Consider the following 72,089-nt stretch of genomic DNA (forward strand, 5'->3'; position numbering starts at 1 on the left):
CAACAGTTAAAATTGCAATATTTTAATGTAATTTACATAAATATACATTTAATCAAAGGTTAATCAAAGAATAATAGCACGATACCAGCTGGCCAAACGAGGGCCCTGAATACTAATCTAGTTTTAAAGTGGGCTAAACAAACACTGATGAGATCGTGTCTAGGGTAGAAAAAGATGGATATCTTCCAAATTAAATTATAAATAATGTCCAAATGAGCCACTCTAATACATGTATATGAAGTTTACAAATATAGAATCAGATTGATGTCGAAGAGCTATTCTAAGCAGTGCAATATAATTTTACTGCTCAATAATAAGTATTCTGAATACATGTATACTGCTAAATGAAAACCTTGAATAGTGAGAATTAACAACTAAACCATCCTTTTCAAGTGAGCAGACAGATCAGGTTAACACAAAGCAGGAGGTTTTTAATTATTTATAAATTCAAGACGAGCAACAGCTTGACAACAGAATAATAATTACGAATATTTTATAAAGCAATTAAATTATTGCAATGCAAATAAACACAAATGATTTGGTTACAGAAAACTGTTTTAAATTACAATTTTAAACAATAAGACATGCATCACTGTTTTGTTAATATATGTACTTTATATCCTGTTTGATCACTTGCATTTCCTACAAGTCATATTTATTTTTAAACAGTATAATGTTTCGACATGCTTTGGAAATGGGTGCAGTGCAAATGACTTTATTCATGTACATGGTATTTTTTTTATAAATTCATGCAACTGTAAATTTAACTAGCCTATTTAGACAGAGTTTTGGTATTTGATGGTGTTTACATAAATATTACTTATAATTATTTAATGACAGACAACTTATAAATGACCTATTTTCAAAACCCTAAATTTAAGCATAAATAATACGTTGTTCGAAAAGACCCTGTATCAAGGTGGGTTCCCACTGCCGATTCGATCAACTCGATCATCTCGATCACCGAAATTTCCCGACCAAGTTCTACTAAAAAGGGTATCCACGACTACTTCTCAAACTCTTGTCGATAACACACAACCCCCACACGACTCATTCACGACGTCCACTCAACCATCTTTCCGATTTCCGTCTGATCATTTCGACCTATATGCGAGCCCTTTACAATCTCAGCTCGACCAAGTGGACCTCAGCTTGATCGCCACCAGATCTTCACACGACCATATCGTGATGGTCGTACTACAGTTGTACAAAGTCGCAAACGGTCGTGTATTGAAACTTTGAGAATAAAAACTTCAAACATTGTTGTTCACTAATCACTTTAATCATCATGGAGATTGAACAATTACAGTTGTGGGCCAGATGGTTAGAGCTCCAGAGAGACATGGCCATGACTGAATTAGAGTTAAAGGAGGAGGAAGCCGCCCAGGTGCGTAGGCGGCCACGACGCGGGGAAGTACGTGTTAAGCAGTGGCTTACGCGGTGGCCACTATTTGGACATTATGAGCAACTACTACAGGAGCTCAACAAAGACCCAAATTGGGGATGTAGGTTGATCATTCCTCTCTTCCTGTGGGGATACAGTTACTTAAGTCTCAACGACTGTACATTTTCCACTAGTTTTAGCCGTATCAGTCGCCTTTTTGCCCTTTCTTGGCATCTTTGGATGTTAACTCGACCGATTCTAAGAAAGTTATGGGAGACAAGAAAGACGTTTTGCAGGCTAGTTTTGTTTTAGTAACATGAGCTCGAGTATGGTCGAATAGCAATCGGGAAGTGATCGCGTACGGTCGGGTAGATGTCGAGTAGCAGTCTAGTAAATCTGTACATCAAATCGAATAGAGGTCGAGTGGTTCGTGTTGGGATCTTAAATAACTCTGGTAGAGGTCGAGCAGATCGGGTACAGATCGTGTAAAAGATGTCAATCCGATCGCCACATGATTGCTTCACAATCAACTCGATCTTCTACTCGACTTTTACACGACCACTTCCCGGGCGCTTCTCGATCCATTTCCTACTTGACCACTACTCAATATTTTTTGACATGTCAAAAAATATAAGGTAGAAAGCCCGACCAATGCCGACCTACCCGACCGCCCCAGACCACTCATGCCGACCGAACCAGACCAGTACCCGACGGCTTGGTCGGGCTTGATCGAGTTGGTCTGATCGGCAGTGGGAACCCAGCTTCACTCAGTACAACAAAAGGCTGTCTGTACCTACAGTGGTCATCAAAGAGTCCAAATCACTGATCCAGATCTGTAAAAGCCCACAAACCTTGCTCTGGTAAACTATTAACAAGTCTTGCCCACAGTTTCAGTTTCATGTACATGTATGTGAGCCTGAAACATTTTCTTGTTTTTTTCTCAGTAATAATGTAAAACTTTAGACTTGCTTGGTCCATTTCAATGAGTAAAACTAGAATGATATACATGTAGAGTAAGATTTGATCTCATATAAAATTTAGAATATTTGAAAATATGTGTCTTGTTCTGAGAAAACTAGGCATAATGCATGTGCGTAAAGTGTCATCCCAGATTAGCCTGTGCAGTCTGCATAGGCTAATCAGGGATGACACTTTCCGCTTAAACTAGATTTTCGGTGAAAAGGGACTTCCTTTAAACGAAAAATACCATTAAAGCGGAAAGTGGCGTCCCTGATTAGCCTGTGCAGACTGCACAGGCTAATCTGGTACGACACTTTACGCACATGCATTATGACTAGTTTTCTCAGAACAAGACACATATGTGTATTCCAACTGAAACATACCAGGTTCATCAGCCTCTGCATAGCATTCTCATGGTTCCAGACGCATTCACAAGGATCAAACCCGTCGGCCATGATTGATGTAGAGGTCACACCTCTATTAATCTGAAAACCAAGCATAAACATTAATGATATTACCCGGAATATTTTGTTTTTTATTCTGTTTTCTACTTATATGTAAAATTTGGTTTTACATTAATCACAAAGTGTTAAGGTCCCCATGACATGGTTAGAAGGGTTTCTTGGTCTCTGGGATACTATAGTAATGTTCATTTTAAATATGACATAATAATGATGGTATATGCTCTAAGTGCTTGTCTTTATTTAACCTTGTTATCACCTATTTACTGATCACATAATTACACAATTAAAGGGTAAGGAAGTTTTAGATTCTAGGTTCTTTGTGTCAGAGTTGGTAGAATGGCAGCCCTTATATCAAATTGTTACAAATTGTTAAATATAACTTAACATCTTTGATGATTTTTATGAAACAAAACATTAAATTTATATTTATTTATTTGTTATCTCACAGAAGCGCTTATGGTCAGGGCGTATTTTAATCAAATTTCAGCCATATTTCAACCAGCCAAAGGATTATCCCCCCCCAAACACTTTGACCTGGCACTTGTGATATCCATAAGCATAAATTCTACATTAAGATTGCTTCCTTTATTTGGACACGGTTTTGTTTGTGCAAATTTTGCAAGAGTTAAAAGAGAACAAAGCAATATATTCTTTGTGCAGAATGCTACAATCGATTAAAATCGCTTGTTCTACAGAAACTAATTTCTTCTTTGTAGCATTACTTTAATAAAGACAGTTCCCAGTTAATATTGACAGGCTATAATTCAATAAATAAATTATTTCATTGCCATAAAACATTGTCTGTGTTATTTGGCCCCAATACCTTGCTTAAACAATATATTCCCCTCCTACATGTATGACCATAAAGGTCACCTCTCAATTTTAATACTTGTTTATAAAAAGGACTAAATTGTGAGATTTTTTTTTAATTGTGCTTGCAACAATCTCATTTACATAATATAATGTGAATAATGTTTCAGAATGAAAATTTTGCAGTTGTGACTTAATGTTAACTGTGTCTATAAACATCTATGCAACAAAAACATTTCATCTCAATAAGCTTGTTTTAGAAGAACATAATACCGGTATTGCTTGCAGCCAAATGCATAAGTTGTATGTGATAACTTAAGACCTATTACATTTATTAAGTATTACAGTATTAAAAGCAACAGCAAGTACTCCTAGCATGACATTGGTCAATAATTACATGTAACAATAGAAGACCACTAGTAAAGCACTAGTAAAGCATTTGGCAACGTACAATATACCATATTCATGATATTGTGGTTGTCATTCTTGCTACTACACATGTTTCACTAATACGTCAGAAAAAAGTACGTCCAATCACTCCAATGTGATGCAAATATAATTTATATTATATATATTTCATATTATAAAACTAAGACAGGTTGTGAATGGTGATGTGTATTTTAGGCAGAATATCAATTCTTATAAATCCCTGAATAATGTCAAGTTTGATATTGATGCAATTAAAACATGTACATATGTGAGTCATGTTCTGAGAAAACTGGGTATAATGCACATGCGTAAAGTGTCGTCCCAGATTAGCCTGTACAGTCCGCTTAATGTTAATGAACACCCCAAAGTTTGAATGTACAATGTGCATAATTTTCTTGTAAAAAATGTTCTGTAAATTATTTTCAGACATTTAATATTAACTTTTCCCATACATCATTTCATTTCTACCATTCACTGATGTGTAATATACAAGTTCATATATTGAAATGCCTCCAGGCAGGTGAAACTACCAAGCAGGTATTGGCTTAAAAAACCTCCTAATAACTAAACATTCAACATACTGATTTTAAGTGGGATTTAATACATGTACTTCCTATCTTTAAAAGGAAAACTGTCCATACAAGCTATTTTTTTATGAATTGATATTATTACTACAATATTAATTTTCTTCATGATGATGTTATTATTGTTAACCGACTAAATAAAAGTTTGTATCTTGTATATAAATTGAAAGGCAATACTTATACATAATGGTAGTTCTTATTTAATGGGCACATGGATACATGCTGAATTCATAAATTTCACTTTGGAAATTTAAAGGGATCTTTTCACGGTTTGGTAAATTGACAAAACTGAAAAAAGTTGTTTCAGATTCGCAAATTTTCGTTTTAGTTATGATATTTGTGAGGAAACAGTATAACTGAACATTAACCATAGTCCAATATAGCCATTATATGTATCTTTTGACGATTTAAAAAACCTAAAAATTATAAAGCGTTGCGACGCGAAACGATTGAATAATTTGGAGAGTTCTGTTGTTGTCGTTTAAATTTACGAAACAACAAAGATTGCTTATAAAATAAAATACTTCAACTGTGTATACCCGGCGGAATAGGCGAGAGGGCTAACACGTTATTACTTCAGATTTACTCCAGGACTCTGGGGGTCACTGGTTCGAGCCCTGGTACCGGCTACTTTTTTTCCTTTTTTTAATTTCATTCTTGATTTTTTACTGGAGCTTTATAGATCCTATGTTTACATTTATCAAGATAAAGCATTGAATGACAAACTTCAAAATATGCCAATATCTGTGAAAAGGCCCCTTTAAGGTTGAGACTTAAGTGTCTCATTCTCACACATGTAGCAAACGTCTTATAATTTTTGCTATTTTATGAAGTCTTATGAAGAAAGTAATGTAGCCAAATTAAAATTATTGATTTATTGAGCCAAATTTCCCAATATGTAGACATTGGCTACATTTATTGAATGGCAGAATAAGTCCTGCATTTCTTTCACCCTTATAACAACTGCACAGAGAATCCGTGCGCTTCACTAAACAGACATCGTCCGAGACAAATAAAGAAAAATAATGAATAAACTTCATAAACATGTTAAATTTACCTGAATGGCAACCTACGGATGTTATCCTTTGCATGCACCCTATAAAAACACGACGATGTTTCAACACACTTTCCTCGCTGACATGATTTATGTTTAAATTTGAAACAGTGTATTCTGTATCGAATAACACATTGTTATTGACTTTGTAGGCTCCAACACATAACCCCACGTGCAAAATATTGGTGTACTGCGACGTAACAATTTTTCAATAATGCAGATACAGGGTACGAAAGCAAAACTAAAATGTTGATAAGATCTTGTAGTTTCAGTGTTCCTTAACCATTGCATCGTTAATTCAATTTTGCACCCATGGGCAAAAGCCGGGGCTAGATGGAACTTTACCGGTACGCAGTTGTTTACCACTATCGACAAAGCGGGGGTTTGGGGGCGGTAGCCCCCAATACTAAGGAAATATATAAAGTTAAGTCTGATAATCTTGCGCGTCCGGTAATCTTGCCCACTTCGCATTTGCGAATCTCGCAGACGACAAATGGTTTTCTTTAGTGATGAAAGATGGAATTTCACATTTTTAATAATTAACGGATTTAAAAGGTACGTATTCCATGCAAAATAAAATTCGATCATTACATTTAAACACCGGTTGCGTCCTCCCTATCTATACATCGTAAACACTGGTCCACTTACGAAAAATTCGAAATGAATCACAAATTCCCTGCAGTCTTTTGCGTTTTCATACTTTAAATTAAGAATTCATAAATCCAACGTGTAATTTAGCATTCCATTGCACAATATCCAATCAGTTATGGTATGTTTGGCCATGAAAATATATCGCATCAGACCGACATAGTCAATTATTTCCTGTAGTCATTATTTCCCGCCATTCTGTCGAACCAATTTGGTATGATCTCCCCATGCGCAATGGCCTAGTTTTGATATTTTTTGTAAACTATGGAAGCGTGATCGTGGTAAAATCAAACCCGTTATGCATAAACATTTTTTCACGCATACCGGTACTTTTTTATTAAGTGTACACTATTACTAGTGACTATATTATTTGTTGATTTGTAGTGAACAAAAACTGCACTAGAAATCCACATTTAATTTAAATGGTTTTACAAACTGATTTTAAAAATATTTTTCTGAAATGTTTTTTGTCAATAATTGGACACCATATGTCTACAATTTTGCCTAAACGAGGTCATTACAGAAAGTGTGCAAGATTACCGGACACTGTGATAGTTTGAAAATGAGGTGAGTCATGTTTGTTTTGAAATCAAATCAGACAGTTCTTCACTGAATTAATCAGATATTTTTGTGTTAATAAGCACATGAATTTATTATTTCCATAATAAATTGAGATATTATGTTGTCAATTTATAAAAGAACATGTTTTTAAACCAATTGACCCTTAACTGCGCAAGATTACCGGACAGCATCGTAGAATAAAAAAGATTATAAGGTGTTGCGTTAGTTGTTATGTGTAAGGTGTTAAGGGTTAGGGTTAGCTGAAATAATTCGCGTTCAGAATAAATCTGAACGCAGAAACTCCGGTCTGCAAAAACCATAACGAAAAATAAATACAATACTATTATATCAATATGCTTAAAATTGCAAAATAACATTACCAACTCATAAAGTTTTAGTTAATTAGTCCATTTTTACCTCAAATAGCGTCGATTTGAAGTTAAAAGGCATAATTTGTTTCAGTTAAACTTCTGCTTAAATCGCAATACAATCACTGACCTCTCGCCATGTTATGAAATATTTAAATATCAACCAATCAGAAGAAGGCATTACGGTGTTATAGGCTGCGTTATCGATTAAAATCTACCTGCCGTATACAGCGGGCACAGCGATTGGAATTGAAAATGTGAGTAGTGTGTTGATTTAAATTGGTCAGGCGTGCAAAATTGAAAGAGTCATTACATAATTCTTACGGAACATTATTGAGAAATGAATTATCTACACAGGTAAGTAAATATTATTGCAATCCGTTGATATTAACTGTTTGATATCGGGGCTTGAATGTTGCGCACCAAATTCCTTGCGCATCAATATAGACAAAGAAGGAAAACTCTCGCTATTAAAAAGATAGAGTGGACTATTGACGCCAAGAGTCTGCCAAAGCAAAAATCATCAAAAGACTCTTAGGCGGCAATTTATATTGACTAGGGTTAGGGTAGGCTGTTTTATGTTAAGTCTTGCGTACCGGTAAAGTTCAATTGTCCCAAAGCCGGCGCATTGCAACTATCAGCTAACCATTGGGTTATAAAGCTGAGAGTGAGAGTTGAATTATTGCAACAAACCTGACACTGCGATAGTTTGAAAATGAGGTGAGTCATGTTTGTTTTGAAATCAAATCGGACAGTTCTTCACTGAATTTATCAGATATTTTTGTGTTAATAAGCACATGAATTTATTACTTCCGTAATCAATTTAGATATTATGTTGTCAATTTATAAAAGAACATGTTTTTAAACCAATTGACCCTAAACTGCGCAAGATTACCGGACAGCATCGTACACAAATTGTTATCATTTGAAAACGGTACTACTTAAACTATTCGCAATCATAACTGTGATAGTATTACTTAAATACGCAACACAAAAAGTATCAACAACCAACATACCAATTTTACTTCAGGAAAAGTCCTCTTTGACGACTGTTAACTGTTGAATTGTTGGACACGTAATGATAATATTTTGGAAAGTGGCCAAAATTAACACCAGAAAGAAAATTAACTATTATCGTTAGAGGGTTACACGCTACTATAACATTTCCAGATAACGGTCTCTAAGCGTGGGCGAATATTTTTAAAATAAACATTACTTAATCATTTAAGGTCGTTTGTGTCGAAAACCTCACGCTAATTGAGACACTTTTAAATCGGTTTACAGGATACAGCTGGTGTGATTTACCTTAGGAAGGGACCTGTCCTAAGATTTTGGCATGTACTTTAAAAGTTTGCCATCAATTATATTGTTAAATGTAAGCTTTGTTTCTAAAAAGCTCCTTTAAGAAAAAATCAAGCAAAAAAAATAAAGAAAGAAAAAAGACTCAGCTGGGCTCAAACCACTGATTCCTGGAGTAAAAATAAATCGCATAGACCACTCGGCCATCCGTCTTGATACAGTTAGTGATGTATTTATACTTTATATAGCAATCCTCGTAGTATCACAAAATATAACGACAACAACAGAACTCTGCAAATTATACAATCGATTTGCCTTGCAACGCTTTATAATTTTTAGGTTTTTAAATCGTAAAAGGAAGCATATAATGGATATTTTAGAGCATGGTAAATGTTCAGTATAACTGTTTTCTCACAAATATCATAAAGTTCTACAACGAAAATTTGCGAATCTGAAACACATTTTTATTGTTGTCAATTTACCGAAACGTTAAAAGTCCCCTTTAAATTAATTATCGAGATTGCGAAACTGTCACTATATATAATTATTGTAGATGTAATTCCTGAATGGGCAGTCTTGTGGGCTGTTATTTGTCTGACGCGTATACAGTTGTAAGTTGAGCACGCATTCGGACTGCTCAACATGGGTCAAATACCTATATAATACATGTATATGTATTTTATAGGTCTTTGCATTGGTGTCGCATTGGTGTCAATATGCGATCATGCGTCTTTGGGAGCGTACGTGTGGCCGCACATCTGATAGTTGACGTTGTTTAATATAGGGACCTATATGTTTGTATAGGTCCATGTTCATCATTTTCATTTATTAGTTATTCTTTGTCCAAAACTCAAATGTCAATGCCAAACTTTATAAGATATGGCCCGGAATAATTGTTCAAGCAATTGTAAATTAACTTACCACAAATTATATGACCGCAATGACTGTACCCATGATTCAGCGTTGATTTTCAAAAATATTAATATGATAAAGTTTGTCAGCACTTCAAGTTAAACGGCTACTAAAGATCATTGCTGCTTACTTCCGAGTCCAGAGGCAAGGGTTATACGGGCAGTAAATTTGTTAACTCAATCCCTTGTCGAGAGAGCAACTTTATCATGTATCAGACAATTTTAAATTGTTAGTAAGCACATTGCACCATACATGGAGAACATGTGCATCTATTTTTGAAGTGATTCTTATAGGTTCAATTATGGCATGGCACGGCTTGTCCGGAGTGTCGTCATTCTTTTCCAAAAGTAAACACCAAGTATATAAGACGCAAAATGCCTGTGGTAATGGTCATGAACATCAAACGTCAAATATGGCCATGTGCAAATAAAGTTTACTCCATGCAGACTATGCGGACATGTTTGTACCTGACTGATGACCTAACATACAAAAAGAATTGTACGACAAAGATGTACGGTATATTTATCCAGACGGACAAAACCAGCATCTTGCACTTTTTCATAAGCATTACATTGATAAGTTTTTATATATTTAAATTACTCTGAAGAAATAACAGTCCTCCTGTCACAGACTGTTTCACACAGAAACTCTGTCACTATGTTAACAGTCAGTTTCCCAATTATATGTCAAAACTTAGCATGGCCAATGGTACGACATTATTTTGTATTGACCTTTCTTGTGACAGCGATGACATGTGAATGATCATCTGGTCATGTCAAAACTAGTAAATGAAATTAATTACACGTGATTTGATGTTAAATATGACGAATCGATCATCAGGCTTGATGGAATTACTGAACAACTGGATGCAACTCTATACAAACAACAAGTAGTAACAAACAGTAAATACTGGAGACCTAAAAATGTACAGGTTCATTCAGATAATAACCAGTATTTTTATTAAACAAGAGGGTCCTGGTGACCCTGGGTCGCTCGCATGAGTAGCATTAATGTTTAGCAAGTGCAAGTTAAGTTTTCAATTGAAACAACAATAAAACCTGTTGAAATCATAAATCCTTCATAGTAACACACAAACTATACTGACTCACTGAAAACGGTAGGCCTTACAGGTTTCAAGTTGTAATATATCTTATGAATGGTGTCCAACTGACATCAAGACAATGGTCTTTGATGGGAGAGCACAAACTACTGACTGACTCAAAAACTGTAGGCCTAAAAGGTTTCTAGTTGTAATATATATTATTAATGGTGTCCAACTGACATCAAGACACAGGTCTTTGATGGGAGAGCCTAATTAATTGGGGCCAATTTCCAGGGAGTGTTACACATTAAGAAGGCATCAATTAACACTATTGTACTGCAACAATTCACATGTATCAATGAGTTGTATAGAGAGTAGGATAAGTGAATGGTTAAAGGTCAAATAAGAATCATATGTAACAATTCTTGTTGTCTTATTGGTTTTAACACTATGTTGAATTTCTGCAAAATAAATCATCATCATCATCACCACAACCACAACCATCACCACCATCATCATCATCATCATCATCATCATCATCATCATCATCATCATCATCATCATCATCATCATCATTCATTCATTCATCATCATAATCATCATCATTCATCATCATCATCATCATCATCATCATCATCATCATCATCATCATCATCATCATCATCATCATCATCATTGTGCACCAACATCCTCACTACAACTAGAGTGTTAACATGCTTTTAATATAGTCATATTAGGAAAACTGCCGCTCACCTGGTGGCCATGTTTTTCAACGAACTGTAACCATTTTTGAACTCAGCCAAGCTATCATTAGAACAAATCTTCGTACTAATTTCTATGAAGATTGGACTATAAATGTGACTTCTACAGTGTTAACAAGGTTTTACAATAGCCATATAAGGAAAACTGCCCCGCCCCCCTGGCGGCCATGTTTTTCAACCGACTGGAACTTTTTTCAAACTCAGCCTAGCTATCATAAGAACAAATGTTCTGACTAAGTTTCATGAAGATTTGACTATAAATGTGACTCCTAGAGTGTTAACAAGGTTTTACTATAGCCATATTAGGAAAACTGCCCCACCCACTGGCGGCCTTATCTTTCAACAGTCCAGAACCATTTTCAAACTCAACTGAGCTATCATTGAGAAAAATGTTATGACCAAGTTTTATAAAGATTGGACTATAAATGTGACGTCTAGAGTGTTAACAAGGTTTTACTAAAGCCATATAAGGAAAACTGCCTCGAACCCTGGCCGCAATGTTTTTCAATGGACCGGAACCATTTTCAAACTCAGCCTACCTATCATTAGAACAAATGTTCTGACAAAGTTTCATGAGGATTGGACTATACATGTGACTCCTAGAGTGTTAACAAGGTTTTACTATGGCCATAAAGGCTGAACTGACCCACCCCCTGGCGACCATGTTTTTCAACGAACCTGATCCATTTTTAGTTGGTCATGTATATAGCGACCAGCTAATGTTGTTACTCAAAATTGCAAGTCGGTTCGGCTTATCTACTGAGAGCCTTCTACCTGCTCCATCCGCGCGAGAAAGATTTGTATAATTTATGCAACAGGTTTGAGTTCTCCAACTATATTCATTCACAAATAAAAACATTTTATGAATATCGTGTTTAATGTAATAGTTTCGAACGGAGCTTACGGTATATAGATAAATCAATAAACAATGATTGTATTATACATGTCGCGGAAGAGATTGTTTAAGAATGATTAAGATTGTTTATGAATGATTAAATAGTCCACTTTCTGCTGCGTAGTATTTTTGCACAGCCCATTCATAATCTGAGGCTGTTAATAGATGCGGCAGCTGATAAACAAGGGACAGTCCAATTGCACGGGTGATAACAACGCAACAGTATCAGGTTACGCTTGTTAATCTGAGGCTATTAATAGATTCGGGAAAACAACGCAATTGTATAAGGTTAAGCTTGTTTATATTTTCATTTTATAAAACGTTGAACATATATGAGTTCAACAATAACATCAGGGATACGATAGACAACAACAAAAATGCTTCATAATCGCTAAAACCGAATATAACAAACAATTAAATATAACACGAATGATCTGTTTCGTAACCACGTTCATGCTTCTACAGCGGGGATTTCTGGGAAACGTTCTTTTGTTCTCAACAGATAGCGGCGTTCTTTTGTATTTACGGGTGCTAACAACGCATAAGTAGAAGGTTTAGATTGTTTAGCATCAGTTTCTTTGTAATATATATCAGTATTAATTTTAGTACTGTTTTTTTTATTATCAATATATCAAGAAATGGTAACTCAAGTGTCCTTGTATGCATTGTAAACTTGATATCCGAATGTAAGATGTTTAGAATAGTATGAAAGCTTAGAAGTTCATGAGGGAATTTTATCCAGAAAATAACGCAATCGTCTAGAAATCTTTTCCAATATTTTTTTATAAAAGAAATAAATTCATCATTATAAATTGATCCAATGTGTGCATATAATTTTTGTTCTAAAAATCCCATCACCAATGTATCGTATGTTGGCGCGAATTTAGTACCCATGGCAGTTCCTTTAGATTGGTTGTAGTACTTGGCATCAAAATTGAAGTTTTTATTTTCAAGTATTATTTTTAAGGTTTCTTTTATGAAGCTTTGTGAAAACCTTTCATTAACCGACTCGGGATATTTTTTAAGCCAATACTCAATAGCAACTAAACCAAGAGTATGCGGTTTATTAGAATATAAATTAATTACATCAAATGATACTAATGTACTTGACTCTGGAACTTGTGAAGGTATATGTTTTAGGAAATCTATGTTATTTGTTAAATTGCTATTGACATATTTTACAAACGGTTTTAACAAGATATCCAATAAAGAACTTAAACGACTTGTTTCACAGTTTGTTCCAGCGACTATCGGGCGAAAGCTTAAATCGTCTGGATCCATTTACTCGATATATTCTGAATGACTATTTTTAATTGCATCCTAAATTATTTTACTTTTATGAATTTTCGGAAGACCGTAAAATAGACTTGTTTTCCATTCGAATTTTAATAAGAAATCATATTCCTCTTTAGTTAGTTTATTATTTTCCTTTAGTAAGTTGCGTATTTTTGAAAGTGTTATTTGACTACCATTATCAAGGATTTGTTTATAATATTCAACGTCATTTAGCATTGTTAACAATTTTCTTTTATAAAAGTCTGTATTCATTATAACAATTCCGCCAACCTTATCTGCTTCCTAAATAGGTATGGATTTGTCTTGAGCTAATGAATCTATAGCTTTTCTTTCTTCTAATGATATGTTATGTTTAGTGTTATTTTCCATTTGACAATGTTGAAGCAGGGACCGATACAAACAAATATGTATAGGTCCCTGGTTGAAGGCAAAGTGTTCGAGTAACATTTAGATCTATATATTGGTCCAGTGTATTATTTCTATGTTTAGGTGGATAAAAGGACGTTTGATTTTTTACAATAGAATTGATTGTATTATTATGATCACTATTATTAAAAAAACTCTTTAAGTCTAAGTGATCTATGAAATTATCTACATCTTTAATTTGATCATAAGAATCATTTTTATATTTAGGTGTTAGTGCAAATTAAAAACCCCTCAATAAGACATCAATTTCAGTCTGAGTTAATGTTCTTTTTGAAAAATTGTAAATTTTTGTAAATCATTTTGAATTTTCATCTAGGTTACCTAAAGTTTCTATGTCGGACTGCTTCACTCCGTGTCTTCTTCTAAAAAATCAATGTTAATTTCGCTTGGTTCGTCGTCATTGTTCTGGAATATGTTGTCGCTCGTATTGTTGTTGTTTCTATAGTTTCTTCTGTACGAAGACCTTGTGTTACCTCGAAAATTGCGTCTGTTTGAAGTGTAATTGTTTCTTTGGAAATTGTTTAACCTACCACCGTTCTTTACTTTCGTTCATTTTCCTTACGGTATATTGTTTCTTTCAGTTAATATATTACAAGCGTCCATTGATTTCCGATAAGCATTGTTGACGTTTAATTCATTGTTGAAAATATGCCTAGAAATGTATCGTTGTATGTTGTTTTTATATCCATTTGTTTAATAAATGTTTATTGCGTTGATAAAGACCAGAGCCTCATTATTATCCTTTATAATTAAGTCAAACCACAATTTCATAGATCTCAACTGTATCACTATGGAAATGTCCGAGTAACGCCGCTTGATCAGAAAGTATAAAAGCGCGCGTTTCTTCTATGAATTGTCACCTGTAAATAAACTCTGAAACACACACACACATGAATAGTCAGTTGAACTGCCGACTTTGTCGAGTTCACATCGCGAAAATAGGTTATTAAATTATATTTATAACATACATTAGGGACTTTGGGCACATAGAGACTGGCTATCCTCTTCAAACGTTCTGAGAGCCTTGAAGCTGGATTCCTACCCCTCGGCAGCCCGGGTCGCTAATAGTTGATATATAAGTCACATACCTTCACACAACAGTAAAAGGCTCCATACCTAGGGTAACAAGTCACACAGACTCGGAGTCATAACGAAGTGTTCCGAGACAAAAGGTCTCCATACATAGCTCCGAGACATAGGTCTCCATACATAGACCCGAGGACATAGGTTTCCATACATAGTTCCAAGACATAGGTTTCCATACATAGTTCCGAGACATAGGTTCCCATACATAGTCCTGATACATAGGTCTCCATATATAGACCCTAGATCATAAGCGTAAATAATGAGGTTCGAGGTCATATGATTATAGCATTTGGTTACATATGATTTACTGTTTCAAACTAATTATTGTATGTATAACCAATCATAAAGCAAGGTAGCTTGAGGACAATTATAAACTATTGTATTGAATTTTGTATTATTGCCTGAACCAAACTATAAAGACCGATGCTCGGTCGAAGACACGTTACACTTGTATATTTTGAATTTGTATATGTTGTCCAAAATTGAAAGTTTTGTAAGGTGAATTTTCATCATGAAATTATATTCTTAGTGAGATAGGTATTCGATATTCCAACAATATTCATTAATATGATGGTGAATGCAAATTGTCTTTATATTCAGTTCTCACTGCCATTTTCATCATACTTTCTATGCTTTCAGAACGTCAAAAAAGGACATGTTTTTTTATTTTGTCTAAGTTATCTCTATGAAATAAATAGGATGATAAAAAGTGCACACAAAGCCCGACCCGTGCGTTATGACACACTGTTAATAAATGTAAATGGCGTGTGTTCATTTTAAACTTGCGCTTAATTTTGAAAAATGAATTGCGTCTTAAATTATGCAATATAGCGAACAACTTAAGTGCCTTCAGCGTTTTGATAGAACTGAGCCGAGATATCATTAGAACAAGTGTTCTGACCAAGTTTCATGAAGATTGGACTTCAAATAAGACTTCTAGAATGTTTACAAGGTTTTACTATAGCCATATGAAGAAAACTGCCCTGCCCAGTGGCGGCTATGTTTTTCAACTGACCGGAACTCAGCTGAGATATTATTGAGACAAATGTTATGACAAAGTTTCTTATAGATTTGACAATAAATGTGACTTCTAGAGTGTTAACTCTCGCGTTAACGTTGTGCTCAGGTGAGCAAAAAACTGGATGATACATAGACATATATGCAGACATAGGAATAAAGAACACAATAATATTTTGAATACTTTTAATAGATGTTTGATAGTATGGTCATATCTGTTTGATTACAAGGTAATGCGGCTGAATAGTTGGCTCCAATTAAAGAAAACAAGAGCTGTCAGAGGACAGCACGCTCGACTATTCGAGTACTTGACATTATAACGTAGGCCATCATGGGGAAATTGTTCATATTCAATAATTTATTAGACGATCTTTCAAAATTATAAAAGGAAAAAATATTTCTTGTTGTTTTTTTTTTGGGGGGGGGGGGTTGAGAGGGGGTATAATGTGTGGTGGGTTAATTTATTAAATGATGTTTTTAAAAAAAATCAGCGGGGGGGGAGGAGGTTGGGGGGGACGGGATTCTGGGAAGGGGGGGGGAGGAGGTTGGGGGGGACGGGATTCTGGGAAGGGGCCTGAGATATTGTTTGGGTGGAATCGATTGTGGTATTCAGGTAAGTGTTGTTTTGTCAAAGTATTAATAAAATGTGATCATAAATAAAGAAGTTATGGCAATTTAAGCAAAATGTTCAATTATCTAAGTGTAAAAGGGGCCATAATTATGTAAAAATGCTTGAAACAGTGGTCTGCTCTTGTTTATAGGTTGGGGTCACGTTGGTAAACAAGTATGCAAAATATAAAATCAATATGTCAAAGGATATAGGAAATATTTGGGGTAGTACGCAAACTTTAACATAGATTTATCAATAATATGCATATTCTAAGTATAAAAGGGGCAATACTTATGACAAAATGCTTGATAGAGTTGTCTGCTCTTGTTTATAGGTTGGGGTGATGTTGGTAAACAAGTATGCAAAATATGAAAGCAATATGTCAAGGGACATTGAAAATGGTTGGGGTAGTACGCAAACTATAACATTTGCTGCATATTCTAAGTGGAAAAGGGGCCATAATTATGACAAAATGCTTGATAGAGTTGTCTGCTGTTGTTTATAGGTTGGGGTCATGTTGGTAAACAAGTATGAAAATATGAAAGCAATATGTCTAGGGACAAAGAAAATATTTGGGGTAGTACGAAAACTTTATCATTTGCACAACGCTAGCGCAGACGATAACGCTAACGCCGGGGTGAGTAGGATAGCTCCACTATATATATTTTATAAATAATAGTCGAGCTAAAAATAAAGAATTTCCTCAAAGTGTGGCAAACATAGCATAAACAATGCCAAAGGTGGAGGGTATAGACTAGGCATTGTCTATCCGTCCGTCACAACATTTATTTTTGGCGGGGGATATCAATTCAACTAATTTGCTTTTTAAACCTAAAAACAGAAGCAGCTAAAAAGCCAATTTTCATAAGGCCCATCACTAACACAAATTCTAAGGTAAGTTGACTGGTTTCAATTTGCAGAGAATTTATTTTGAAACTCTTTCCTTATTTCTGAGGAGATCTAATAAACTGATAGGACTGTTTGTTCAGACATGCTTACCATTCCAAGCCAAGGGTCTTGTTCCCCAATTCCTTTGGTAATTTTACTGTTTATGAAACATGGCTGACAAATTATTGTTCTTACAAACAAACAAACACAAATTAATCAATTTTGCCAATATAGGAGTTACTAAAAAGGACAAATAAAACATCACAGTGGCAATTCAATTAAGGAAATTTTACTACACATTCAAGCTGCTACATGAATTGAAACAATTAGATGGCCATAGAAAACTGACTGGAATGGGGTACTTAAAACAAACAGCAAACATATATACCAGGTATATCATGAATGATATTAAACATACAGAGATGAAAAACACGTACACAAATACTTAATCTTGAACACAATACTACAGATTGTTATAATTCTATTAATAATAATATATAAACAATAAAACATAAATTGAAATAAATTATATGGCAAACACAGGTCCATATGTACATGTCAAATACAATCACAAAGCAAATAGTGCTTCCCATTATATATCTGTTAAAACTGTTAAGCATTCTCAATTAATTTGCACATTTGTTTTATATATATTTGATTGTTAGTTGGATTTTTCGCTGTTATCAACATTATTTCAGTCACATGATGAAGGTCATTTAACCAAATCACACTTTTCTTTGGACGGCTAGTTTACCAGTACTTAAGGCAAATGCAATTAACTGACAAATGCTCCATATGAAACATCTATATGGGGATTTCATGACCAATCCGATACAAGCCTGGTGGCCTGGCTAGCAATAGAAGCCGCGATGCTCTGGTTTGTACCCCAGGGCTCTCTGACTGAGAAAGATGTCCACTTTAAAAAAATATCTAAGACTAGATAATTTGAGCCTTGTTGTGAGAAAACTGGGCATAATGCATGTGAGTAAAGTGACGTCACAGATTAGCCTCTGCAGTCCACACCGGCTTATCATAGACGACACTTTAACCTTTAATAGTATTTTTTGTTTAAAGGAAGTCCCTTTTCACCGAAAATCTAGTTTAAGCAGAAAGTGTCGTCCCTGATTTGCCTGAAAGGACTGCACAGGCTAATCTGGGACGGCCCTTTATGCACATGCATTTTGCCCAGTGTTCACAGAACAAGACACATTTAAGAAACACACCAATTCATTAACAAGATGGCCCTAGTTCGCTCACCTGAGAGGAGTCAGTTCATTCAATCTTTACCAAATGTTAAACTTGACCTAGATATTGCCCAGACAAACATCCTGGTCAAGTTTCATCATAATTTTATCTGCGAGTCATGATCAATGTACCTACGAAGTTTCATGATCCTAGGCGTAAGCATTATTGAGTTATCATCCGGAAACCTTTTTTCTAAGTTTTTTATATTCAATATTATACATACAATGTAAACATGTATATGATCATACAACAAAGTGATTGTACAAAGCAATAAAGTTCAGACATGTTATACAAGATATGCTTATATATATATACTTTTTTTGGTTTCCTTAAGATTAAGAAAAAAACAACAAAAAAACAAAAACAACTGGGTTAATATGTTTTTTCTTTGGTTGTTTGTGATAGGTGTTTTTTTAAAGAGAAAAGAAAAGAACAACAGAAGAATAGATATGAAAAATGATGAGTTGTATAAAGTGGGAAGAAAGCATACTGGACTTGCGTGTTATGTTGTATATTCACAATGATCTTATAAGATTGAAAAAAATATACAAAAATATTTTAGAAAGATAAACTAACATTAGACTGAAATGTATATAAGTGGACAAACATTATGAGAATTTAATCCGATTCCATTTTTGTTCAAAGATTTGTAATGTGCCATTACTGAGGGCTATTTCTTTCTCAATCTGGATTTTTAGTTTAAGACTATGGACAAATCAATTAAAATTTGGTACTTGTTTTTTGTAATTCATGTTAAAGATAAAATATTTCATCAATATAAGAATAAAATTCACAATATTATAACAGTCTATTGATTTCAATGAGAAAATTCCGAAACTTACATTTAAGAAAGATAGTTTGACGTTTAGTTGCTGTTGTTCAAGAAAATATACTCATTGATTCCAAATAGGCTAGATGTGTTTGCACTCCCAAAAAATATGTTCTATAGTTTCGATGTTTTCACCGCAAAAGTCACACAGATTTGAGTTAGATAATTTGCATTTAAAAAGATATTTATTTGTAGCTATAATTCTATGGATGTATTTATATTGAAAATTTCTCAGTGTGCTTTCAATCGTTGCTTTATATGGCATGGTAAATATGTGTTTCCAATTAAGTTCATGTTCTCCGAAAAGGACTTGCCATTTATTTTGGGTTTTGGAGTTTTCTGTAGGGTTTTTAATTTGTAGTGAGATAAATATTTTATTCGTTTTTTTTTCTTCCAAGTATGTTTTCTACGAATGTTGTTTGAGTACATGGTGTATTATTTGTATTGATTTCAGATTTATTATGTATGGGTATGCTTTTGATTAGTGTGTAGTACTTCAGAAAATTATTTGAAGGTATTCCGTATATGTAGCATATATCATCAAAAGAGTAGAAATCCTTAATTCTGTAGTCATATAATTGGTCGACATATTTAATGCTTCGCTCAAACCAATCTTTATAGAAAAACGTCTTATTGTTTGAAGTTATGTCTTTCTTGTTCCATAAAATAGTTTTACTGCTGGTTTGGGTTTCTAGGTTGTGAGTGACATCACTTCATGCTGATAGAACATCAGACAGAAATATGTTTTCGTTTGCAATTTCATATAAGATAGTATTGCTGATGTTACATTCAAAGAGTAAGGAGTCACCAAATTTTTTTAGGAATTTCTGGTAGAATAATTTCCATTTACTCGTATTGGTATTATCTAGGTATCTTTTAACCCAGCTGCATTTGATTGCATTCAAGAATGAGTCAATGTTCGTTAATTGGATACCTCCATTTTCTTCAAATTGAATTAACTGAGTTCGTTTTATTTTATCAGGCTTACCGTCCCATATGAAATTAAATATTGCTGATTTTATATCGTTAATAACATCATTTGGTGGATTTGGGAGAGCTGTTAATACATAAATTAATTTAGGAAGTGCAAACGTTTTCAATACTGTGTTTTTTTCCGATTAGTGTAAGTTTACGGTGATGCCATGATTTTAAGCAGTTTTTAAAATTCTGTAATTTAGGTATTATGTTTTTAAGAACTGTATCCTTTTCATTATTTGTGAAAGTAATTCCTAACGTTTTGGCTTCTTCGGAGGTCTAATTAAATTTCATTTCTTTTTAGCTGATCTATTTTTTGAAAAAAAATTATGAGCTATTGTCATCACCTTGGCGTCGGCGTTGGCGTCGGCGTCCGGTTAAGTTTTGCGTTTAGGTCCACTTTTCTCAGAAAGTATCAATGCTATTGCATTCAAACTTGGTACACTTACTTACTATCATGCGGGGACTGGGCAGGCAAAGTTAGATAACTCTGGCGTGCATTTTGACAGAATTATGTGCCCTTTTTATACTTAAAAAATTGAAAATTTTGGTTAAGTTTTGCGTTTAGTTCCACTTTTCTCAGTAAGTATCAATGCTATTGCATTCAAACTTGGTACACTTACTTACTATCATGAGGGGACTGGGCAGGCAAAGTTAGATAACTCTGGCATGCATTTTGACAGAATTATGTGCCCTTTTTATACTTAGAAAATTGACAATTTTGGTTAAGTTTTGTGTTTAGGTCCATTTTATTCCTTAAGCATCAAAGCTATTGCTTTCATACTTGCAACACTTACTAACTATCATAAGGGGACTGTGCAGGCAAAGTAATGTAACTCTGACTGGCATTTTGACAGAATTATGTGCCCTTTTTATACTTGGAAAATTGAAAATTTGATTAAGTTTTGTGTTTAGGTCCACTTTATTCCATCAGTATCAAAGCTATTGCTTTCATACTTGCAAGATTTATGAACTATCATAAGGGGACGGTGCAGGCAAAGTTATGTAACTCTGACTGGCATTTGGACGGAATTATGGGCCCTTTATACTTAGAAAATTGAAAATTTGGTTAAGATTTATGTTTTGGTCCACTTTACCCCTAAAGTATCATAGATATTGCTTTCATACTTGGAACACTCACAAACTATCATAAGGGTACAGTAAAAGGACAAGTTGCATAACTCTGGTTGTCATTGTTACGGAATTATGGCCCTTTTTTGACTTAGTAACTTTTAATATATGGTTAAATTTTGTGTTTCGATCCACTCGAAGTATCAAGGCTATTGCTTTCAAACTTCAAATACTTACATGCTATCATGAGGTTACTGTACCTGGCAACTTTAATTTTACTTTGACCTTTGAATGACCTTGACTCTCAAGGTCAAATTATTAAATTTTGCTAAAATTGCCATAACTTCTTTATTTATGATTAGATTTGATTGATACTTTGATGAAACTACTCTTACCTGACATACCACAATAGACTTCACCCAAACCATCCCCCGTGCCCTCCCCCCCCCTCCCCCCCTCCCCCCCCTAATTTTTTTTTTTTTTTTTTTTTTTAAGATCATCTCACAAATTATCACCACACCCTCACACTATACCCCCCCATTTTTTTTTAAAATGGTTATGTTTGAAATACTGTCCAACCATCGCACCCAAACCCCCCCCCCCGATTTTTTTTTTTCGCTTTTTTGGAAGATAATGTAATAAATGTCCACAACCCCACACTATACACCCCTCTTCACTCCACTCCTCCCTCCTTTGTGATTGAAAATGAGAGTCCCTTCACCTTTAAAAAGAAAATAGATGAGCGGTCTGCACCCGCAAGGCGGTGCTCTTGTTTATATTGGACATTACTTTGTTTTAATTTACCTACTCGTAGCACAGTACATTTACTTTTGTATAGCTTAAGACCCGATGTCATTCCGTAAAGGGTTAGCGACTCTATTAGGTTATGGAAAAATTCGTAATTGTCGTTTAAAAAATAAGTTGCATCGTCAGCAAATAGGGACTGTTTGATTTCTTCGTCAGGTTCTAATGATATGCCTTCTATGAGTTTATTTGATTGGATGTGATGTGATAGATACTTGATGCAAATAATAAATAGCGATGATGAGAGGGGACATCCTTGTCGAACCCCCCGTTCGATGTTAGACTGTTTGAAAAGAAGCCATTGTTTATGATTATACTGTTTATATCGGTATAGAATAGTTTGACCCATTGAATGAGACTTTCACCAAAGATCATATTTTCTAAGCAAGAGAACATAAATGAATGATCAAGCGAATCGAATGCCTTTTCAAAGTCTGAAAAGAATATTAGACCAGGATTATTTGTATTGTTGAAATAGTTTATGCATTCTTGGATAAGACGAACGTTTTCACCAATGTAACGTCCTTTTATGAAACCAGATTGAGATTTTGAAATGATTGATGGTAATATTTTTTTAATTCTGTTTGCTATACTTTTAGTTGCAATTTTATAATCATTGTTTAATAAACTAATTGGGCGCCAGTTCGATAAGGATTCTTAGTTTTTTCAGGTTTTGGAATGAGTGATATTATACCTTGTTTTTAAAGCGTAGTGAGGTTTTCATTATTATAAGAATAGTTTAGTGAATTAATTAAATGTGTTTTGATATCATTCCAAAATATTTTATAAAACTCAATGGTGATGCCATCAGATCCTGGACTTTTGTTATTTTGCATTTCTTTTAGTGCTAATCCACATTCATATTCATTTAGTAATCCGTCACACAATAGCTTTTCTTTTTGATTTAAAGCATGATGTGTATTTTTAAAAAGGGTGTTATTTTCAACATTGTTTCGTTTATAGAGGGTTTCGAAAAATAAACGTTGTTCTAGTATTTGAGTTCTGTTTGTTACATCTTTGCCATTGACTACTAATTTGTGTACAGTTTTTTGTTCACTTCAACGTTTTGCAATGTTTGCGAAGTATTTTGTATTTTTTTCATTGTGTTCAAAATGCTGTGCACGCGCTCTTAATATTATTCCATTGAGATGTGTATGATAGATTCCATCTAATATTTGTTGTTTAATGTTATTTCATTTTCAATGTCGGTGGTATCTTTGTGTTTGTTTGATGCAATTGTTTTTCAAGTGTTTCAATGGTTTTGATGGTTTCAGTTTCAAGCTAGTGTATTTCTTTTTGTTTAAATACTGTGTATCTAATTGTTGTGTTACGTATATTTCCTTTAATTACTTCCCATAAGGTGTTTGGGTTTGCACCTTTATTATTTTGAACTGTATTTAATATTTCCTGTTTTATTGTGTTTGATATTGTGTATCAAATAAGATGCTGTTGTTAATTTTAAAGTATCTTGGGCCTCTTTCAGGTTGTATATTGTGCAGTTTAAGTTCAACTAGAGAGTGGTCGTTCATAAATCCTTGTTTTATGTTACATGTGTCAATAATGTTGCAAAGAGACTCAGATATTAAAAAATAGTCTAATCTACAAAATATTGTTGGTTTTGTGTTTGAGTGCCAGGTGAATTTGCTTTCGTTTGGATGTATTGTACGCCAGATGTCTATCATATTGTAGTTGTCAATTATGTTATGCAAAATGTTTCTATTTTTAGGATGAGAATAAAGGTTTCCCTTCTTTTTATCTAATAATGGGTTAAGAACAGTATTGAAGTCACCACCGACTATAATGTTTTTATCTTGGTTATTGATTATAAAGGATTGTAATGTTTTGTAAAAAGTGGAATCATCTATGTTAGGGCCGTAAACGTTGATTAATGTTATTTGTGTTTTGTGTAATTTGATATCTATACTTGCTTGTCTGCCAATTATTATTTCGTTAAAGTTATCGACTGTGATCCCTATATTATTTTTTATCAGAAAGGCAATGCCTTGTTTATTAGTATGTTGTCCACTGAAATAGATGTCTCCGTCCCATTCATCTTTTAAGGTTTGTGCTAAAGTATGTGTCAAGGGACTTTCTTGTAATAGGCATATTTTTACTATATTTGTTTTCGTCTTACCATTTGAAGATTTTTATGCATTTGTCTTTATTGTTTTGCCCTTTTACATTCAAAGTACATAATTTAATCATTTAAAGAGGTGAAAGGTGATGTAAAGCTAATTTGTGCGTGCTTGTCCAGTTAGTTTCTGTTTCAAACATGCCCAATTGGTTTCTCTACTGTAAAGATACATACATATACACAAAAGATGTACAAAATACATTGTGTCTTCATACAAACAAACAAAAAAACATACAAACAGAGAAAATATAAAATACAACATGTGAAAAAAAACAAAAAAACAAGCAAATGTGCTTGTGCAAGGTAAATTGCTCTTAATATGAGACATAAATTATCGATATCTAATGTTCTCAAAATGGAATTTAAAACAAAAAATATGGATATGAGTTTTACGAATGATTTCACTGGAGTATGTATTATATAAGTTTGAGTAATTAAGTCACTCAAATGTATAAGACGTTACTTTTCGGTATGTACGATTTGAAAATGCACACAATATTTTTTAGGTTTATGTATATACATAATAAAGGTGATATTATAATAGGTATATGATATGTTTAAACAAAGGAACATACTTGAGGATTAATACATAAAATGTATGTACATATTTGTACTATATCCATTACATAAAAGTTATAAAAACACACACACACACAATGCAAGTGCAAATGATAAGCCGGGTTTCGATTAAAAAATAATTATAAACACAATATCAATGTTAACTATGTCTACATAGAAAAGTAATATGGATATACTATGTTTTAGCTATATAGCATATTTAAGGGATTATACATAATTTGAATATACATATTTATGCTATATCCGTTATAGAAAAGGTTAAACAGAAAAAAAAACAAGTAATGTATTTGGTGATAAGCCGGGTTCTGGTTTACCAGTATTTATAAACCCAATATCATTGTTAGTTTGTATAGATAAAAGAGTTTAAACATGAAAACAATACAAATACAGCTGTTGATATACCTGATGGCGTTAAACAGGTGTTTGTCAAAACATAATATCAATGTAAGTGTAAACAACATACACGTTAGACAATAAAGTAATATAATTGCATTTTGTGGTATATCATATTCTGTTTAATAAGTATTGGTTCAACACAATGTCAAAATAAACTGTGTATATATCATAGACTGTCCGCATGAATTCATTTGTTTAATTTGTAAAAAAAAGATGCTTAGTTTTAACAAAAAGTAAAATATCATTACATTTATTAATAAAATCGCGCTTTTATGGCAGACATTAATCCTTAAAAAAGCTTTTTAGTCAAATTCAGTTTTTTCGCTTACATGAGAAATACAAAGTAACACAGATAGAGTAAATTATTAGGTATGCATATGACTAGCAACAAAAAGACATGTATTAAATCATTACTAAGTTATACATAAAACAAAAACATGTAAACACGTACCATATACTGTTTATAGATGCTATTTGCTTTCAGCTTGTTATATTTTTCAGATAAAATAGCATTACCATTACTTTATAGTTTATAAATATCGCGCTTTTATGGCAAAAATTAATCCTTAAAATAGCTTTTTATTTAAAATCAGCTTTTTTGGCTTACATCAGAAATACAAATTAACACAGATAAAGTGAATGCTTAGGTATGCAAACGACTAGTGACAAAAAACATGTTTTAAGTCCTTAATATAGCTTTTTAGTTAAATTCAGCTTTTTGGCTTTCATCGGAAAATACAAAGTAACACAGATAAAGTGAAAGCTTAGGTATGAGAACGACTAGTGACAAAAGTACATGTTTAAAATCATAACTAAGCTATACATCAAACAAAACACCTGTATACACATACCACATACTATTAATAGGTGTTATTTGCTTTCAACTAGTTGGAACAGGCTATACTTTTCAGGTGGGCATGCATTGTGACTTTGAATAAGGAAACTCAGTATACCTCGCACCGATCTCGAGCTATTTGTCTCAGATAAGAAATACGTTTTCATATAGAAACCAGTCCCTTCTGTTTATACCATCTATCCTATTCTTATAATTAGTGTCAGTTGCCGTCAATAATGCTTTTTGGGTATGGAGACTTTATCTAGAGGCTGTATTTTTCTAAGTTGAGTCGCCGTGACCTTGACAGCCATTGTGTGAATACGTTTTTTGGCACTGTGACCATGACCTTTGACCTAGTGACCTGATAATCAATAGGGTTCATCTTCGATTCATGATCAATATACCTATTTAGTTTCATGAACCTAGGCATAAGCGTTCTTAAGTTATCATCCAGAAACCATTTTACTATTTCAGGTCACCGTGACCTTGACCATTGACCTAGTGACCTGAAAATCAATAGGGGTCTTCTGCGAGTCATGATCATTGTACCTATGAAGTTTCATGATCCTAGGCATAAGCGTTCTTGAGTTATCATCCAGAAACTATTTTACTATTTCAGGTCACTGTGATCTTGACCTTTAACCTAGTGACCTGAAAATCAATAGGGGTCATCTTTGAGTCATGATCAATGAACCTATGAAGTAACATGATCCTAGGCATAAGCGTTCTTGAGTTATCATCTGGAAACCATTTTACTATTTCGGGTCACCGCGACCTTGACCTTTGACCTAGTGACCTGAAAATCAATAGGGGTCATCTGCGAGTCATGATCAATGTACCTATGAAGTTTCATAATCTTAGGCCTAAGCGTTCTTGAGATATCATCCGGAAACCATTTTACTATTTGGGGTCATCGAGACCTTGACCTTAGACATAGTGACCTAAAAATCAATAGGGGTTATCTGCGAGTCATGATCAATGTATCTATGAAGTTTCATGATCCTTGGCATAAGCGTTCTTGAGTTATCATCGGAAAACCATTTTACTGCTTTGGGTCACCGTGACTTTTGACCTAGTAACCTGAAAATCAAAAGGGGTCATCTGCGAGTCATGATCAATGTATCTATGAAGTTTCATGATCCCTAACGCATAAGCATTCTTGAGTTATCATCGGGAAACCATTTTATTTCAGGTCATCGTGACCTTGACCTTTGACCTAGTGACCTGAAAATCAATAGGGGTCATCTGCGAGTCATGATCAATGTACCTATGAAGTTTCATAATCTTAGGCCTAAGCGTTCTTGAGATATCGTCCGGAAACCATTTTACTATTTGGGGTCATCTAGACCTTGACCTTAGACATAGTGACCTGAAAATCAATAGGGGTTATCTGCGAGTCATGATCAATGTATCTATGAAGTTTCATGATCCTTGGCATAAGCGTTCTTGAGTTATCATCGGAAAACAATTTTACTGCTTTGGGTCACCGTGACCTTGACCTAGTAACCTGAAAATCAAAAGGGGTCATCTGCGAGTCATGATCAAGGTATCTATGAAGTTTCATGATCCCTAACGCATAAGCGTTCTTGAGTTATCATCGGGAAACCATTTTATTATTTCAGGTCATCGTGACCTTTGACCTAGTGACCTGAAAATCTATAGGGGTCATCTGCGATTCATGATCAATGTACCTATGAAGTTTCATGATCCTTGGCATAAGCGCTCGAGTTATCATCCAGAAACCATCTGGTGGATGGACAGACCGACATTAGCAAAACAATATACCCCCCCTTCTTTGAAGGGGGGTGGGGGGGGAGGGGGGAATAATCATAAATGAGAAAACTGCCCCCCTTCTAGCAGCCATGTTATTCAACTGACCGGAACCATTTTTGAACTCAACTCTCGTATCAAGGAAACTAATGTGCTGAGCAAATTTCATGAAAATTAGGGCCAAAAATGTGAGTGTTTACAACGTTTCTCTATAGCCAAATAAGGAAAAATGCCCCACCCACTGGCGGCCATGTTTTTCAATAGATCAGAACCACTCAAGAAGAACTCAACCAAGATATCATTAAGACAAACATTTTGACAAAGTTACATGAAGATTGGGCATGAAATGTGCCTTGTTCAGTGTTAACAAGGTTTTTCTTTTTTTTAACCTAGTGACCTAGTTTTCGACCCGGCACAGTTTTGACCCAGTTTCGAACTCGGCCGAGATTTCATTGGAACAAAGCTTCTGACCAAGTTTCATGAAGATGGGACAAGAAATGTGGCCTCTAGAGTGTTTACGAGCAAATGCTAACAGACGTACAGACGAACGGACAAAGACTGGTCACAAAAGCTCACCTAAGCAACCAGGTGAGCTAAATATCTGATTCTAGTACATGTATGTATAAACAAATAAAAGTACATAACATATCTTATTCAATAAACACCTTGTTTTATCCACTTTATAATTTAAAGGATATAACTCCATGGATATTAATAGGTAAAAAGATTCAACAATATGTGCATATCTTTCCAAAGAAGCTGCACAAGTTTTAATGAAAATGTTTTGTTAGATACTAAGATTAAAATCCCAAAATCAAGTATCAGGCCATAATTTGCTTATTTTTTTTTTTTTATTCAATATCATACATACAATGTAAACATGTATATGATCATACAATATAGTGATATACAAAGCAATAAAGTTCAGACATGTTTTACAAGATATGCTAATATATATTTATTTTTTTTTTAGAGAGAAAAGAAAAGCACAACAGAGTAATAGTTATGAAAAATGATGAGTTGTATAAAGTCGGAAGAAAGCATACTGGACTTGTGTTTTTTGTTTTATATTCACAATGATCTTGTCAGATTAAAAAATAAAAATTAAAAAAAATAAATAAACAAAACTATTTTAGAGAGATAAACTAACATTAGGGTAAAATGTATATAAGTGGACAAAACATTATGAGAATTTAATCCGATTCCATTTTTGTTCAAAGATTTGTAATGTGTCATTACTGAGGGCTATTTCTTTCTCAATCTGGATTTTTAGTTTAAGACTATGGACAAAGCAATTAAAATTTGGTACTTGTTTTTTGTACTTCATGTTTAAGATAAAATATTTCATCAATATAACCATAAAATTCACAATATTATTACAGTCTATTGATTTCAATGAGTTAATTCCGAAACTTACATTTAAGAAAGATAGTTTAACGTTAAGTTGTTGTTGTTCAAGAAAAGATATTAATTGATTCCAAATAGGCTGGATGTGTTTGCACTCCCAAAAAAGATGTTCTATAGTTTCAATGTTTTCAAAGCAGAAGTCACACAGATTTGAGTTAGATAATTTGCATTTAAAGAGATATTTATTTGTAGCTATAATTCTATGGATGTATTTATATTGAAAATTTCTCAGTGTGCTTTCAATAGTTGCTTTATATGGCATGGTAAATATGTGTTTCCAATTAAGTTCATTTTCTTCAAAAAGGACTTGCCATTTATTTTGGATTTTGGAGTTTTCTGTAGGGTTTTTAATTTGTAGTGTGTAAAATATTTTATTTGTTTTGTTTTTTCTTCCAAGTATGTTTTCTACAAATGTTGTTTGAGTACATGGTGTATTATTTGTATTGATTTCAGATTTAATATGTATGGGTATACTTTTGATTAGTGTGTAGTACTTCAGAACATTATTTGAAGGTATTCCGTATATGTAGCATATATTATCAAAAGAGTAGAAATCCTTAATTCTGTAGTCATATAATTGGTCGACATATTTAATGCTTCGTTCAAACCAGTCTTTATAGAAAAGCGTCTTATTGTTTGAAGTTATGTCTTTATTGTTCCATAGAATTGTTTTACTGCTAGTTTGGGTTTCTAAGTTATGAGTGACATCACTCCACGCTGATAGAACATCAGATAGAAATATGTTTTCGTTTGCAATGTCATGTAAGATAGTATTGCTGATGTTACATTCAAAGATTAAGGAGTCACCATATTTTTTTAGGATTTTCTGGTAGAATAATTTCCATTTACTCGTATTGGTATTATCTAGGTATCTTTTAACCCAGCTGCATTTGATTGCATTCAAGAATGAGTCAATGTTCGTTAATTGAATACCTCCATTTTCTACAGATTGAATTAACTGAGTTCTTTTTATTTTATCAGGTTTACCGTCCCATATGAAGTTAAATATTGCTGATTTTATATCGTTAATAACATTATTTGGTGGATTTGGGAGGACTGTTAAAACATATATCAATTTAGGAAGTGCAAACGTTTTCAATACTGTGTTTTTTCCGATTAGTGTAAGTTTACGATGATGCCATGATTTTAAGCAGTTTTTAAAATTCTGTAATTTAGGTAGTATGTTTTTAAGAACTGTATCCTTTTCATTATTTGTGAAAGTAATTCCTAACGTTGTGGCTTCATCGGATGTCCAATTAAATTTCATTTCTTTTTTATATTGAACATTACTTTGTTTTAATTTACCTACTCGAAGCACAGTACATTTACTTTTGTTTAGTTTAAGACCCGATGTCATTCCGTAAAGGGTTAGCGACTCTATTAGGTTATGGAAAGAATCGTAATTGTCATTTAAAAAATAAGTTGCATCGTCAGCAAATAGGGATTGTTTGATTTCTTCGTCAGGTTCTAGTGATATGCCTTTTATGTGTTTATTTGATTGGATGTGATGTGATAGATACTCGATGCAAATAATAAATAGCGATGATGAGAGTGGACATCCTTGTCGAACCCCTCGTTCGATGTTAAAACTGTTCGAAAAGAAGCCATTATTAATAATTATACTGTTAATATCGGTATAGAACAGTTTGACCCATTGAATGAGACTTTCACCAAAGTTCATATTTTCTAAGCAAGAGAACATAAATGAATGATCAAGCGAATCGAATGCCTTTTCAAAGTCTGCAAAGAATATTAGACCAGGATTATTTGAATTGTTGAAATAGTTTATGCATTCTTGGATAAGACGAACGTTTTCACCAATGTAACGTCCTTTTATGAAACCAGATTGAGATTTTGAAATGATTGATGGTAATATTTTTTTTATTCTGTTTGCTATACTTTTAGTTGCAATTTTATAATCATTGTTTAGTAAACTAATCGGGCGCCAGTTTGCTAAGGATTCTAAGTTTTTTCCGGGTTTTGGAATAAGTGATATAATACCTTGTTTTTGTAGCGTAGTTAAGTTTTCGTTGTTAAATGAATAGTTAAGTGAATTAATTAGATGTGCTTTTATATCATTCCAGAATATTTTATAAAATTCGATTGTGATGCCATCAGATCCTGGGCTTTTGTTATTTTGCATTTCTTTTAGAGCTAATCCACATTCATATTCATTAAGCAATCCGTCGCACAATTGTTTTTCCTCCTGGTTTAAAGCGTGTGTGTATTTTTAAAAGGGTGTTATTTTCAACATTTTTTCGTTTATAGAGGGTTTCGAAAAATAAACGTTGTTCTTCTAGTATTTGAGTTCTGTTTGTTATATCTTTGCCATTGACTACTAATTTGTGTACAGTTTTTTGTTCACTTCTACGTTTTTCAATGTTTGCGAAATATTTTGTATTTTTTTCATTGTGTTCAACATGCTGTGCACGCGCTCTTAGTATTATTCCATTGAGATGTGTATGATAAATTCCATCTAATATTTGCTTTTTTAAAGTTATTTCATTTTCAATGTCGGTGGTATCATTTGTGTTTGTTTGATGCAATTGTTTTTCAAGTGTTTCAATGGTTTTGATGGTTTCATTTTCAAGTTTGTGTGTTTCTTTTTGTTTAAATGATGTGTATCTAATTGTTGTGTTACGTATATTTCCTTTAATTACTTCCCATAAGGTGTTTGGGTTTGCATCTTTATTATTTTGAACTGTATTTAATATTTCCTGTTTTATTTGTGTTTGATATTGTGTATCTAATAAGATGCTGTTGTTAATTTTAAAGTATCCTGGGCCTCTTTCAGGTTGTATATTGTGCAGTTTAAGTTCAACTAGAGAGTGGTCAGTCATAAACCCTGGTTTTATGTTACATGTGTCAATTATGTTGCAAAGTGATTCAGATATTAAAAAATAGTCTAATCTACAAAATATTGTTGGTTTTGTGTTTGAGTGCCAGGTGAATTTGCTTTCGTTTGGGTATATTGTACGCCAGATATCTATCATATTGTAGTTTTCAATTATGTTGTTTAAAATGTTTCTATTTTTAGTATGAGTATAAAGGTTTCCATTCTTTTAATCTAATAATGGGTTCAGGACAGTATTGAAATCACCACCGATTATAATTTTTTTATCTTGGTTATTGATTATAAAGGATTGTAATGTTTCGTAAAATGTGGAATCGTCTATGTTAGGGCCGTAGACGTTGATTAATGTTATTTGTGTTTCGTGTATTTTGATATCTATACTTGCTTGTCTGCCAATTATTATTTCCTTAAAGTTATCGACTGTGACACCTATATTATTTTTTATCAGAAAGGCAATGCCTTGTTTATTTGTATGTTCTCCACTGAGATAAATTTCTCCGTCCCATTCATCTTTTAAGGTTTGTGCTAAAGTATGTGTCAAGTGACTTTCTTGTAATAGGCATATACTATATTTTTTGTCGTCTAACCATTTGAAGATTTTAATGCGTTTGTCTTTGTTGTTTAGCCCTTTAGCATTTAAAGTACATAATTTAATCATTTAAAAAGGTGGAGGGTGATGTTAATGATAGTTTGTGTGTGCTTGTCCAGTTAGTTTCTTTTTTTAAACATATCCAGTTAGTCTCTATTATAAGACATAAGATGTTTACACATACGAGCAAAAATAGAAAACAAAAATTAGGGATACAAACAGATGAATATTCCATAGAAAGAAGAAGTAAAAAGAAATAATGGATAATGTATAATGGATCTTGCCTATTTAGATGAGAGAGTTGTGTTAAAAACGAGTTTAAAGACATGAATAACATGTATAATAAAAAAATAGTGCGTGGTCGTTAGTTTTTGTATAAATGAAATATTTATAAAAAAAGGAATATAATTAGCTCATGAGTGTAAATATGTATATATATACATATACATATATACACATACACATATATACTTCATGTTCAATGTGAGTGTATTATTTCTTTTGCGTGGTTTGTTACTTTTGTCATTTTTTCTTTTCTATAAGTCATTAAGCTCAACTTATATGGATGTCTATCTATGGATGCAAACGTATAAAAATTCCAGAAAAGCGTACGTGCATTCGTTCGTGCGTGTGCGCACGCGGTATTGTGTGTGAATGTGTGTGTGTTTGGTGTATGCGCGTGCGTGCGTGCGTGTATGCGCGTGCGTGTGTGCGCGTGTGGGTTTGTATTTGCACTTGTGCGAGCCGATTTGTTTTTCTCTAAAGAAGACTAATTACATACATGTTCGTATACAGTACAATAACACCAAGAAAAACAACAACACTATGATCAAAATCATTATCACCACTGAAAAAAACGATAGCATCGGGGGTAATCTAGGATACATTCTTTTTCAATTTTGAGGCTTCACAATTTGGTAAAAGTTCTCCACGTAAGAACCGTATGTATCAATTATTATGCCCCGTTGAACACTATAACTGTGTCTTCATGCAACTGCATCCAAGATGATATCGTTTTGCCATATGTTAGTGGTTACTTTAAAAGATTAAGTTAATCAAAGATGTCAACAAATCGTAGTTAAATTCACTTAAATATATGTAACGAAACTATAAATATTATCTATAATTGATTTATAGAAAGTTTGCAATAATATCCGATAATCGGTTAATCTTATGCAGTTTAAATGATTAATAACACATTGGACTAGTCTTATTTTGGGTACAAATAGCATACTACCAGTTTAATCTTTTGCCATCTTATCATTTATCTGTTTACATTTTTAACAACTTGGTACAAATCTGCATTAGATCTATAGTAAATGCATACTATTCAACAAGTTAAACACGTATCCTGTAGCATAAATATCGGATAATTAGCTAATCAATCGGAGTGATTGTGTGTGTGTGTGTGTGTGTGTGAGGGTGTGTGTGCGTGTGCGTGTGCGCGTGTGTGTGTGTGTGTGCGTGCGTGCGTGTGTGTGTGTGTGTCTTAGTGCGTGTGTGTGTGTGTGTGTGTGTGTGCGTGCGTGCGCGCGTGCGTGCGTGCGTGTGTGCGTGCGTGTGTGCGTGCGTGCGTTTGCACTTGTGAGAGTAAATTTGTTTGTCTTACAAAAACTAAACACATATATATTCGTATACAGTACAATAACACCAAGAAAAACAACATTATGGTCAAAATCATTATCACCACTAAATAAAAGACACACTATAACTTCGAGGGTGATCTAGAATGTATTCTTTTGCAATTTTGATGTTTTACAATTTGATAAAATTTATCCACGCCTGGACTGTCTGTATCAATACATTATGCATCGCTGAACAATATGATTGTGTCTTCATGCAACTACATCCAAGATGATAACGTTTTTCTACATGTAAGTGGTTACCTTGAAAAGAGTTAATCAAGGATACCAAATGTATATAGCATCACTACAATTATGTATCTATAATTGATTTTTAGGACGTTTACTTGTCACAATATTATCCAATAATCGGTTAATCTAATGAAGCTAAAAAGGCGAAAACACATTAGATTAGCCTTATTTTGGACACAATAAGCATATCAAAAGTTTGTATCGATTGCTATCCTAATTGACAAATTAAACACATGTCCTGTTGCATAACTATCCGATTATCAGCTTATCTAATGGAGCGAAAAAGCGAAAAAAATCTATTAGATTAGCATTCGGACCACTTGCTATATATTACAAAAATGCATGCATATATTTTATCATTCTAATTGTTATAGGTGCATTCATATAAAATCGGTCTACTTGAACATCTTATTACATATTTTACAAATAATACCTTTTTGCCGCTTTATAATTTTTTGCATTAATAAAAAAAACTTATTTTTTTATATAGATTGAAAAAAACTAGCCTTTTGCAGTATACAAATAATTCATTAGATTGTACATAGCTATCCAAAATCGTATTTAAAATTCACACAAACGCATATAGTTAAACTGTAATTATGTATTTATAATACAGTTAACGAACGCTTTTATGCATTGATAAACGAACTTTGTTTTTATAAGCTGAAAAACACAAAAAAACTACTGTATGTCAATATACAAATAATTCGTTAACTATTATTTTCTATTTTTAGGAGAGCTTGATGTCTTATAAATGTGACAAAATTATGATTCAACATATCCCTTTAACAAAAATCACCAGTGCATGGTTTCAAGCATCGTTTCCTCGTGAAAAACGCTTATGCGTATACTGTTCGATGAAAGATAGAGTGCACACATATTATGAATTGTTAAACTGTTTGAGTATGGTGTTCCATTCTGGCCCTGTCCATTTGCTGTACTCGTCAAATCGTACTTGGGTAATTGTACCACTTGCTGTTTTCACGTACAATTTCCCTTCCCAGGACCAAGCTGTTTCATTTCGTTCTTGGTTCAGTTTACGTTTTATTGACATCAAAACAGCTTGGTTCAGCTTTGTTAGGTCGTCATTTAGAAAGATGCTAGAACCTTTCAGGCACCTTCTATTTTTCATCACTTGATCTCTCTTGTACCTGGACACGAATTTCACAATTGCTGCTCTTGGTTTACTATTGGTATCTCTCTTGCCTAGTCGATGTGCTATGTCAATATCGTTTATGCAAAGATTAAGCCCCTCGATCTTCTCATTTAGAAATTTTATTATTGCCTTGCTAGTGTCTTCTGCCGTTTCACTTGTCGTTTTATTGTTATTGTTAGTATTGCTCGCTTCGGCTAACCCTGCTATCCGGATATTATTCCGTCTTCCATACTGCTCAAGCTCGTTGAGTTTACCTGATTGTTTTTCCATGACCCTAATTATGCATGTTTTGTCATGTTGTTCACTTTCCTTTGCTTTCTTCAGATCATTTTCAAGGCTTTCAATTTTCCTATTTAATTTGTCACTGTCGAGCTCTTTTTCGAACAACTTTGCTTCTAGAATTTCAATTCTCTTTTCAAATGGCTTAACTATTTCTGCTTTAACCTGTGTTGTTATTTTAGTTACCAATTCCTTTGTAAATGAGTCGTTTTTATCTATAAACGATGTCAACTTATCGCTCATCAATTTCAGTTCGACTTTCAAATCTTGAATTTGGCTCTCCATACTTTCACCCTGTGTTTCAGGGATCGTTTTTCCTTTTGATGCGACTATTTTACTTTTTTTCTTCTTTTGTTTTTCTACCACTACTTCACTTATACTTGACTCTAACTCACTCCCGCTTGTACTAATGTGCTTTCGCTTATCCGCCATTTACTATTTTCTTTTGAGAAGTATACATATTTTGATCTTGTTGTGCAGGCGTGTGTATTATTGTCAGTTTACACATATGTCAAAATGTACACATTCAATATGGCGACATCCTCTTTTGAAGCATAGCGTGACCATGTGCACTATAAAAAGTTTTTACATTGTAGTTGTTTTTCAATTTTAAATGAAGTCGTATTACCTCGTTACAAGAAAACTTCCATTTTTCACAAATACCACTTTAATCCAGTGAAAATATTCACTTTACTATGTTTTATTTATTTTTTTGCTCTGTCCAAAAATAACACGTCCTCCCTCAAAGGGAAACAACTCTAACCTCTCTAATAATTTGCTTATGGCTAGAGACTTGTATATATTTTATTTTCAAACATGTTTCTACCGACAGACAATATGGCATTTGCTTAACCTCTTAAGAAGCATAATAAATATATAATTATAGTTTACACATTTGAAACACCCATCAATATTTAAACTAGTATAACATGTAAATGATGAAAAATATAATAACCATACACATTGACAAATCAGCTGAAAGAAAACATGCACCTATCAAGAAAACAGTAAAATGATAGAGAGTTACTGGAATGAAATGACAATATATCCATGAACAGATCCGCTGAGAAGGTTTACTGGACAGAACATTTGACTATTTCCCTAAAGTATTCATGATTTTGCAAAAAAATGAATAATTTATTATAAAAAATTTAATGCTAATTTTAACATAAAAGTGAATTAACCTGTTATTATCAAAGTGAATTCACAACAAGAACTCTAATTTGAATGGATTGTTTTATCAGGTTTGTAACAACATTTTCTGTGAAATGGCTGAAGAACGAAATTCTAAATGGACAGACGGATGTACAGAAGAAAATATGACTTAAATTTCAGTCTTATGTACTCAAGACCCATACAGAAGAATTTCTAGAGACAGACCAGAAGGTAACTAATTTCTTCTTTATTATACAATTTAATTAACAAATCTTATACAACTAATTTTACATGGTAAAGCATGTTTCATATACTCACTAGATTTAATGGACCACAATATGTTGTTGCATACTGAATATCATAGCAGTGTGCTTTGCTGTTACAATGATTTTGGTCCTTTTTTTAAAGTTATAATGCCATTAATTTCAATACAAAAAATTATTTAACCATTCAAACTGGCGAGACTTATTTTGACACCAAGTGCATGGTTAAAACAAAATTAATGTAAGCAGAAGACCAAAATATTGTTGCTGTCGTTCTCAAACCTCATAGCTCCAAAATTTTCATTTTTTTTTTCGTCTTTTCCGAATATATGAAGTCTGGCGCGTGTTTTGTGCTATATCTCGTAGCTCTACGCCAAACAGAGCCCTTGAAAAAGCCACGTGATGAAATGTTGTAGCTTGATTGTTGGCTTTTTTTCCGGTGAAAAGTCGTAGCGACGTCATTCACCTATAGGTACGTCATTTCGTTTGGACAAATTTGACAAAAACGTATTTATTTTATATTTGCATCTACGAGGTTTCATATCAGGACGAATTGTCATACCTCATAAAAATGACAAAAATGTGGTGACGAAATATCGACAAAATATCGTAGCTACCATTTCTGAATATCAGTATGACTTATGCGTCTACGGCTTATACCGTCTTTTGCAGCTTCATTTGTTTGGTATTTTTACACAATTTCAATTTCTAAAACATCAATATAAAAAAATGTGAGAGTTTTCTGAAAAGTTGGCATTTTGCAGCTAGGAGGTTTGAGAACGACAGCGGCAATATGTGCCTAAAATTGCTCAATCCATGAAAACTTTGCTTAATTGAGTTGTCCCAGATTAAAGTCCGCACAGGCTTATCAGGGAAATAACATATTTTCACGCATTTGTAGTCCTTTAAAGTTAAAGTTAATTAAAAACCTTTCTTACTAAATTAAAGTTTTAAAGGCTTCATTTCCAACACTTAGATACAATGCACTTATGAGCAGCAAACAGCATACCAGTAAAACCTGAACAGACTGCGAGTTACTCGCTGTTTGTACATAGTTATTTTCACATAGCCATTTTCACTTTGCTTCTGAGTGGGAAAAGGTTAAACAAGAGTTCCGCGGTCGGAGATGACCGCATTGAAGCCGGATTTTTGATTTAAATGACAGGAAAGTACCATATAACATGGAATAAGAACTTTAACATTTTTACCTACCAAAGTTATAAGAACTTTAACATTTTTACATTCAAGGTCACAGTGACCTTGACCTTAGAATGAATGACCTTGAAATGACCAGTGGTCATCTAAGTGTGCTTGCAAACCTTCATGTCAAGTTTGAAGACTCTATTTCCAAGCATACCAAAGTTATAACAATTTTAACATTTTAACATTTAAGGTCACAGTGACCTTGACCTTCAAATGAATGACATTGAAATGACCAGTGGTCATCTTCTAGTACTGGCCAATCTTTATTTCAAGTTTGAAGACTCTAGGTACAAGCATACCAAAGTTATAACATGAAATAAGAACTTTAACATTTTTACATTCAAGGTCACAGTGACCTTGACCTTCAAATGAATGACCTTGAAATGTCCAGTGGTTACTTACTAGTTCTGGCCAACCTTCATGTCAAGTTTCAAGACTCTAGGTCCAAGCATACCAAAGTTATAACAACTTTAACATTTTTACATTCAAGGTCACAGTGACCTTGACCTTCAAATGAATGATCTTGAAATGTCCAGTGGTTACTTACTAGTTCTGGCCAACCTTCATGTCAAGTTTCAAGACTCTAGGTCCAAGCATACCAAAGTTATAACAACTTTAACATTTTTATATTGAAGGTCACAGTGACCTTCACCTTCAAATGAATGACCTTGAAATGACCAGTGGTCATCTGTTAATCCTGGCCAACCTTCATGTCAAGTTTGAAGACTCTAGGTCCAAGCATACCAAAGTTATACCATGAAATAAGAACTTTAACATTTTTACATTCAAGGTCACAGTGACCTTGACCTTCAAATGAATGACCTTGAAATGACCAGTGGTTACTAACTAGTTATGGCCAACCTTCATGTCAAGTTTCAAGACTCTAGGTCCAAGCATACCAAAGTTATAACAACTTTAACATTTTTTATATTGAAGGTCACAGTGACCTTGACCTTCAAATGAATGACCTTGAAATGACCAGTGGTCATCTGTTAATCCTGGCCAACCTTCATGTCAAGTTTGAAGACTCTAGGTCCAAGCATACCAAAGTTATACCATGAAATAAGAACTTTAACATTTTCGAGCACGCCGCCACCCCGCCCGCCCGCCCGCCCGCCCCCCCCACCCGCCCGACAACATCAATCTATAAGCCGAGATTTTTTCGAAAAAAATCCGGCTAATGAAAAATTAAATAAAAGCAGAAAGTGTCTCAATGATTGGCCTGTCTGGACAACATATACCATTGTTATTGGGGAATATTTTAGGGTCATGATGTCACTGCTACAGCGAGGATCAGTAACAATTTAGGGAAGGATTATTGTTTATACTGGAAATTCTTTAAATATGCTGTGGGAAATCATGATAGAAAACTTTCAGTCGCTGGATTTCACATAATGGGATTTTCTATTGCTACTAGAAAGAGTGAACAGATTTTATTATTCAAAAAATGCATATACAAAAACAGCTGAAGTGGAAAATACCAAACTGTTAAACTGTTATCAGTTAAATGGTAAGACATGCAGTGTTTCTTTTTGTTTTAAATACACTGCCATTTAAAAATAGACGTGTTTGTCAGAAACACAATGCCCCCTATTGCGCTGCTTTGACACAATATATTTGACCTTTGAACTTGAAGGATGACCTTGACCTTTCACAACTAAAAATGTGCAGCTCCATGAGATACACTTGCATGCCAATTATCAAGTTTCTATCTTCAATATTGCAAAAGTCATGACCAAGGTTAAAGTTCAGGGACAGACACAAACATACAATGACAGACAGACAGAGACAGACAGGCCAAAACAATATACCCCCGATCATTTGATCCGGGGGCATAAAAAACATACTTATTTCATTGTTCTTACAACCATCCTAGAACACAGATATAAGTATGTAAACTAATACTTCTAGTATGCAGTCAAATTGACTATATCAGTATCACAGATTTTATAGAATCAAAACTGCACACAGTTTTTTTGGCAAGTTATTCAGAAACATATATAAAAGGAATGTACAGAGCTGCTAATGGTACAAGGTCTGTGGTTTAGGTCCATGCCGTCCCCATCACTGCTGATGGTGGTAAACCCCCTTCTGCTAGTGGTACACAACCTGTCGTACAAGGTCCATGTCACAGCTCCAATCTGGCCTTATAAACCAGTGTTTCCACTTCATGGCACGTTCCATCTTCTTCTTGTTCCCTGAAAACAATAACAAGTATATAAACATTAAATATTGATAATTAATGTATAACATAAAGCTCATTGCAGAGATGATTAAACTACCATGAAACTATAGATGATAACCGACCAGCTGCGTCACATGAAATGATTTGATGCAAAATGTAACCATGAAAAATGGGAAACTGGTGCCAGTTTTGACCTAAGGGGCTATTTTCAACAACTTTTGGTAGAGAACCACGATAAATTGTTTCATACCAAATTTTAAACCTTTCCGTATTGGGACCTTTTCAAGTTTTGGTAAATTGAAAAAAAAAATGCTTCAGATCCGCACATTTTTGTTGTAGTTATGATATTTGCGAGGAAACAGTAATACTCAACATTTAACATGCTCTAAAATATCCATTATATGCATCTATTGACGATTTAAAAACAAACATTATAATAAAGCAAATGCAAATCGATTGAATAATTTGGAGAGTACTGTTATTATCTTCATATTTTGTCACACAAGGGAATTGCTTATTTAAGTATAAATTACACCACTCATTGTATCAGCACAGTTTGCTGAGTGGTGTTAGTCCTAGACTTTTACTCATAGTGTAGGGTCAGTGGTTCGAGCTCAGTTCAGAATTACTTTGTTATCTTTCTTCAATTTTATTATTGTTTTTCTACTGGCTATTTATTTCCAATGTTTACATGTTTCAATCTAAAGCATTTAGTGACAATCTTTAATACATGCCAAAATCTGTGAAAAGGTCCCTTTAAAGTCTCTATAACGCTCAGAATCAACGAAAATCTCGTGAAGTATTTCGTAAAATAAAGTAAACACCTAAACAATCAGTGTTCCTTATAGCAATAGCCAAAATTTCAACGCTAAGATGTGGTTTGATTACATAGATTTTTGTAAATACAAAATGCTCGTTTTTATTAATTTGTGGCCACAATAAATTCCATGTTAATTTCCTGCGAATATATCTATTCATACGACACACGTTCACTCACATGGTAACATGTTAAAACCATAATAAAAACGAGCATTTTGTATCCAAAAACATCTATTTTACCAGACCACACCCGGCGTTGAAATTTCGGCAATTGCCATAAGGAACATTGCTTTTTAATTGCTAAGCTTTATTTTACGAAAGATTGTACGAAATTTTCGTTGATTTTGAGTAGTAATGTTACTTCAAATCCTCACTTGGCAGAAATATTAATTCCACAAACATAAAAACAAAGTAACTTAGTTTTATGATGATCTCTACTCTAAACTAGAAATGGCGCGGAAGAGGCCGACACGTATCCCCACGCTGCATGTTTGACCCAGGGGGCGCCCCAGGGTTGGTAATGGGGCCATGCCTGGCTGAGATTGACTGTATTGTCATAAGAGATGTTCAGTATTTGAAGTAAATCGGTGTAGAAATGAAGAAGTTTATGTAAAATAACAAACAAATTAGCCAAAATCTCTGACGCGGCCCCATCCCAACCCCCATAACTTTTGACCCAGGGGTCAGATCAAAATTCCAAATAGTGCAGGGTCGCACATATGCTCAAAGCTACTATGTGTGTAAGTTTCAATGTTCTAGTGCTAACAGTGTAGGAGGAGATAGTGGCCAGGAGCCCAGGACGGATGGACAGCGGAGATAACCACAATATCCCCGTTTTTCAAAAAGCGTGGGGACAACTCTTCTCTAAACTACTAGAGTTATTGCGTTGATATCTGCTGCCAGACATGGTCCCAAAATACAATTCTTATTTTTATTTTTGCATGTAATGAAAAGGTATAACTTTTGCAATTTATAATATAAGATGATAAAAAAACACTTGCAAAACTTAATTTCATAAGTGACATATTATTAAAGTTAATAAAACATATGATGAATGCTAAGTTATAAATTAATACTAATATCTCGGTATGCATTCCATACATTTGCCACAAAATACATGTGATACCCATGTCATCACTATATTAAAATAAGTCATATTTAAAATTTAAAATACTAGTATATAGGATTGCACGTGCGTTTAATTTTTATGCTGAGTGTTCAGATGGGAGTATCCTAATTTTTTACAAGAATAAATATTGAGATGATGATAATAATATGCAGGGCTGTAAATTTCAACTCAAACGCTAACATAGGCGACTAAAATTTTGATATACTGGTAGGCTAGTATAGTTCCTGAAAAATGATTGGGCAATGCAATTTAACGGTCAGTCAGTGCTTGAATTACTAACAGTTGCTTGCATCTGGTTCACATAGAAAACATTTTCAGTTTAGTTTTCTAGTATTTTAATCAAAGTATATCATCATTTTATCCACAAAGACAATTTTGTCCAAGTAGATTTCTTGTATTGAATCGTTTTTACATTAATGAGACAATTAACAGTCCAAATATAAGCCCCACATGTTCTCACTGTAATAAACAGTAAGATCAATTCAATGAGTAATACCCAACTTCTACACAGTCTAAATATGTGAACCAGATGCAAGCAACTATTAGTAATTCAAGCACTGACTGACCGTTAAATGGCATTGTCCAATCAATTTTCAGGAACTATACTTGCCTACCAGTACGTATCAATGTATTAATATTATAACCATTTATTGTACATTGACTTCTTGCCACCGCTGCACCCCCCTCCCCATTTGTTTTGTGAAACAAATAGTGTGCCCCCTACCCCCAGTAATGTCCTCTTTGGAACCGGCCCTGTACCCCTAGGTATCTGGAGGTCAGAGGTTCATTCCCCTTTGGGGAGTGTTCTCTAGATATTCCCGCAAGACACCAAGTACTGGTTAAAGGCCAAGGAAGTGAACTAGAAAGCGTTTCTATAAGCCTGAGTCTTTATATGCAATCTAGCCAAAATAAATAGGTTTAAACTACAAAGCAACCTACCTAGCACCCAATTGTTGTTGATGATAACAGGTCGTAATTTGGCGCGATCTGATTCAGACTTCTCGTACCATTTGCCATCAGCATACACGTCCAATGAGAGCTCTTTGATGAGCAAGCCTCCATACCTACATGAAATAATGGTTGAAAAAGGCAAGGAGTCTATTAAAATCATATTTATACATGCAACAAAAAAACACAAAACAACAGTGGACTTACAAAAGAAACAATAATTGTATTAATCTACAAGGCATGGCAGAAAGTCATTTATTTCATGTTTTACACTTAAATTTACCCTTTAAAAAAAGTTTTAAGCTTTATACCAAAAATAACATTTCATGAATGAAACAAAATTATTTTTATGATCTTAACTAGGTGCTTTACAAATAAGGCATGAAGTGATTGTTGAACAAAAACAACCATACCTATCATTTATGAGTTTTGATATATACTGCTGATCATTTTCTGCCTCAGATATATACTGTTTTTCATTCATCTTCTCAACTTTCTGGCCAAGGTTCATCATCATTACTGTGAGTTGTTTCCATAATGATTTTGCCCTGGGAGTTGTAAACAAATACAGAAATCCACCAGCGTAAACCTTATATACTCCCTCCACCGGATTCACTAAAATATCCACACCCTTTTCCTGCTGTAGTGCTGGTGTAGGATTTGCTAACCACAAGCAATCAACTTCAAACAGAAATATTTCAATATCAGCCATCAAAATAGCAAGTATCATCTCTGTACGTTTGACCATGATTTTGATGTATCCTGCATGGCTATAAGTCTGATCACCCTTTGAGGTTGTCATTTCCATAGAAAATACATGGATTTCTGGCCAATCTCTAGTCAAGTTTGTTTTTGAAATTTCATCTGTTGTTATAATTAGTACTGACTGATGAATTCCCATATCTTTAGTATTGCAAAGCCAACTGTATGTGAACGAAAGGTATGCATCATTTACCATTGTAAGTAAAACTGTTTTGTTGCTCCGACTTGCACGTTTTGCAACACTTACAATATCATCTTGAATTGCATTGTCATTATTGTTAGTTTCTCCTTCAATGATAACTACATTTTGACCGCGAGTTACACTGTCAATATTTGCTAGTTGTGCTGTCCGTTTTAGTGCGGTATCCCCAGGTTCATCCCCAACCAGGTATAAATATAGCGCAACCGAGGTCAGTAGAAACACTGAAAGCAAAATTATCCTTTTGGGACGCACCATTGCTTCTAGCCACATTCAGAACTGCAAAAAATCAAAAACACTAAAGTTTGTAAGGTAGATACTTGTATTCAAACATGCAAAACCTTATGTAATTCATGCCCTAGGCAATCTATGATAATTCTGAACAAGAGATGTGTTTGGTCAGAAACATAATGCTCCCTTCTGCGCCACTTTGAAGCCATTTATTTGACCTTTAATCTTGTGAAGGATTGCCTTGACCTTTCACCACTCAAAATGTGCAGCTCCATGAGATACACATGCATGCCAAATATCATGTTGCTATCTTCAATATTGCAAAAGTTATGACCAAGGTTAAAGTTTTGTGACAGACACACAGACACATAGAATGACAGACAGACAGGTCAAAAACAATTCCCCCCGATCATTTGATCCGGGGGCATAAACATTTATCACTGCGCAGGGTACAAAAAGGAAAGCTTCGTACAGTATCATGATATCTATACAAAATAACAATGATCAATGGACAATTGATTACCATGCAGTCAATCTTGGAACAATATATGGTCACCAGTGAAGATTTACATTATGACTAAGTTGCATAAAGATTGTGACCTATTGAGTGATAACAAGGCTATTAGAGAAATCAACCTTGTGATCCAATATTTGAAAGCACATGACCCCAGGCTTTTTCCGCTCCATTTTGGGAAAACGCCACACTGGAATTTTGGGAATTTCACGTCGTGAAAAATCCCATTTTGGGAAAAAAAATAATCGCAAAACTGGCTTAATTGGGAAAAATTATCGCATGTAAATAGTGTTTCTTATATTTCAAAGAAGCTGTTAACTGGTAAATAATGGCTATTTTGTAATCATATTATAAAAAATTTACAAAATATTATGAATATTTGTGATAAGTGTACATTGCCATGCCTATGTTAATAAAATATAAACAAACACAGTGTCAGTATTCAACATTTCTTAACCACAATGTCAAAGTAACAAGACAATAACAATTGCATATGTGGCATCAGCTTCTGAACCGGAAGTCTTTAAGTTCTCACAAACTAATGTTCTCTTGTATTTGATTGGAACTGTGTCACTTCTGTGAGTTCTTGTGGGGGATGGGACACCTCTGTGTCAGTCAGTCCTGGTGGGGGCTGGGTAACTTCTGTTTGATGTATCAAATCTGTCTCTTGTGGCTGCTGAAATAAAAGCATTTCACTGCGTAAAAGCTACTGTTATTTATGAGACACTGCTGCACAAACAAATAGTTACCTTTTATATTGCATTTGGGCATATTATGCATGCAGGTTTAAGATTTTAGTACTGATTGAATGCCTTAAAATAAGAAGAATATCAAAGAAAACAATCACTAACAAATGAATCGATCTATAATCAATTTCAGATAACAAAAACAAAACGAGCCAGAACGACTGTCGCTCGCATCTTTTTGTTGAATTTCGGAAATCATTTATAACGATCTTCGTTTATTACTAGAAATATTTCGGTGCATTCTTATACTTACCTCACCCGATGTAGTTGTTTTTTTAGTTTGCTTTTTAAAAAGAGACGAAATTGTCGGCGTATTTTTTGCATCTTTCTTTCTTATTTTCGGAACGTAGTATTTACTGTTGTGAGACGCCATGACGATTAATGGTTACCTGCACATAAACGTGCGCGCAGTATTGATCGATACAAAGCCGGGCTCAAAAACTCGCGGGTTTTCGGCAATGTTTAGTTTGCGGATTAATGTACCGTTATTTTGCGCGTTTTTAGCAGCCGAAAAAAATCAAGTTTGCGATCGTTGGAAGTTCGAATTGGGATTTTTTTTTTCAATTGGGAAAAAAACAACCGGATTTGAATTGGGAATGGGGCCGATATTCGGACCCGTGGCTATGGGCGGAAAAAGCCTGGACCCTATTGACGCATATTTCATCACAGCTTAGAAAGTATCAAGATAACAATTCTGACTTAGTTTCCTCAAGATTGATTCATAACTGTGGCTTCCTTAGACTTGTGGGTGGGTAACAAGGTTTACATCTTTTGATCTGATGACCTATTAAGTTTTTGGATGCATGTGAGCTTGATTAAAACTTGGTCTTTATATTGTCAAGATAAACATTATGACCTAGTTTCCATAAGATTGGATGAAAAATTGGCCTCTACAAGCTAAACAATTATGATGGCAGATGTAGAATGCATGCACATCGAGTCCTGACACAGTATCTAGCAATAAAGGTAACAATAATGGGATAAAAAAAACTTAACAATAGGTATATAAATAATAAATAAATAATTTAAACAAACCAATATGACACACTTTCTTAAACATCATAGCAACTCAAAAAGGGTTTTAATAAAATTGAGACTGCTTTAATATACAGACAACCTAAAATATCACAGCACTGTCAGGGACCGTCCTGAATTAAGTTTTGACTGTGCATGCCATTTTTAATGCCTCAGGTGACGGTAACATGCATTTAACACTATCAAATGAACATCATATTTACCGCAATTGTATTCATGGACTTGTAATACCAACAGAATTTTCTTTTAATATAATGCCTCCATTACATAGAAGAAAATGACATAGATCTAAAAGAGGTTAGTTCTACAAAATACAAATATTAAAGAAATGTGTTTGTCAGAAACATAATGCCCCCTATTGCGCAGCTTTGAAGCCATATACTTGACCTTTGACCTTGAAGGATGACCTTGATCTTGACCTTTCACCACTCAAAATGTGCAGCTCCATGAGATACACATGCATGCCAAATATCAAGCTGCTATCTTCAATATTGACAAAGTAATCACAAACCTTTAACCAAGGTTAAAGTTTTGGGACAGAATGACAGACAGACAGGCCAAAAACAATAAACCATCTATCATTCGATCCGGGGGCATAAAAATGTCCGCAAAATACTACTGTCACTAGACATTCGCTAACCAAGTTTTGTTTACAAACGCTTTTGTTTTCAAATTTGAGCAGGGATCAAGCAAATGGGCGATTATATCGCCCTGGCTTCCCTTTAATCGCCCGGATCAAAAGCTCGGCGATATCACTTCGCCCTAAAATCTGGCAATTATCATATCCGCAGCGCTATCTAAGTGGCTTCTGTTTATTACCGAATACATGCCAAAGTCAATCAACTGACCGAATCGACGAAACTCCACCCCCTAGCGTAGTAAATTACCTATTGAAAATTGTTAAGCACCCATTCACAGCGCTCGTCATTCGGGTATTTGGGAGGAATCTCTTGACCAAGCAGAGTGAAATCACTGAAGCGTGTAAGTGTTACAAACGATGTTTTTACTGCTATTGTCAAGTTTTATGGGGGTTATTATCGGATGAACGGCGCCTTTATGATAGTGAGCAATAAATAAAGAAACACTGTGACAAACTCTCACCACGATAAAAAAATTATAACGATTATTAGAGCCGCTATTTCTTAACCATTTAATCAATAGTGACTGTCAATACCACGGGCCTGGCAAAAGCATTAAACAAAAACAATTTCTCCACAAAAACACATGAAATCTTGTTTCAACACGAATTTGTGAGCATTTCTGTTTAATAGTTTCATTATTATATTATTTTGGGAAAGGTAAAATTTGAGTTAGAAACCAACAATTTTGGAAATAAAAAATTTACCATTCACTCGTTGTACTATATTTCGAATTTGTTAAAAATTCAGACATTTAAAGATAGGGACATTTATGTGTTGGTTTGTTGTTGATAGTTTGTAAAATTATGTTTTATGATATTTCAGGCAACTAGAATGGATGGTGGCAATTATCTGGGCCTTTCTGTCAAGAAATATGCGTGAAAAACATTCATTTATTTGAGCCTCGAAATCATCCACCACTTACAGAAAACAGTTTAACAACAGAAGCTTTCAAAGCTGATGTATATCATGTCCAAATGACCAAATATAACTGTTTAACCCTTTCAGTGCGGGAACCGAATTTTGAAGGCCTTTGCAAACAGTTTGGATCCAGATAAGACGCCACAGAACGTGGCGTCTCATCAGGATCCAAACTGTTTGCTATTCGGATAGTATTCTTTGAAAAAAATCGAAGAAAATGCTAATTTTAGAAATTCAGCAGACGACATTTTAGCAGAAGACAAATTACCCAGCATGCAAAGGGTTAACAATATGAAGTGAGATGCTTTATTTTCTGATGTTTTCTCTTTCCCTTTCAAATGATGTAAATTGGTGTGATTCTATGTTTAAAATTAACTAGTTAATTTTGAAACATTTATGCAGCATACTGTTACATTGATGTTAACATTATTATATTATTTTTGTTATCTGTGTTGGTTATCAAGATGAAAAAAGTTATTTATATACAAATAAAGCTTATTAAGACTTATGAAGGTATGAGTTATGAAGGTACTTATAGTTTTTTTTTTGTATTACCATATTTTTCAAGTGATAATACAGTCAATGACATTAATGTAATGTAGTAAGGTTTCTTTTAATAATCGTCCTAAATTATTGTTCACATTAATAAGGTTGGAATAACAGACAGTTTTCACACTGCGAAAAAGTGGCAACAACTTTTTTGGGACCAGTGAAACCCCTGGGTCATTGTTCACAATGGTCCACAGGGGTGGCGAAATCTCAAAAAACTATACTTGTCCACCGACAAGCATTTATGAAATTTAAGTTGTCTGTTGCTGAACTACACTTGTTCGTTAATGTTTATATAAATTATAAATGCATTTATTGAGTAATGTTAAACAATGTGGAATATACCAAAATGAGAATGATTTGCTAGTTTTGTTTATAGTTGTATTTCAATAGTACATTCATTATAGCAGTATATTATAAACAATATAAAGACTTTCTAAAACTTTTAATCTTGCAAACCTAGTGTTATTAAAACATGTGTTGAACATAAGTACATTGTAATCTTAACAAATTAAACTAGTCCAATATGTCGACCTCATCAGACTGAGGCTCTGCGCCGCTACTGGTAGCAATTTGATTATCATCAACTGGTAACCATTGAAAATCTGTGAGCCAAGTTTCTTGAAAAATTCTGGTGCTTTTACTTAGATCATATTTTTTATCATAATCTTTCTTAGTTTTTTTGGGAGGTAGACTGCTCAAAGCTTCGGGTTTCTGCTCCGTTGTTGAAGATTTAAAAAACTAAATGTTCCATTTTTACCATTAAAGTCGTCTTAAATAACAAGGTAGACCGTGTTTTGATTATCTTACTTTGTTACTTTTTATTCCTGTCTAATTGTAAAAACAAAAAAAAACAGTCTGTACACTGTCTTAACAGTCGGGCCGAATGTTTAAAATGCGGCATTCTCCTGGTCTCTTATAGAATAAGGGAGATCACTGCGCAGGAGAGTGCCCGTATTTTAGCTTGATTGCTCCGCAAATAGCACTGACAATGTTATCGCATGTCAACATCAGGTTTTGTAAAACTTAATTACGGCTTTAATACAATGTATTTTTTTGTATACCTGGACCCGACTTTAAAAAAACTTGTTGTCCATGGACAACTTAATTGACAAAAATCAGTTGCCCAGACAAGCAAATGTACGACTCGGGCAACTGGGACATTTGATTTCGCCACCCCTGGTCCATTGGTGATTGCAAAAGATCCACTTCTCCCTAAAACTGCCTCACTTCTCCCTCTCCAATGCTGAGGGAGAAGTGACTTCTCCCAAAAATTGGAGTCTAGCTTGATCCCTGCATTTGAGGCTATGGTCCCTTCTCCTACATGCACATTTTGATGACCAACCAGTAATAAAAATTCTGATTCAAATGCCTTACAATCAAATGCCAGCATACAAAGAAAGTTTGAAACTAGGTACAGATACAGTATAGACATATGGATGATTCTCCACAATTGTTTTTATTTTTCCTTCCAATTCACAAAAACTTTTGATATATTCATACATCACTACTATGCTACCTCAGCTACATTAATTTTTTGGTATGTCACAGTCTGAACTTGGTCATATCAAGGGAGAAGCTGTGTGGCAGCCCAGTGGCTCAGTCAGGAGAGCGCTCCCAATTTTAGCGAGGTGTCCCGGGTTCTTGTCCCAGACTGGCAGCACAATGTACTCTTCCTGTGACATTTGGCGCCCAAGGTGGGACTATGACATTACCTAGGTATACTCCTATGGAGGCCCACGGTTCATTATATATCAACCCAAATTCCTGCATTTCGCGGACAAATACATATTCAAACGAGATGTAGTCAAGTCAAGTCAAGTAATATTTATTTATAAAGTCGGGTATATAAACATATACATGTAAACAAAAGCTCTGAAGAGCTTTTAAAACCGACTTATGTATCCTCAAAGGACCAAATTTCGTGGGGGTAAGAATCGATTTTTAAAAAGAAGTGAAAGTAAACAAACACAACACGAAATTGTGTACATACCTTGATGGAAAAGTCCTCTATTTACATTTACCAAACCGAATTTGGCAAATATGTGCTTAAATAAATAAGATTCGGCTTCGTAAAGTAGCCCTGGTCGAAGCTGTCTGCCATTTTTTAGAGAGGACCTAATTCCGGTGACGTCATTCAATGGGAAATTACTCAAACCTTATGGTGTATTTAGGCCAAGCAACTGCTATTTGTAAGTTTTTCTGTATTTTTTTTTTAACTTGGAAATATTCTTTAATTTTTTAAGTTTATTCTTCATGATCTTTACATTCAGCAATAAATTGCATATAATTGAAAAAATATGAAAAAGTAGTCTAAGGGATACGACCAGCAACCTAATCGAAAATAGGTTGGCATCATTGACAAAAAACACGAAAACTTCCGGTCTACTTCTACGAGTCAACTCCAACCGACAATGCAAACGGACTTTCACATGTTTAAAAGCGAGTTTGGGACCAAATAAAGGGGTTTAAAGGGGGCCATGAATTAGGAATAGTAGAAAACATTCAAATTAAGGTGTGAGAAACATTATACACGAGCGTTACCTGTTTTGGTCTCATTTCAAGCGTCTTTTAGTAGGGGACAGTTGCGTTGGCATCTGTCAACATTTACCGAACTGCGCGTGCGTGACGTCATCTTAACTCTCGCGATACGAGACAAAAACAAATGTCACATGAATTCGTACCCCCACAGAATTCGGGCCTTCAAGGATATGTTTTGGTCTGAACTAGTCGAGTTAGGGGAAAAGTTGTGTGGCGGCCTGGTTAGCTCAATTTACTCACCCTGTGATATGTACTTAAATATATTTAATAGAAGAATATAGGGACCAACATTTTTTTCAAGTAGCTACCAATAACAACAATCCGAATAAGACACTATCCGGAAAAACGTAACTTTTATATAAAAATGATATTAGGAAAAGATGAACACAAAGAAAATACACCTAATCTAAAGTTCATGTAAATAAAGGAAATGTCGCAAAAATTACCAACACAGAAGATCTTCATTGACCCTAATAGACGTTTGTGTTTACAAGATATCTTACCGTTTATTGTTCGATGGAGCAGTTCCGAGGTCATAATATACTAAATATTTTAATTCAATGTAAAAGCGACAACAAGCGAAAATAAATGCAACATTTTGCACATAAAGACCCATATAACCATACCTTTTCTTAAAGGCCATTCTAAGCGGAATCGATTTATGCAGTAAATCAGATATGTCATGTTCAAACCAAGAAAGAACTCGACACAAATCAAAATCGACTGCTTTTGCGACTTTTTCCCGGCCGTTTCTTATTGGAATGTAACCTTTTCAGTGCAATGCTTTACTATAGTAACACAAGTTTTAAACAATACTAATATGGTTTTCATACCATTCAAATGAAAATAGAATATTAAATATTATTTTAATGTAATAAATAAATGCAAATACAAATAAATTCAAACTCACCAGGTTGGTAGAATATAATGAAAGTTGCTTTTAAGAAATACAAGTATGTCTTGCGACAGCTAAAGAGCAAAAGAAAGCATGGTCAGCAATTTGCAATACATTTCAGAAGGGGTTTATTATTGACCAATAAACATCTTGTTTATGTGTTTTCTCTCATTCTCACTGGACAAAACATTTATGACATCACAGTACATGGTTTGACGCACGCAGGACTATGGGCTGACTCTCACAAGAAGAGCAAATGGACACATACAAGACAAGGGACATAAACACTAGTACATCAGACATAGACACATATAGTAACAAAGAGTGACCTATCCTACATACTTGTTGTGGAACAGATATGACCTGTACATGATGAAAACACACGTGTAAAGTTGTTTCTTTGTTAAAAAAATAAGCACGTTTGCATTGAAAATTACCACTGGCCAGCAACTACGTCGTTCTTCTCGCGAGATATCCATATTTCCCCTGGTTCGATTTCTTTTAAATTTTTGTTGATAATTATATAAGAAAAATAAAAAATGTAAAAAAAAATATTCGAAACCCAAATGCCGACCATAATTTCAAGGTCATGGCCACAGGGGTCGAGATTTGTGTGTGTCTTGAAAGGTCTTTTATCACATCATCAGACTTGCATTGTTGAAATAAACCACTGTGGAATATATTTTTCTTAATGCCGCATTGCTGAAATATAGCTGTCATGCGCGGCGGACTCTCTATCAGTCATGTGTGCAGGATGGTCAAATTTCTCGGAATCAACTCTAAAGTAAGGCCAAACAAAAAAATAGTCTTGGTTCAGGGAACATGGCCAGAAAAATGTAGGAGGGTAGGTAGGTTTTTTTTTTTTTTTACCAGTCGACTGATTTCAGGGTGAAAAAGGGTCAGTTAATGCACCCATGATTGTTTAAACACTGACCAAATGATTAACATTGCACATGTGGTATTTAGTCGTTGTATATTATTCAATATTCCTAGCTCTTTATGCACTTCTTCAGGGCTAGCGCTGGCCCAAAATTTCTTAGAGCCAAACATTTTTTGTTTGTCTGTCTGTGATAGTGTGACCTTCATATTCAAAAGTGAACACGCCATCTTTATCAGTCTCTGGTGTTTGGAGTGTGACCTTCAGAATTTTTTTCATCATGAGACCTGACCTAGTCTCCGACAGGTGCTCAAGAGTCTGAATAGTGGCTGTCAAACGGAGGGTAACCTCTGAATAGCACAAGTCTTCCTTCTGGTACATTTTTTGATAAAATGGCAATGGGTTTGAGCGCATCGCACAGGAAGTGAGCAGTGTACATTAATTTGAATGTTGCTATTGGTTTGTACAGGCTAAGGGCGTCACAGTACATTGATTTTGATTCATTATCAAAGCGAAGCCAATTGTTTTCAAGTTTCCATGACTCTTGGAATGCTCTAGTGTTTTGTGTTTTAATTATTTATTTTTTGTTATGACTCTTTTTCGTCCAACGACGCTTTAAGGTTAAAGACGCCATGTTAGCGACTGTAGAGACAAAGTGGTTATTTCCATGTTTATAGTAGACTAGATGAATGACTCTTCCTATGTGTTAAAAATTTAAAACTTTAATTACAATTAAACCGCGCGTGTTTTTCACATTTTCATTTGATTAAAATACGCTGCTGTCAGTTAGCATAGTGTGCGAGTAAAACAAACAAATTAATAAATTATCATCTTTTCATTTCGATCGGAAATTGGCAGAAAGTTGTAACATCATCGACAAAGAACTAATTATTTAATTATCACTTTTAAATTCAGATCCATAGACAGCTTGGAAATAATTAAATTATTGTCACGCTTCTTTTCATTTTTCATCTTTAATAATACGACATTTGCGACCGGCCGCTATTTTGTTTGCAGACGACAATATTAACTGTGTATTCAAAGTTCACAGTGTCTGCGCATGAATGACCGAATATTACTCCATAGCTCCACCCATTTTTACATTTCATTCAACAACGTCATTTCATGTGTAAGCGAGCTCAATGTTGATTGGCCAGCTAGCATGCGCACTTCAATAACAATAAGGTCAAGCGATGTCTCGTATACAGGTGCATACCAGTTTTTGTTCACTGTTCAAATTGCGAACACTTTCATTGAAACAAAGAGAAAAATATAGAAACCCAATCCAGGTTTAAATGGTGGCTGTTTTCAATGAAAATTTACGAGATTTTAGCATTTTCGCCATCAGATTTTTTTCCATGGACCAAAAAAATCGTTAGGGTCGGGGGCAAAAAATAGGGTCGGTCGGGTTCCCTGAACCAAGACTATTTTTTTGTTTGGCCTAATCATTTTAAGTAAAATCGATTAAGATTCAACAAAAAAAAAATGATATCAAGATGTAATATATTTTAAACACAAAATGCATCACAAACAGCAAATGAGTACCACATATGGATAAATTGTAGGTTAATAAAACAGAGTGAAGACAAAAAATAAATGAAGAGAGATAAAAGCCTGTACAGCTGAATAATTCACAACTTTCAGTTTGTATAACTGAATATTTTAGGTATTCACTCCATGTAGCTGAATACGTAACACAATCTTATGTTGTATAGCCGAATACTTCACAAATTTCAGTCTGTATACCTGAATACTTCATAATCTGTATAGATCACTACATCAGAATGTTGAATAATAGTCTCTATAGTTGAATACTTAATAAATCAAAGTCTGTATAGCCTTTTAGTTTGTATAACTGAATATTTCACTTTTTTCGAATGTTTAGCTGAATACTTCACAAAATAGTAGTCTGTAAAGTGGAAGACTTTACTATTTCAATTTTATACTGGAATTTCACATGCAGTTAGTTTGATACTAAACACACCTTTTTTGTTACCTTTCAAATGGTCTTCATAACAATGTTTATGTTTGTAAAGTGGCAAATATGTGTTTCATTTTATTGTATCATATAATTCTTTTATACTTATACACCATTGTCCTACTTACGTTTATCTTTCTGTATCTTTTTTTTTGTTATTGGAACCTGATACCGCTGGAAACCCACCAATCATAACTGTAATAAGCTCGTGTTATTCGATATGAAGAAGCACGAAGTTTGGTGAGGTATAAATGGTTAAGACATGAACCTGACCAGTGAGTAGCTGATGAAACGTATTGCTTAAATCCTTCCATTGAAAGTGTCTGGCAAATATGCGCAGAGGAATGACTATTTATGTTCTGGTTGAAGTCACCTGTTACCAAAACTGATGGAGAACATCCAACTTGATTGATATGCCTTATATGTGCTATAAGTACTGATTCCAAGTGTGCAGGTGAAGATGCGGATGAGTTGTATACTGCAAGCACATACATTGTTCTCTGTGAAGGCAATGCTAGTTTGCATGTAACAATTTGCAGCCGAACATCAGAATGTGTAGAGATATGTTAACACTGACTGACAGCAGTCTTCCTTACAAGTAACGATACGTCACCTCATTTTCACCCTGCTCGTCTGATCTTTAAATGTGGGAGTCTGTGTTCAAGTCATGGAAATCAGCATTGCCAGCATTCAGTCATGTTTCAGTCAAGATGATGATATCAGATCGTTGATGTATGGGGTCCGCAATGAGGTCATTCTTGTGGCAAAGGTATGATCTGATGTTTGTAGCAGATAAAATAATGATCTCTTTCCACATAGTGAGGAAGCTGTAATATAGTGGAATGGATTTATTATTTGTTAGATGTTTCATTTCTTTCTGGACGGAAGAATTTACGGTTCTTTTCTTCCTGTCAAAACTGGTAAGATGTAGACCGGCAAGCGATCTTGCTCTACTTAGGGCAACATAAGCCTGACCAGGGTTGAAATGGCCTTCGAAAGATACAACATTTTCATCAACTGTCAGCCCTTGCACTTTATGAATATCGCAAGCCCAAGCTAATTTCAATAGGAATTGGTATCTGTTAACATTCACGTTTCTGTTCTTTCTTGTGACAGTAAGTGTAGTTTCCGTTCTCAAGATAGGTGTGGCATTTTAATGAAACTGCAGTTCTTACACATGCGGAGACGTCTGTCTTGTATTCTGGCCAACCTTTGGATTGTCAAACTTCACTCCAATAGCGACTACTTCACCTTTCCCAGATTTGAAAAACTTAACAATCTTACCCTGACTGCCATTTACTAAGCCATTAGCAATATCAATAGTTCTTATCAGCATAACTGTTGATCCTATAGCAAGTAGTAATTCTTCAGGGTGACCTCCGGTATATTTTGAATCCTGTGGCTTTTTGAAGTTTTTCAGACTTTCAGGTTTGCTGTCTATTGCTGTGTAAGTTCTATTGGGTGGGTCAAACCTCTCAACTGCTTTAGGTTGTGACTATCAACATAAAAGTTTTTAGCATAAACATGCAAAGTATTGCTCAGATTAGTAGATGCAGACTTCTTTGCCTCTACTAGTTGTACATCATGAGCAGTGTGTTCTTTTACACGAATATGATTCAGAAGCTGTGCAAACTGCAAGACTTCTTGTTGCCTCTTTATTTTAGTCAATTCTGTGTATGTGATGCAATGCCAAAGTTGACCATTTAGTCTTGCAACACGATCCGACACTGGCTTGAAAACAAACGGTTGCTTGACAGATGGTAGTTGATACAGATCTACAAAAACTATAATGGCAACTCACCAGAATACTTTGGTAGAACTCTTAATTTCAGTGTACTGTAGCAGGAGATTGCAACCAACCATAGAAATTTCATCGATGATGAGTAAGTCAATATTCCCAATCTTTTCTCTCAGTGAATTCCTTTTATCATCGGATATTTTGATGAAGCTTAACTTTGTCCTATGGGTAGCCGGAATGCAGAGTACATAGAGTTTATATGGTGTGGTGATTTTAATTTAGTGTTGAATACAAATCTTGATTATTGTAATTACAAATCAAATAATAACAATGTCAAAGGGAGCGACACGTTAATAAACTTTATCACTGATAAAAAAATTACACGATCCGTTTAGAGAAATACATGGGGAACGCAATCAATTCTCCTGGCATAGAGCGAATCCTTTGTAACTGGCAAGGCTTGACTTTTTTGGTTACACATGATTTCTGATCCCAAATCAGAGATTGTAAAATTGGAATTAGTTATCGTTCTGACCATTCAGTTATCAATTGAGCTTTGGACTTTGAAAAAAATTCCACATGGTAAAGGGCTTTGGAAATTTAACAACTCTGTTCTTTTAGACAAAGACCGTCTTACTTACATAAATGATAAAATAGAACAAATTAAAATACAATATGCTTTACCAGTTTATAATTTCAAAAATGTTTCATCAGACTGTAATGCTAATATAGAATTTCAAATTAATGATCAGCTTTTCTTAGAAACACTTTTGATGGAAATCAGATGCTCTACAATTTCATATTCATCTCATAAAAAAAATGCCAAATTAATAGAGAAATGGAGTTAATTTAACAAATTGAAGTTATCGAGAAGAATAATTTGAATCAGGATAATGAAATGTTATTGATAAATCTCCAAAATGAACTACAATTAATAAGAGAAGAAAAAATTAAAGGAAATGTAATTCGATCAAGAGATGATTGGATAGAAAATGGAGAAAAACCAACATTTTTTTTTTGCAATTTAGAAAAGTACAATTATACTAACAAAACAATACCATTCTTAGAAACGCCTGATGGCAATATTACATATGAACAATCAATTTTTTTTAAAGAAGCAGAATAATTTTATTTGAACTTATACACTGATTCAGCAGAAATAAAAGATATTGACATTGAAAGCTTTTTAGAGAATACTTATACGTTAAGTCCTGAACAATCTTTATCTTTGGAAGGTCTTCTATTATTTCCAGAGGTTTCCAACACATTAACAAATATTACAAATAACAAAAGTCCCGGTACTGATGGATTTACTTCTAATTTTTGTCAAAGTTTTTTTGTGGAAACTGGGTCATTTTGTAGGAAGAGCCTTGAACTTTTGTTTTAAGGAGAACTGTCTTTTACACAAAAGCAAGGAATTATCACGTGTATTCCGAAAGAATGCATACCATAACAGTTAAAAAAAAATGGAGACCAATCACTTTGTTAAATATTATTTATAAATTAGTCTCTGGTACTATTGCTGCAAGACTGAAGACAGTTTTAGATCATCTGATGAACTAAGATCAAACAGGGTTTGTTAAGGGTAGATTTATAGGAGAAAACATTCGCCTCGTATACGATATTACGAATTTTACTGAAAACATAATATACCTGGACTATTAATGATGATAGACTTTGAAAAATCATTTGATTCTCTATCTTTTGATTTTATTTTTAAAACGCTAACTTTTTTAAAGTTTAGTCCCGGTTTCATTAAATGGATATCACTTTTTTATCATAATACTTCTACTGCTGTGCAGTTGAATGGTTTTATTTCCGAATTCTTTAACATAGGTCGTGGCTGTAGACAGGGGGATCCCATAAGTCCATACTTATTCATTTTATGTGCTGAAATTTTATCAATTAAAATAAGAAATAACAGGAATATCAAAGGTCTTTGTATCAAAGGCATAGAATATAAAATTTCACAATTTGCAGATGATACAACACCACTGCTAGATGGACGTGAGGACACAGTTAATAAAACCCTCGATATCCTTTTTCACTTCTCCCAATTTTCAGGTTTAAAAATAAATTTCGAGAAAACCCATGTTATTTGGATAGGTTCCTTAAAACATAGCACCCGTTCGATAAAAACGAAATGGAAGTTGGATTGGGGAAACAATAATTTTAAACTACATGGCATACAGTTTCATATTGACTTGGAAAAAATGGTGTCGTTAAATTTTAATGATAAAATACAATGCATTGCAAATTGCATCAAATTATGGAATAGAAGAGCGCTAACGCCAATTGGTAGAATAACAGTTGTCAAATCTCTTTTATTACCGCTGCTAACAAATTTATTTTCTACATTACCAACCCCATATCAACAAATAATAAATAAAATATAGAGGCATGTTTTACGAATTTGTTTAGCAAGGTCAGCCAAGAATAAAAAGTAAAGTACTTATTAAAGATTATAACAATGAAGGTTTAAAAATGGTTAATGTCTTTTCGTATGTTAAAAAGTTAAAAATTCTATGGTTGCACAGACTTATTACATGTTATAGTAGTACATGCTATGGATTTGCACTTATAAATATACTTGTATTAGAAACAATAGTTAACTTCGGAAAAAATTACATTGAGTTATGTGTATGACAGATGCTTAATCCTTTTAGGAAAGACGTATTAGAATCTTTCGTAGATTTTATCGACCATTTTCCACTAGACAATATCACGAAATTTCAAGAACTTCCATTATACTTTAACCATAAGTTTTCAATTGGACACGGACATGTTTATGTTCATAGTAGGTATAATAAAGGAATACGATTTGTTAAAGATATCATGAATTACAATGGAACATCTTTAACTAGAACGGAGTTTGAACAAAAACTAGGCGCTAGTGTGAACTTTCTACAATTTGAAGGAATACTACAGGCGATTAAAAAATACTTAGGCTTGCTTAAACTTGATAAAATCTCAACAATGAATAATGATTATTGTTTCCCAATCATCCCGAGATATGTTAAGCCTATGTTATTGCACAAAAATAACTCACATATATATAACATATTAATACACAACAATGAAATTCCAACAGGCCAAGTAAAATGGATCAGCCTTTTTCAGTATTGAAAGCCCAGAATGGAGAAGTCTTTATGCATGGGTATTTAAAACCACAAAAGATTCATACAGCCAATGGTTCCAAGTGAGACTGACTCACAACATACTAGCCACAAATAATTTGTTAAAAAAAAGAAAAAAAAAGTGACTCAGACAAATGTACTTTCTGTAAAACAGAAACAGAGACTCTCGTCCATTTATTTTGGAGTTGTAATGTCATACAAATGTTTTTACATCACATCACATCTGCTATACAAACATTGATAACAATTTAAGTTTTGATTGTAAAACATTTGTACTGGGATCAGTCGGTCACCAATCTGAAAAGTATAACGTTTTATGTCTCGATATAAAACACTTTATTTATAACTGTAGACGTAGAATGGTAACCCCTACAATTCATGGTCTCCGAAGTAGTTGCAAAATTGCCTCTGCAGTTATACAAAACACGCATTTAGCCAATAGTTATAAAAGTTCGTGGGAATTGGTCGAATCTCTTTGTAATACTAATTTACCTTTATAATTATTAGTATTTTTGTGTTGTATTTTTATACAATTGGCTTACATTATTGTAACATGACTGATTGTACTGTAATTCAATTTATTACTTTTCCAGCGATGTTTGTATTTAACTGTACAATGCAAATTGGCGAATAAATAAATAAATAAATGGAAAAAATGGAATTCAGAGTACAGTGTTGTTCCCGATATGTTGTGAGCTGCAGTTCCACTTGGTGCGGTCAGGAAGACACGCATATCATCAGGGTTTTCATATTCAATCTGAAGCGTGTTTAAAGGCATCTGGTATATAGCAGATATAAGGGGAGACTTGCCAGTGCCTGCTCCACCTGATACAAACAACAAAAGCTGATCTGGATTTACCGACGTTTTAGAGGAAAGCATATTTTGTTGACACCACTGACATTTTGTCTGGAATGTATTTCTCTGTTAAGCATTCAAATGTCTGATGTGGCAGCGATACCGATATTCTGGCCAGTTTCAAGAGCAGCACAAGAGTTTGTTTGTGCCACAGGAATGTCTGTTGGTGTTGTAACGCTGGCAGTACATGGATTCAATAAGTCAAACTGCTAATCTTAAATCACAGTGTTGTAATCATCGTTTTCCTGGATAGTGTTTGGAGCTATTGTATCAAAATCATGGACAGGAGGACCAGACCGCTCCAAGCGTTCAACAGATTCTTCTATGATGTGTGTGTAATGTTTCTGATCGAAACTCTTGAATTGTGTCGTTGTTTTCCTCGAAGTTAACTTCATAAGATGGTAATTCAATCGAATCACTTTCATTTGTCCAAGGTCAGAAAAGAAGTAACTGTGAATAATAATATTATTCTGGTTCTTTAAGAACAGAATAGTGGTGGTACCGTAGACATGATTGTTTTGAATTTTTCTTCATTGATCCAAGGTTCTTTTCCAAATGAATTGTCGTTTCCTTTTCTTTGGAGTGGTCTGCATCACTGCTTGTCTTGCAAGGTGAATAGTTGATGGTAAACTGTGCCAAGCACATGCTGTGTAATTGGCTTGGACGTGCAGCATACCTATCTATGATAGATGTTGTAAATACATTATCATCGTCATCATCCATAGACTGTATATGTTGTTGAGGTTTAAGGAAAGCCACTCTTTTCTCTGGCAATGCTGCTGGAACGAACACAGTTGAAAAGTTGGAGTTAAAAAGAGGGAAACTCAGTAATCGGTACACTGCTTTTGTGCACTAAATTCGCGGGCATTCAAAGAGGCATTCGCACAGGCTTTCAGCTGGTCTCTCCATCCATGACTCTGCATTTCGTTGGATACATTTTTATGCTCCCTGAACACTTTCGGGGAGCATATAGTTGCCAGTTTGTCCTTCCTCCCTTCCTTACTTCCTTCCGTCACACTTTTGTTACAGTTTCTCATAGCACCTTCAATAATTTACCGATCTCTTCCATATTTGGCATGTAGGACCCTTGCATGGACCTCTACCTTTTGATGAGGTTTGAGGTCACTGGGATCAAGGTCAAGGTCACCGTGGCTAATAATAGATTTTTCCGTCACACTTTTGTTACAGTTTCTCATAGCACCTTTAATACTTTACCGATCTCTTTCATATTTGGCATGTAGGTACCTTGCATGGATCTCTACCTTTTGATGAGGTTTGAGGTCGTTGGGATCAAGGTCAAGGTCACCGAGGTTAATAATAGATTTTCCGTCATGCTTTGTCACTTTACCGATCTCTTTCATATTTGGCATGTAGATACCTTCCATGGACCTCTACCTTTTGATAAGGTTTGAGGTCACTGGGCTCAAGGTCACCAAGGCTAATAATAGATTTTCCGTCACGCTTTTCTTACAGTTTATCATAGGGCCTTCAATACTTTACCGATCTCTTACATATTTGCCATGTAGGTACCTTGCATGGAACTCTTCCTTTTCATGAGGTTTGAGGTCACTGGGCTCAATGTCACTGAGGCTATTAATATATTTTCCGCCACGCTTTTGTAACAGTCTCTCATAGCACCTTCAATACTTAACGTCTCTTTCATATTTGGCATGTAGGTTCCTTGCATGGGCCTCTACCTTTTGATGAGGTTTGAGGTCACTGGGGTCAAGTACAAGGTGGTTATTAACACATACATTGACAAAACGCATCATCGGAGAGCATCCATCAGTTTCACTGATATTCTTGTTAAGGACTGTCGACATTTCTCTCATGTTTTGTTATGTAAGCCACCATGTAAGCTGTGCATGCATACGTAACAAGGCAAAACTGCACATTCACATTTGCCTACCATGCTAACAGAAGATACTTGTTATATGGGTTAACAAACTGCTCATCAATCTTTCTCTGTAAAACTACGTGTTTTCCTCTTGGCGATGGACAAAGCATACATGTACTGCTCTTTAGGAATTGCAGCCTTTTGCAACAGATCATGAAGGGAAGATAATGTGCCCTCTTTGTCATCGTTTAGTGCATGGAAAACAGTAGTGAGGATGTATGCAGCTATCATAACTGTAGCAGCTTTGAAAACTGCGTCCTCAGATTCAACTTCTTAAGCAATCAATGTATGCAATGATGTTAGTTTTGGAAAGCCGAAGCGACAATCGGTACCCTTCTTTCTACATTTTGCTGTATGGTGGTGCTGCTGTACAGTTGTAACTAGGTTGTAGAGCTGAGTTTCTTCTTTTGACGGTATCTCACATGTGATGTATGTATCGATGAAGCTGGTTATGTCTTCATATGAGTTATTGAGTGTTGGGGTATTCTCTACCCAAATGACACAATGTGCATGTGGGGAGCCTCTTTGCTAGAACTCAATTCTGAATGAGTAATGTTTAACTTCACCAAGAAGCTCAGCTGAACATAGCAACATGTTCTGGAAGAAGCAATGCAACCTATGTTCAAAATGTCTTGCCAACGTCACTGGGTTCGACTGTAATAGCTTTGATTTTTCCTCCCAGGAGAGATTATGAATGTCTTCCTCGCTGAGCTTATTTGCTTGTTGTTTTAAGATGGCATTTAAAGAATCTGCCCATTTAGAATCAGCTGCAGACAGAGTGACAAAGAATGTGTGCAAAACTGTTTGACAGCAGCCATTAATTTATACATACACCTTTGCCAATATGGTGGAGATCCTCGGACCGTCTGGAGAAACTGGTATGCTCTGTCCTTCAGCATAAGAGTCTTTAGCTTGTCATAACCTTGGATGAAAGCTGCATCAAAAGCATTTGCGGAGGGTGCTGATCGGAACGATTTTTTTTACTGCTATTGACACAGAACCCATAACCTGTTTGTACTCCGACACGTACTGGGCAAAAAATAAGTATTCAAGATTCTTTCCAAACGTACCTTTATAGTTCAATATTCTGGCATTAAAATTTGTTTTTGGACTTATCCCTATTTCCCTGTCTGCATCAAATCCATAACAGCTTGTTGGGTAAAGACTTGGGAAGGATTGATCCTCACAGCCAGGATCCAGCATAACATGTATTGGATGTTGACCCTCTCCGGGTGCTATCCACACAATTTTAGAAGCGTCGGCAGCTGGATCACTGCACTGGATGCAAGTATCACATTGTGTAATCTTCTGCAGTTTGTGAAGGCTAGCAATGTCCTCATCAGACAAATCATAGTTTGAGGAGTCCGATGACAGCGTCTGACCATCAACCGTGTGCACTTCCTCATTTTCCATCGCTGATGACGGTTGTGTTTCTTCACCGACAAACTATGCCAAATATCACAATTGTCATGTTCACTTGTGGAGTTCCAATAGAAATTTTCAACAACATTTTGATACTGTCTGTTATTCTTCAGAAGCCATTTGAAAGCTTTCTTTAACTTTATCTGGGCGGATATTTTGATATGTCACATGTCCTTTATAAGACTTCTTTCTTTTAAATTTGACTGGTAAAATTCCAGATGAGGCAAGAGTACGTGGGAGACTGGAATACACTTCATTTGCATCAACAGGTATGTCTGCGAATAATTCCCTTTTGTTTCCCTTAAGGTATTTGAACTACCTTTATCAATGGATACCTTCTTGCTAGCAACCTGATTTCAAAGGTTGTTAAATTAAGAATTTATGGAGTGTCTGGTATAGACATTTTATTAACTTGTTCTGTGGCGGAATATTAATCTTCACACACATATATATATATATATATATATATATATATATATATATATATATATATATATATATATATATATATATATATATATATATCTATATATATATGGCAAGTAATGCAAATGTACTTTAGTCCATCTGACATATTTTATTTGTGTCTTTTTCTTTACAAATATCTGACTCAGGTTAAAAAACGTATACACTATTTCTAAACAACGACCTGCGACATACACTTCAAATGTATTCAGCAGCAATTGTGATGTTAGCTTTGAAGTTTGAAATAGCCTTTTGTACATCAGATGGATGTTTAGAAGTTGCTTTCCATGTCATGAGAGTTCGCAATTTCCCGCTGCTCCTCTGACTGCATAGACCTAGCCTGGTTCAGACATTTTTTGTTTTTTCTCTCTGTGCGTATTAACATGTTTTGTAGTCCTTGTGCACGTTTAGTATATAGATATTCGACACGTATCTTTAAAGTGGCAAGTTGTAAATATTTGTGCATTTGTTGTTTACGTGTGTGCTTAGTAAGATTAAAAAAGACCGTATTGTTTAATAAGGTTTCTCTCAAGTTGGTACCCCAGCAGTTTCACTGTATGTGTTTTTAACCGGAGTTACAAAGGTTTGTTTCTCTTAACATTCTCTTTCAATTTTGTCTTGGGAGGGATACACACAAAGATCTATCAAGACAAATATATGTGTATTTATAGATTTTTGATATAATGCATTTAATAAACTGTTGTCAGTATTTTCTTGTCCTCGAGTTTTTTTTGTAGGTCCCTTGGATTTCCTGCATTTGTTAATAACTTGAATCAGCATAGCTCCTTTAAGGAACTTCTTATTTCAGCAGTCCATAATTTTTGTTTCGGATTATATGTTTGCACTTTTACCTAGCTAGAAAATGCTTAAATAGTTTTTTCGCCGATCTTCGTAACTTTTAGTGAATGTGCTTCGATGTCTTAAACACGTGTGAGTTAACAAAGATTTACTAAGAGGGTTGTATCTATTTTATTTTCGTAAAAGGCACAATCAATATTGCCCCATTTAATATTTTTACTTTTGTGTTTAGTCTTTTACATCTGATATTCACTGCTAAAGTTCACAGGAATTTTTAGTTTTAGGGGGGTAATGGTCTGATGTATTTAACGCCGAATTTCGTCTTTTGAGGTACAATATTATCTGAAATGCCAAAAGAGGAAATAGTTAATTTCTTAACATTCACATTCTTTAGGGTCAAAATAGGTTTTCCCAAAAGCCTCAAACTTTTGATTTATTTATGCTTTCCTTTTAAGAAGATATTAAGTTTTAATCGTTTACCACTTAGAAACGCATTTTTACGCATTTGTAGTCGCTATGAAAGTTAAATTTAATTTAATTCAATGTTTCGAAAATAATTATATAGTTTTGGTTTTGCTACATTGTAAATAAACTGCAATCATCAATGTGCTGTTGTTTTTTTTTTTAACATGATGTTCCACAAATTATAACGTTCTTTATTGTATGAAGATGTGTCAGTTATGAATGTATTTATTAAATTGAGAATTTATAAGCTCAATTGCCTGAAAACTCACACATTTACACGCGTCACGATCGTTACTTACTGCAACCGGATGATGCAAATTCGTCGAGAGTGTTCATATAATAACTGCCTTCATATGAGCAACTCAGTGCTAAGCATGTATGTTATATTAAGTATCTTTTTTCACTTAAAGATATGACTAATAATAGCTTTAAACACTATATAAATACATACAAACACAAGTATGCATAATTCAAAAACATAAATATACGATACGTATTTATGAACTATTCTGAGAGGAACCAAGCTCTTATATGAATGTCGTTAACTAGAAACTCAACAAAAGCTCATATTAGTGTGTTCTGCAAGATAAAAAAAAACTCTTTTAATTATATTACACTGAAAAATAACACGTAATCATTTAAATGAAAACGTTTCAGTTATTATTTCTCTCTTGTCCGCCTATCAGGAGGTCGCGTATTCGATCCCCACTTTGTTGATTTTCAAGATTGCTTACAAAGACACGTCTCTATCTTTTAATGCCTCTTATATTAATTATGATCAATTTCACAATCACCAGTCCATGTTTTTCGCTGAACTCTCATGCATGTTCATGAACACTTATTAATTATTTAACGCTTGGGAGGATTGATTTGCGCCGCTCTCTGTTAAAAGAGGATTTGATGCATGTGCGTAAAGTGTCCTACCACAGGCTAATAAGGGACACACTTTCCGCCTAAACTTGATTTTTACTAAGAAGAGGCTTTTTTTAAAAACGAAAAATATCATGAAAACAGAAAGTTTCGTTCCTGATTAGCCCGTGGGGACTGCACAGGCTAATCTGGGACGACACTTCACGCACATGCATTAAACCCCTTTTTCACAGAGCACGGCCCATTTCCATATTATTTCTTATTTATGTTCCCCATGACCAGACATTGTGTAAAGAACTAATGCATTGTTCCTCCTTCACAAAGATTGCGTTCAGTTTCTTGTCCAGTTATTAATGTTTTCTTTACCTGAAACGCGAATGATTCAGGGGCAAGCGTCACATCCTGTGAAAATCCTCCCATCTAATTCACTGATACAAGATTGTGTGATATGTTTACGGGAACGCTCAAATAAACACGACTGTTATAAACCTGCCAGCGACAAATCTGTCAACGATTGCGTGGTAAAAAATACGCAAGTGTTTTACTATACTTTACATTCATTAGAATGTAAATGTCTTAAGTTGTATCGGTTAAGGGGAAATAACTTGTCATGCCGATGAAGTAATGATTGCCATGCCTGTCTCCATTTCACCTAGAGGTTCCATTGTTGTTTATGCTATTACAATCAACGAAATTTGACCAATCGTCCATAAACGAATATAGGATTTCACTTAAAAGAAATCTCGTTTGTGTGGATAATTTACGACACTCAATAAACATTTTTAATTCACGGGATTTTGCCATTGAAGCCCTTAGTGACAACATCATCTATTAATATAAAGATTAATTTAAAAGAAAAATATTGTAAAAACATATGTTGTATGTACATACATTCTCAAACGACAGCACGTTGTATGTTATGTTAAAAACAACATTATAATCCTCGAACTTATTTTGTATTTAAGTAAAAACATGTTGTGACAATATATCTCTTATTTAATATAATAGTGATAAAACTCAAAATTTCGTCGGTCTTTTCCCTTTATGCATACATTAAAAACAGCAAAGGGTACTGGCATATGTTTCTGTTAAGTCTTCCATGCGACGACACGTTGTCGTTGGTTTGTTGTATGAACAGGATCACCAGTTTTCATGCATTAAGACAAACCTAAATTGTTACATGCTACGCGCTTAAACAAACTATTTAGTTAAATAATAAACAATTAATAAGTATAGCTAGGAAAATGTTAATCAATAATAGTTTTTATAATTTGGATAAGTATGTTTTGTGACAAGTGATTGCCACGGTTGTTGAAAGTATATGAACCCGTTATCTAAACTTTTGAGTGAGATATACAATATCAATAATAAAGTGTTTATGTATTCGAAATTTCGCATATGATGTGTCTCATTTTGCAAACACAAACAACACATATTCATTGTTTAATGCTACATGTATGTATAAATATACTCGAATAACTGTATTAGTAAACAATAACATAAACGAAATCATGTTCGTACTATGTCATTCAATATATTCTTACTATGTCATACAGTTCAATTCGTACTATGTCATACAGTTCAATATATCACGGATGTAATCGGCAATAGGCTTTCAAATATACATTATCTATTCTAGGTTAGAGTGTACTTTGATTGAAATGTTTGTTATTGTTCGCAATTTCAGAAAAGTACTTTCATGTGTCGTCAATAGTTCTTGTTTTAATATCCAGAAGTAACTGATGATAAGCATGTTGTTTAATTCATTAATTGCTCAAAATGTAGTATATTTGTTGTTTCCACATATTTAGATCTAAAACGAAACCGTCAATTATGAAAACGAGCTTGCGAAATCTTGAAGATGCTTTAGAGCGAAAAAACAGAACGTTTCCAAAACCTTTTATGAAATAAAGATTTCATCTTAATGGTCACTCATGGCAAACAAATGTTAGCTATGGTAATAAACAACTATGGGTTATACACATTCCGAGTGCGAGCGAGACTGTATGATAACTCCATCAGTTAATCCAGTTCAACACTGCTTATTATCAGCAACTACACGTGTCTTATGAATGCATTTGCATAGAAAATCAACTCCCATGGAAGCATTCCAGTAAATATTCTGAAGGTTTGTACATCTGGTTAGCTCATATAGTTTTTCTGGTAATTCTGTACACCAATTAACCAAACCAATACAAAATTTAGAAGAACGGAAACATTAGAGCATACACAATATGATCAGCACTGCGGGGAATCACGTGATTTATTTTGATATGGAACACGGAAAATGGCGGCGTCATTGTCTCGGTAAGAGTATTATGTTTTCTTATTGTACCTAAATGTTTGGTTTTAACTTGCTAAGATGTAGCCTATCATATGCGGATCGAATTCCGCGTGTAATGGTACCTTACATTTCATATATTACTGAGTAATTTCCTCGCTTACCCTTTGAATTCGTACACATGCGAATGCATGACAGTGATAGTTTTAACGGATTAAAATGAATTATTCACAAATATGATTAATATCGACATTCCTTTAATCTTACATATGTGCATTTTTTTAATATGCGTATTATGATTATTTTTTGTAATTTTTGTCCACTGCTATTAATAATTTAAAGGACAATTTTACGTTTTGTTTTCTTCAGAATTCACGCGTTTGACTGTGTACGAAAAAAAGATCAAAAGGGAACAAAGAAGATGGGCACAGTGTCTTTCTCAAGGACGTTTTTACAGCTCGGGTCTCTCGGTGTATGTTCGGAAAGAGCGCGAAGAAATGAGTAAAAAATCCTGCCATCTGATAAGATGGACATTAATTAACGAAAATAAACGACAGTATGAGAGAAGAAATAATTTTGATCTGACAATTTTCAGGAACTGCAGTTTGCGTTACAAATCTAAACTATTTAAAATCAGGGTACAATTTTATTCACATTTTGTTTGTAATTCCTACGTCTTATATAAGCGTAGTTTAAGTTATTATCACATACCCTACAGTTTGAGACATAGCCGCCGATGCAGCATATTGATTAATGTGTGAATTGTTCTGAATGAAGAATTCCCTTCGATATTTGATATCAAAGAAGTGTGTTGTGAATATTCATCCAAATGTTGAACAGATTTCTAATTTAATGCTGGTATGTTATTATATATTTTGTTGCATACAAACGAATTTTGTAACATTGCCATGTACTCAATATGCAAGATTAAATTCTAGAAGTTCAAAATGGTGTGGGCTTAATTAAGCTGTTCAAATGAAAACTCCCGCCGTAATTTGGATGTCGTATAAAATTCTGCTTCTAAATGATTTTTCAATAACAAAACGCTAAATTGACTTATTTATTTCAAAACAATAATAGGAAACATGGATTTGCGTTTATGTGTTCACAAATCAGCAATAGCACAGATAATTAGATTGAATCACAGTGTTCATCATGAGAACATGTTGGAATATCACAACAAAATCACCATAATCACCTTAAAAAAAATAAAATAAAATAATACACAGAGGGTCTTTAATGGTATCACTCTCCCTGAAGATAACCATGGCGATATGGCTGTGTAGTGTGTACAAATTGCACCTATACGATCGATTGAAATAAATCACTACTATACATTTGGTTAAAACTTGTTGCACAATCAAAAACTTGCAAATCAAAGTAAACAACTAGCGTTTACTCGTTTAAGCTTTTTCTTAAGCTGATGGCGTATTTTTACTTGCAACTGCATTAGTATTTCCCTTTTTATCATGTTTGCAAAATTTCTGATGCCTAAACAAATTCGGCTTGGAAGTGTATGTCTTTCTGCATTTGCATTCATGATTCTTGGGTCCAAGATGCATAGCCATGTGATCATCATATTGGTCTCTCCTATCCATTTGATGTCCGCATGTGTCACATTTTAAAGTCGCTTCTTGATGGTGGGTCATGTGCGCTCTTAGGCCTGCCATTATTGCGTAAGACCTCCCACATGTCTCGCAGGCAAAATCTTGAGTTTCGTTATGTGCTGTGCACCTACAAGAAAGAAAAGACCAGTTTGCATAAGAAAACATACAAGAAAAAAACAAGAGATCTAGACGTTGGACTTGGATGCCGCACATTCCTGTAGTTCAATACAAAACATTGCTGTAAACACCATTAAACAACTGGTAAAGTACTTCATATTTTATAGAGTGACTTGGTGTTTCATGTCGCAAAAAATAGTAAATTTAACTGGATCCAATGCGAATGTTTTAACCTTTTGCCATTCTAGAGGATACGCAATTTGTCAAATCTGTCGCTAAAACGGTGCAACGAAGTTTGAGTATTGCTTTGAAACTCATGTCCCGGCATGAAATCGATCCATCTTAACATGTCAAACGTTTTTGGATCATAAATGACAAAACGCAATCGAATAAACCGGGTGCTTTTGGGTTTCTTTTTCGAAAATGCTTCGTACCAATTGAGTATAAATTCCGTGCGTTGTCAATGTGTATGTACATTTCTCAAGAGCCATCATCAGCAATTGCAAGAATGGTAACGTAAATATTTTACCGATTTTCGAAACAATTTTGGTTGCAAT

At 34.3% G+C, this 72,089-nt stretch overlaps 2 protein-coding genes across 6 annotated transcripts in view; both read right to left on the reverse strand.

Annotated features, from left to right (window-relative positions):
- LOC127832384 (small integral membrane protein 14-like) overlaps positions 1–8,436 on the reverse strand; it is a 14,049-nt gene extending 5,613 nt beyond the window's left edge. The window contains exons 1-2 of the mRNA XM_052357840.1: positions 8,279–8,436; positions 2,728–2,829 (exon numbers count right to left, since the gene is read on the reverse strand). Coding sequence (XP_052213800.1) covers positions 2,728–2,799 — 72 coding nt within the window. The 5' untranslated portion in view covers positions 2,800–2,829; positions 8,279–8,436. The remainder of the gene's footprint in view (positions 1–2,727; positions 2,830–8,278) is intronic.
- Positions 8,437–40,330: 31,894 nt separating this feature from the next.
- Positions 40,331–53,160, reverse strand: LOC127832295 (uncharacterized). 5 transcript variants are annotated; one of them, XM_052357722.1, is made up of 5 exons: positions 46,699–46,866; positions 46,235–46,375; positions 44,407–45,233; positions 43,985–44,109; positions 40,331–41,110 (listed from the first exon to the last, which is right to left on the reverse strand). In XM_052357722.1, the coding sequence occupies exons 3-5, from the start codon at positions 45,225–45,227 to the stop codon at positions 41,007–41,009; spliced, it is 1,050 nt and encodes a 349-aa protein (XP_052213682.1). In that variant the 5' UTR covers positions 45,228–45,233; positions 46,235–46,375; positions 46,699–46,866; the 3' UTR covers positions 40,331–41,006. The 5 variants fall into 5 exon arrangements, with proteins under 5 accessions (XP_052213682.1, XP_052213674.1, XP_052213690.1 ...); XM_052357714.1 differs by having other exon boundaries at positions 46,185–46,375; XM_052357730.1 differs by having other exon boundaries at positions 46,185–46,372; positions 46,699–46,859.
- Between the last annotated feature and the right edge of the window lie 18,929 nt (positions 53,161–72,089).

This window comes from Dreissena polymorpha, chromosome 1, assembly GCF_020536995.1.
Source record: "Dreissena polymorpha isolate Duluth1 chromosome 1, UMN_Dpol_1.0, whole genome shotgun sequence".
NCBI classification, from domain to species: Eukaryota; Metazoa; Mollusca; class Bivalvia; order Myida; family Dreissenidae; genus Dreissena; species Dreissena polymorpha.

Coding starts and splice junctions, on each gene's coding strand:
- LOC127832295 (XM_052357732.1), bottom strand. CDS start 45,227: ATGTGGCTAGAAGCAATGGTGCGTCCCAAAAGGATAATTTTGCTTTCA. Junction 44,110..44,406: donor TCAAAACTCATAAATGATAG/GTATGGTTGTTT, acceptor TATTTCATGTAG/GTATGGAGGCTTGCTCATCA. Junction 41,111..43,984: donor CAACAACAATTGGGTGCTAG/GTAGGTTGCTTT, acceptor TATTGTTTTCAG/GGAACAAGAAGAAGATGGAA.